The following is a 57,579-nucleotide window of genomic DNA, read 5'->3' as shown; positions in this document are numbered from 1 at the left end:
GTCTTTTTTATTATTATTTTTTTCTCGTTTATTTGTTCTACTTCGTGACTGTTTCCTTCTTTGTTTATATAATGTTCTCAATAAAAAAATAAAAAAGGGTTTTTTCTTCACATCCTCATAGTAATCAATAACTTAAGTGGTCTAAATATTTAATAAGGTCAGTCGCAAAAATAACCACTTCCACGCCTTTTCAGCACTAATTTTTCAGCACTAATGTGTCTTTACTAAATCCTGACAGTAGTTTCTAAACGCCAAAAGAGGGTTTGAGCTGGCGCAAGCTGTTAGTAAATCTGGCCCTAAAGTAACAAACTTTATAGACAAACATTTGCAAATCGTAGTTACTTGTCACTATTGGGATAGTGACTAGCAACTGATTACTTGTAAGTGATGAATAAATAATTGTGATTAATTGAATAGATAGTTACATCTGGAATAACTACAGTATTAGATCAAAAAAAGTATTTTTTTCTAAAGATAGTATCTAGTGAAACTGAAAAAGATACTAGCCACTATCAGATCATTTAGACATACTGTAAGTGCTGCAGAAAATATACTATTTATTTGAAAGGAATAAATATTAAATTGGCTTGCCATAAATTTCAGGGAGTTGTGGAGCATATTTTGGGATGCATGCTGTGTGTCCCATATTGGAATGACATATGGTGCCAGATGAGGGATTTATTTATCGCCGGGGGGGAAACTTAATCCTGGCCATATCACTTGTTCTCAAAATGAAAAGGAATGTTTAGCTGTCTTCAGTTGCATTTTGATTGATTAATCTATTGTTAAGCCAATGGGTTTGATTAAATCAGCCAATGCTAAAGCAACTGAATAATCATCAAAACCACATTATTTTATACTGTTTTGTATTTAAAAAAATATATAAAAAAATTGGTACACGTTAAAATTTTGTGTGTCAGACTTTATTTAGAATTTATTGCCGGTCTTGGTCTCTCCAATAACCACTTACCCATTATGATACACTCTGTGCTTCACTTTAATATCCTGCTATTAATATCCTGATAATACCTCTCACCTCCAGGCCGGCACGTGAAGCACCCTCTGTCGGAAACTCTACGTGACCATCAGACCAAGCTCAACGGCTCTTGAGGGGAAATGGCTGACCTGAACCAGTATCATTCTCTCCCCTTTTTCCTTCAGAGGTCACTTTACTTCCAAGACAAGATCGGGAACGCTTCAGACACCCATTCACCTCCTCCCACCATCTCTCTAGTATCTCACTGTCATTGCTGCTCTTAGAATATTTCATCAAGAGATTTCGAGTAGATATAGAAAAAGTTAATAGTCTTCGGAAAACAAACATGAATCTATCCACAAGTAGATCTAGATATGATCAGTGTACTTTGGACTACAAGAAAATGGGTTTATATTGAGACTTCCATTTGGACTGACAATTTGGGGAAAATGAGTTTTTTATGAACTTATGTCGTGACCCCTTTACAGTAGCGAAGTTTATAATGAAAATGCATATTACAAAAGTTTGCTCTTGGCATAATTTTCTTCAAAAATACTTTGCAATGAGGTATATGTGCTTGCTGACAGAGATATGAATAGAGTATTGTTTTTAAGAATTTATCTAAGATCTTTCGCTGGTAATTTTTAATGTTGCAATAGGTCCTATGAATAGCCGTGTGCTGGTTATGAAAGAATAACTCATGACCTGAAATATCTTCCACATTTTTAGCTGCAGACAATATTCAGCAAACGTCTTGATTACTTGGCTGCTCATCTAATGATCCTGGCACAGTATTTTAAGAGAAACATTGTTCTCTATATACGGAGCACATACAGTCTTATTTTCGTTGCGCTTTTCTGGGGTTTGGAATGTTAGTCATTTCTGGCTCGTTCATGGTTTATTTTTATTTATTTATTATTACATATATTTTGTCTTCGAGATTTGTCAGACTCAGTATGGGTCAGATCTGAGGGATCTTAACTACTCACACACGCACAAGCACACACATATACTACTGGGTGAAGAAGATTTTAAAAGAAATTAATACTTTTATTTAACAAGGATGCATTCAAATGATCAAAAGTGAGTGTTACTGAATAGACATCTTTTGAAACATTATTACTGCCTTTACTCTTTATTTCAATGGTCCACTTTGCTACATGTCAACTAACTCTCATTAGACTGTCTGCTTAATATCTGCTAACACTTTATTTTAATGCTCCACCAACAGACATTATACTGACTATAAGTAACTTTGCAACTACATGTCAACTTATTCTACTAACCCGAATCTTAACTTAACAGTCTACTTACAGTTTACTACAATCTGGTTAATACTCTAATGAGAGTTGACATGTTGCAAATTTACTTGTATGAAGTGCACCATCTAAATAAAGTGTAACCTTCTTTTTCAAATAAATGCTGTTCTTTTGAACTCTCTATTCATCAAAGAATCTTGGGGGGAAAAAATCACTTTTTCCACAAATAAAATCAGTGTTGCTTATAATAATACATGTTTCTTGAGCAGCAAATCAGCATATTAGAATGATTTCTGAAGGATCGTGTGACACTGAAGACTGGAGTAATGATGCTGAAAATTCATCTTTCATTACAGGAATAAATTACATTTTAAAATATATTAAATAGAAAACCAGTTGTTCCACTAAATTGCTGTATTTACTGTATATCTGCTCAAATAAATGCAGCCTTGGTGTGCATATAAGAGACTTCTTTTAAAAACATTAAAAATCTTACTGACCCCAAACTATTGAACGGTAGTGTGCATGCATAAACAATATGAATTTGCTTTTGCATTTCACTCGTTCTCAACCTGTGACCCTTTTCAACATCCTAATTTTCTTCATTGTCCATTTTTGTCCGTCTCCCCACCTCCTTCCACCTTCCTCAAGAGGACAAACATCCCCCTTCATCCACACACCACACCGGATGAGCTCACAGCGTGTCCTTATATGTCCAGATCTCTCAGTTTCAGCAGGAAGAGGCAGTTTATTAAAAATACAGTCATTGTTTCTGCAGCTTAAATAATCAATATGTATATTATGTTGTATTTTGAGATTTTAAAAGTCAGTGGGGTCCAACAAACACTGGACCCTATTTTTAAAACACTGGACCCAAAAAAAATAAAAATATCTTTATTTGTGTTCCACATACTAAAGAAAGTCATTCATAAAAAAATGCAATCTTCAGTGCATCGGTAACACTTTACAATAAGCTCTAATTTGTTAACATTAGTAAAAAAAATATATAAAACGTGTGCATTAACTAATGTTAACAGCAACTTCTGATCTTAGTAAAAGTTGACATTAAGATAAATGCTGATGTAGCCATATAGTTCATATAAACCAACACTAGTGCACTGTAAAAAATATGATCAATAAGTTATGACAACATATGTTTTTGCATTGTTTCAACTCATCAAAATAAGTTAAGGAACTCAACTTCAACTTTGTCATGTTTGCAAAACTAATTTGTAAGTCAATGTAATGTAATTTAAGTTGAAATGACTTAAACATCCAAGGTGATAGTAGGCTACTTAAAAAATTAAGGAAGCAACTTTTTTTTTTTACACTGTGTTAAGAAATGAAACCTTATTGTAAAGTGCAGTGAATGTCAGAACAACATATTCCACCTTTTCATTCCTTGATTCATGCTTATTAGAAAGACTAAACAGTGACTCAACTATAGGCTGCAGCTCCATAGACTCATCAGTGTGTCACATCAGCTCTGAGAATCACAATAGAGGTTCAGCCCACTCGAGCCGTGCTGCCGGACACTAGCCGAGGCACGCAGCTCTGAGGATCTCATCTATATAACGCTCCGACAGACTGGATGGTTTCCGTTAATTGGCCGAGCTCGTTTAGTAATGGTCTCACTTTTCCTCGCCGCCCCCTCTCTTCCGTTGCTCGCACAATGCCTGGAAGTCGCCTAGACCCACATCTCCCTCTCTGTTTTTTTTTTCTTATGTTGTTTTCTCTCTCTCTCTTTTTCCCCTCACACCAAAGACACAATTGATCCAGTCAACATCAAAACAAATAGGAGCACAAGGACACACACACGCACTCAACACCCTCGTCCAAAAGATACTTCCGACTCGCATTAACACACACAGTGCATGTTTGAACACAAACAAGCGACTAATTCACTAATTGCATAATGACTTCTCAAAGCTCAACACTTACGCTGTTTTATCACGACTGTCATGGCTTGACGTAAAAGAGAACTATCCATGTCACTTTAAAATATTAAATTCATTTGCATGTCTAGATCAAAGTCCCTTTAAGGCAAGTAATGCCACTCTCTTTTAATGGGGAAACATTAGGCCTACATGGGGTATTGTCATAAGTGTATTGTGATTGTCAAAACATTTTAGTAACTAAACTGAATTTCATTAGGTTTGGTGACAACATGTTACAATGTTTACATGGTACAATTTCGGGTAAGCTACGTTTTTTTTTATTACTGCTTGACAAATTTCACAATTTCAATTCAATTCAATTCTTGTGATTTGATTTAATATTGACTCATTTGGATAAATATTACATACACAAGATAGGCGTTAATTTTTCTCAAGAAAAAAAACGCCCTATCAGCTGGTAGTAGGCTATTAGCCTATTTAAGGTTAAAAATAACTCAAATTAAATATTATGCGTTTTTTATATTATAATAACAACTTTATTTAATGATATAAGTAAAAAATATAATAAATATGTAATAGGCTACACATATTTAGCAAAATTGCCAACTTCAAGCCAACTAACGTGCTAGCCTATAGTAGCCTAGGCTATGGTCATTAATGGCTTTCCTGAGGTAAATGTTATGTGACATAATTGTTCTCCAGCTGTTTTATTGACCCCTTTCCGCGGTTGAAAAACACTGATTGATAGATATTATGTATGAGGAATATACATTTCGGTAAGTTGTACTGTATCTTTCAACATTGTTAATTCGTGTGTATTTATACTATTAGCTAGTAGAGATGATCGGTTCACGTGGCGCTATAGGGATCTGTCACGTCACATTTACAAGCGCCAGAACGGTATTTATTGTTTGAATTTCGTAATAAAATTGACAGAATCTGAGAGCTGAGATTTTTTTTTTATATCATAAGTAACGTGCTCTGTCTGTCGGTCTCCGTGTCCTCATTGCTTCGCGATTTTTCTGTGCGTGAGAAAATGGATGTGTGGCGTGAAAGCGTGTGAAAAGCGTCAGTCGCGTGAGTCTCACGGTGAATGCGTGAGAGTTGGCAGCTCTTGAAATCACCAATGAAATCTGACAACTGTCTCATCAATTTTTCTTCTTCTAAATGCTCAGATCCAGACCTTATGTAGACCCGCCCCTTTTGACAATGAAGTAAGCTAATTGCCTGCACAAAATAAGATAGCGTTGTAATATAGAAAAATAATATGTAACAATAAAGTTTACAGTGGCTTCATGAATTACTTAAAAACATAAACAAGCAAAACACACCTGATGCACATTCTTTGTTTTTCATTTTCTAGAAGTATAGAGTTAAAAACCTTGCTGTATTTTTGTGTAGTTAATTTAGAGAAGTTACACCGCCATCTTTCTCGGATGAAAACTTGAACGCACCTGACGTTCTAAACACGACTTCCCAACTCTTAATACAAACTGCCTAGGAGGACTTGAACGCTCCATAAAAACTTAGTGAAACTTAGCATGCACCGTTTAAAAATGAGCTGACAGCAATAAATGAAAAAAATCCTTAATATTTTGCCAATGTCCATGCAATCAAGAAATCATCGCCTGGTGGATGATAAAAGAGTAAACAATGAACTGAAGAAACCTGAAGCATATTTAAGGAGCAGAATTTCATACAGACTTAATTGTCTGTGTCTTTGTGGCCATTGGTAAGTTTTCCCTCCAAAGAAGGTGAGGTAACTTTCCGCTTGTTTTTAAGCTATTGGAGACCTACATGAACCCCCATATCCCCTGTCTCATTCTCCTGCCTGCTTTATTGACGGATGTCCTGCGCAGGCGTTTCATCCCTGTGTGTGTGTGTGTGTGTGTAATTGTGTGTGTCTCACAGGAAGCCTTAAGGGGGGGGGGCAGGTTGTGGAGCGAGGGGGTGTCCCACAGTTCCTGCACATCTGCAGGCTGCATTTCTCTAGGTGTCCCTTGTTTTTCGGTCGTGAGAGAGAGATATCACCCATATCACTTTTTTTAAAACTCTCCTATTTCCTTCCGCTCATTGCCCATAACAAGCTTCCCAAAGCACACACACACACACACACACTCTCCTGTCACAGGAAGCCAGACAGAGGTTTCCGGCAACCCTTGAGAGAGGCAGGTGAGGCCTAATTTGGCCGTACTTGCTGACCTGGCTGCATTCGCTGAGTTGCTTATCTTTGGTCTGAACAAAGGTTGTGCACTTTGTTTAGGCCATGTTTACTGTGCAACCTGGTTAAATCAGTCTACACAAAATTACTGATAGGAAGTTAACTTCCAGACTCACTTGAGATGGCCTACTTAGATTGGAAAGAAAGTGAAATGAAAGGGGCATATGAAGTATATGGTAACACCCATACTCTGAATGTGTCCTCTGCATTTAACCCATCCAAGTTAGTGCACACACTTTAGGAGCAGTGAGTAGTGAACACACACACACGGAGCAGTGGGCAGCCATTATGCTGTGGCGCCCGGGGAGCAATTGGGGGTTAGGTGTCTTGCTCAAGGGCACCTCAGTTGGTTCATAGAGGAACATAGTGTCGGGCCAGATCCGGGCCACATCTGGTACATGTGGATTCCAGTGCGTAACAGATGTGGGCCGGATCTGGCCGGACACTATGTTGCTGTCTGGGAAGTCTGATTCTCTAACCATTAGGCCACAACTAAAAAGTCTGTTGATTGACTTTGGTGCAATACTCATCCTGCAATTCTAGTGTTATGGACATGAATGATGCCTCAAATTGTGTGTTGAAGAGACATGTGAATGTGTATGTATGTACACAAAGTCGTACAACATTTTAATGATGGTTATGGGAGAAATATGTCACAACACACAGTATATCACACTCTTCTGCGAATGGAGATGTGAAGCCCCTGACCAATCTGAGTGTCTCTGATCATCCACCGTCCAAAAACGCCTACACACAAATGCATCGAAACTTTGACATAACATGGATGCTCATGTACGTGTGCGCAGTTAACCTGGGGAAGTGACGGCACCAGGATCACTGTGGGACGACGACAAGCCGGTGGAGGGAGTGTGGTGATCTGGGAAACCCTGGATCCGGCCGGTCATGTGGACGCAAATTTGACACGTGCCACAAACCTTAACATTGTTGCAGACTAGGTACATCCCCTCATGACAATGGTGTTCACTGGTGGAAGTGGCTCTTTCAGCAGGATAAAGCACCTGACACACGGCACACATTGTTTAGGAATGGTTTGAGGAACATGATGAGGAATTCAAGGTGTTGCTCGGCCTCCAAACTCTCCAGATCTCAATCCAACTGAGCATCTGTGAGATGTGCTGGACCAACAAGTTTGATTGGCGCAACCTACAGGACTTGAAGGATCAGCTGCTGATGTCTTGGTGTCAGACACCACAGGACACCTTCAGGGGTTTCGTAGACTCCCTGCGATCCTTTTTAATGCATATATATTAGAAATTTAGCTGAGACTATGGTATGAAGTTTTGTCAAGTTCACTTACAAATACATATTACAGCGTTAGATTGCACAGTCCTAATCAGATCTTATGTTTGCATTGTCACTGGACATAAGCTTGTCAGATGATTCCTATGGCAAACCATTAGAATGAAGTTGATGTATTTGCGCAAACTTCCTCTGAGACAATTTCCCTCGTCCTGGACAGACACCGGGTCGTGCGAGTTTGCTTTGGTTTGCTGAACTCCTGGACAGTGTTGACAGGACTTCTGACCCGTTGACAATGTGCACAAGCCCACGCAACGACACACTCTCACACACACACAAACCAACATTCCCTGGATTCTTCACATCCATACAAACATTTACAAAACACACGCACCATGCATCAAAAAGCACTCTACCCATTTTCCTGTCATCATTAAACACAAAAGGGCTCTAATACACAACTATAAATACTGACACACGGGGGCCTGGAGCCTTTTCCCGCTGAGCTTCCAGCGCGTGGGCAGAGTAAGGAAGGTGGAGAAGAGGATTCGGGATGGGGTTTTCCCACCCTGATCAGAGACCATCGAGATCCCGCATTCAGTCATTATAAGAAACGCCACAAAACTGACCTGGGAGCAGTGTGAAAAGGCAGCTCAACGAACACAGGAAATAAACACCCTGACTGAATGAGACTTCCTGCACAGCGTTATAAAGGATACTCTCTCTTAGGTCAGACCGGTCAGTTTTCCAGAGACACGTTTGAGCGAGAGAGTCTAGACCGTGTGTGTGAAACTGGGATCAGAAGAGAGGAGCTGTAAGAACAGGGCGGTGTGTGTTCTCGTCCCTGCTGGTCGGGGTGAGTTCTCAATTCAGTCTTTTTAATGCATATCTATATTGGATAGATATTTCTTGCAGACAAATATTTTGTACTTGAATTCAAATTTTTACTTAGTTTTTCAAAAATGTGATGCTTTGGATTGTACTTTTTGATGTTCAAACCACCTGCAAAATGTGGGGAAAATCCATTTGCATCCTCATGCTCAACTAAGGAGGTGTTATGAAAGAGGTTTTAGGGGGTTGAGGCAAAATACTAATGAATGAATGATAACGTGGTCATTTCCTGCAGTTATTATAATTTTTTTACTCTGAATTATTATGATGTGTTTAATTTTTAAAAGGCTGTCTGGAGTTTAGTAATTTTATAATAATTAAATTTCATAAAGTTTTTACTGATTTGTTAATTAAATATTGCTGCTGCTAACTGAACTAATGCAATAGTCAGTGCATCACATTTTTTATTGTGCATGATATTTTATGGTTTTGCAGAATGATGTATCAGTAAAGTGGTTCATAAAATGACATGCATGTTTTCTTTTTTTTTTTAAGATGTTTACTTTTTTACTTGTTATTAAACTTGGTGCATGTGGGTTACAATGATTTGTTTTTTGATGGCAGGTACGAGTAGGGAGCTGGCCTCCCCAAATAGATGCTTCTGAATCTCATTTTGCCAGGTAAAAATATTCTTATGTTTACTAAACATATTTAATGATTACTATAAAGCTTCACAGGATCATAATTCAAATAAGTAGACTATATTGTTATAATATATATTATAAATACATATTAAATTAGCCTTTATGAATATCAGTAGCCTACATATTTTAATTACTTCAATAATTTTTTGCTAACTGGAATATAATGCAAAAAGATTATCTGTAGAGCTTAATTATTAGAAAATAACATGTTTACAATATTCTTTATCAAATAGCAAAATAAATGCAGATGGAAGAGGAACACGGAAGCCCGCATGTGATGGAGGTGAAGAAAGGCTACATTAAGGAGTTCACCCGCCACTCCAACGACGTGCTGCTGAACTTAAACGAGCTGCGGCATCGCGACATCCTCACCGACGCCACGCTGCTCGTGGGCTCCGCCACGCTGCGCGCGCACTGCGCCGTGCTCATCGCATGCAGGTCGGGCATCAGGGAGTGCCAGATCATTCACTTTCTCCCGCCCTCCCTCACTTCTTCTTTCCTGCCCCCCCTCCGCCATTTTTCCTGTTTGTGCCAAGATTTGCTTCTTTTTTCCCTGTAGACAGTTAGCTCACTCCTGTCCTGCATGAGATCATATTCAGCCCCGCGGCACACACACTGCTTTTGTTTCACAAGTAGCTATTGTACTATTGTAAGCAGATACGCTTTTGTATGGAAGGCCACATCCGCCAAAGAATGCCGAAATTATGACATAAAACGTTATTATTGACAAATTATAAGATTAAAATGTTGAAATTATGACAAACATTAGAAATTATTAGAGTTATAATTTTAACTTTTTTTCATTCTTGGGATAGAAATTCGAAATTATGACATAAATGCCCAAATTATGACATAAAAATGTGGAAATTATGACAAAACATCATGAGACATGAGATAAAGAGTTGAAATGATGAGATAGAAATAAAAAATTATTATGACTTTTTATGACTTTCAAGGTAGAATTTCGACTTTTTGTCAAAATCTCACATTTTAATGTCATGATTATGACTTTTAAGTCATAATTTCAAAATTATGATTTTGAGGTAAAATGTCGTTATGATTTAGTGTCTCATAATTTAGATTCATAAATCTAGTCATATCATAAATATAATTTACAAAAGCATGATTTGAGAGGAAATGGGCTTCCACATTTGTCAGAGTTTGCATTCAGTGGAAAGTGTTTTTATCCCACTTTCGATACTTTTCCTTACACATCTGTTTTTCCACAGTGGATTCTTCTACACTCTGTTCTCTCGTCGAGCGGCCGGTGCCTGCGGTGAGCGGGTGTTCTCTCTTGCCCTGCCGGAGGGCCTGGACTCAGGCAGCGTGTCTCTGCTGCTGGACTTCATGTACACCTCCTGCCTCCCTCTCACGCCCCGCACAGTCTCTGGAGTGCTCGCCGCTGCGTCCTACCTGCAGATGGAGCACGTCGCAGACACCTGCCGAGCATTTATCCAGCACAGGTGAGACTGAACACCAAAGCAGAGAAGGTAGCGCACACAGAACACTGACAGCGATTCGCAGTGAAAAAACGACGCAAAGATTTCTGGTGACATGAGTGACAATGATGCTACAAATTTAAATAGAGCTTAACTTTATGCAAATAACCAACAATATGATGCAACGACTTGCCTGTACACTCTTAAAAATAAAAGGTTTTTCCTGGCATTTATAGTTCCATGAAGAACCTTTAACATCCATGGAACCTTTCCATTGCGCAAAAAGTTCTTTAAAGTGGATAAAGGTTCTTTAGATTATTAAAATGTTTGTCACACTAAGAATTTCTTGGGGGAATGCAATAGTTTTTGCAAGAGAACGCAAAGTTTCTTGGGGGAACGTAATAGTTTTTGCGAGGGAACGCAAAGTTTCTTGGGGGAACGTAATAGTTTTTGCGAGGGAACGCAAAGTTTCTTGGGGGAACGCAATCGTTTTTGCAAGAGAACGCGAAGTTTCTTGGGGGAACGCAATCGTTTTTGCGAGAGAACGCGAAGTTTCTTGGGGGAACGCAATCGTTTTTGCAAGAGAACGCGAAGTTTCTTGGGGGAACGTAATAGTTTTTGCAAGAGAACACAAAGTTTCTTGGGGGAACGTAATAGTTTTTGCGAGGGAACGCAAAGTTTCTTGGGGGAACGTAATAGTTTTTGCGAGGGAACGCAAAGTTTCTTGGGGGAACGTAATAGTTTTTGCGAGGGAACGCAAAGTTTCTTGGGGGAACGCAATCGTTTTTGCAAGAGAACGCGAAGTTTCTTGGGGGAACGTAATAGTTTTTGCAAGAGAACACAAAGTTTCTTGGGGGAACGTAATAGTTTTTGCGAGGGAACGCAAAGTTTCTTGGGGGAACGCAATCGTTTTTGCGAGAGAACGCGAAGTTTCTTGGGGGAACGCAATCGTTTTTGCAAGAGAACGCGAAGTTTCTTGGGGGAACGTAATAGTTTTTGCAAGAGAACACAAAGTTTCTTGGGGGAACGTAATAGTTTTTGCGAGGGAACGCAAAGTTTCTTGGGGGAACGCAATCGTTTTTGCAAGAGAACGCGAAGTTTCTTGGGGGAACAATCGTTTTTGCGAGGGAACGCAACTTTTCTCAGGAAAACGCAATAGTTTTTGCAAGGGAACGCAAAGTTTCTTGGGGGAACACAATCGGTTTTGTGAGGGAACGCAACTTTTCTATGGGGAATGCAGTAGTTTTTGCAAGGGAACGCAGGGAACGCAAAGTTTTTCAGGGGAACGCCATCTTACCATCCCATCCCATCTCACTTTCATCATGCATAAATAGACCAAAAGTTTGTTCTTTTTTCTGCAGTGAAAGGATCACTGTGAGTCCCTCTTTGATGGAGCCAGCCTCCAGAGCGCCTCTCGGTGGAAGATCACCACCTGCTCATCCCACCATCTTCTCCTCCCCCTCCAGGCCCGATGCTGAGGCAGGAGATCCCATCCCAGACCGAGCCAGGTAAAAAAGGCTTATACAGGGAATGTCTAATATTATGTGTTTGAATGCATTTGACACTTCCACAATATGGCATCTCAAAAATGGTTATCAAAAGGTTATAAAATACATCAACTGTATCTACAGGATTCCAGGTGAGAGCTTTGCCTTGCTGGATCCAGGAACTGGCCTGATTGCTATCCACAAGTCTCAGACCCTAAAATTAGAGGAATCGTCACCTCCAACCCCCTCCACACCATCCCCAGACAGTCCTTCCCAATCCAGCGGGCAGCCCAACTCTCCTGCTGAGTCCAGCGGCTGCAGTCTCTCTCCTCAACTAAAGGTGTGCATGTTTATGAATGATTTATCTGTGCATATTATTTTTTATTTTTGAAAATTCATGTGGATCGTTCAGTAACTGTGTGTGTGAATGTAACCGTATAAAGGAGGCCTGACAACTGTATTCTGTTGCTGTGTGAACGTGACGTAATTGTAATGTTTCATCCTTACAGAAGAGATCTGAATCTAAACCTACTCCTGACCCAAAGGCCTGCAACTGGAAGAAGTACAAGTATATTGTCCTCAACCCTCTGTGTGCCACACCTATAAAGGAGGAGGGGCCTGGAGAGGAGCGTCAAGCACAAAGCCACGCCCCCTTTGTCAGTGATAGGATGGAAGATCCTAAAACAGCAAATAACATTTGGACTGGGGAGGAGCCTGGAATGAATAATAGGTGTGTTTAGTCTCTTTTGACTTAACTGATTAAAGAACTTCTGATGTAACTGATTCAAAATGTATTGACCATTGTTTTGTTTCTTCTAGGAAAACTTTGCATCTTCCATACAACATGTCACAGCAAAAATATCCCCATCATGTTGTGGACCGTTGTTTGCAACCCCTTTCGATCAGTGAGGATAAAGGTCAGTGAGCATCTCTTAACTTTACTATGAATTAGCTGTGCTTACAAAAATAAACAATCTTATCTTATTTTTCATCCTCTTCCTTTTAAAAAGGTCTCTGCAGTCCTTATGTTTGCACCCAAATAGCCAATCAGAATCCTTTATTGGGCCAACATCCAATCAAGTTTGAGAACCTCTCTGCACAGCTCAGTTACACTGGAAATCAAGGCACAAACACAAAGCCTTCCTGCTCAGGTGAGGCGGTTGACTAAAGTTGACTGTAAAAAAAAAATTGTTGGTTTAACTTAAAAAAGTTAGTTACCCGGTTGTCTTAAAATTTTAAGTTCATTGAAATTAAAAATTTGGTTTAATCACCAGAAATTCTAAATATTATGTTACCGGAACCACATTAATTATCTAGGTTGATTTGACCAAAGAAAAAAAATTGTTTACAGTGTACAACTTATGCTTGTGGAACTTATTTTTTAAGATTATCTGTTAGTTAATTATTCTATGTATTTATGTATGCACTATATAAAATAAAGTTAATATTATTACTGACTTGTATCTCATTCCTTATATCTCTCTTATGCTCTGGCTGACTCCAGGAGACAAGCCCTACCGCTGTAATGTGTGTGGGGCGCAGTTCAACCGGCCCGCGAATTTGAAGACTCATTCCCGCATCCACTCGGGAGAAAAGCCCTACCGCTGCGACACATGCGGCGCCAGATTTGTCCAGGTACATCTGCGCAGGATTGCATGTATCATTCTTATTTTTGAGCATTTAAAAGGATATTCTTGACAAATGCATGATGTGTGTTGTAGGTCGCTCACCTGCGTGCTCATGTTCTGATCCACACCGGAGAAAAGCCGTACCCATGTAACACCTGTGGAACACGTTTCCGACACCTGCAGACGCTGAAGAGCCACCTGCGCATCCACACCGGAGAGAAGCCGTACAGCGTAAGTATATTTCAACATATACATTTTAATATCTTTATATATATATATATATATTTAAAACACAGCCCTGCATCTTTAAAAATCTCATAATTTGCAAAAAAGGCCTAATATAATCTAATTTGATGATGCTGCGTTCAAAATTATGAATAAAAACTTTCCATTATGTCGTTTTTTTTCTTCACAAAATAAGACTAAAGATTTGTTCAATTTTATATATATATATATATATATATATATATAAATATTAATATTTTGATTAAAGATTACGAGGGCACATGAACGAATGCGATGTACACTGCAATGTTCCATGAAAAACAAGAATTGTCAATTTTGATTTAATGATGACTTTAACTATGAAAACATTTTCAAAATAAATAAGCTTTTTTCCCCTCAAAATCTGTCATTTTATGTCGCTTTTTGGATGTTGTGTAAAACTCCCACAGATTTAGCAGACAACATCTGTCAGTCCATAATTCTAACCTTGAAATCGAGGATTAGGCATATTTCATACATCGAGATTGGTGTAATTTGCTACCGAAAAGTAAGACTGATTACCCCTAACTAACTAGTTAGTCATACTAGTACTTAAGACACAGTCTTAACACAATGGCTATGTTTCTGCAACTGGCCCCTGGTGATTAAGAGATAATTCAAAGACTTCTTCACCAAAATGATTGTCAAAGCAAAAATGCTATGAAATGCATATCATATTTTTTTGAGAATGTGTGACGTGCTCGAGCAAAACAGACATTAATTTTGGACTCAGCATCCCAAAATTAGCGAGAAACAAGTTGGTTTAACTTCATTCAGCAAATATGATGTAGGCCAGTATAATATGTATATTTTATTCATTTCTATTATACATATATATATTTTTTTTACATTTATGAACTACAACTTTAAATTAAGGTATGCTGAAATCTCACTCTCGTCTCTAATCTATTCTTCCAGTGTGAGAAATGTCACCTGCACTTCCGTCATAAGAGCCAGCTGAGGCTCCATCTGAGACAGAAGCACGGCGCGATCACCAACACCAAGATCCGCTACAAGGTTCTGACGGACCCGTACCAACCTGGACCCACCCTGCTGCAAGCTGGCTGAGGGACACGGTCAACATCGCAGGCACCGTAGCTAAATGCTCACTCTGAAGATTGATGGATCTATGAACCAGTATTGTAAAGAGTTTAAAGAGGTGGAGTGCTGCATTCGAGGACAGCTTGACTAAAATATACCAATGAATGTAGCCTTCCAAGAATGCAGCACTCCTGCACTAGATGTGCTGACTGTTACCTTTGTCATTTGTTCAAATATTATTATTTATTTTGCTTTGCTATGCATACTTTCTCTTCCTCGTGCTATTTAATCATATTTTATGCTGTTGCAACAAGTATTTTGTCGTCATATTGGCTGGGGAAATGGTGCATATCACTGTCAAAAAGTAAGTATGTAGCCCTGTTCAGATTGTAATTGTTTCTCAGGGGGGAGCACTAAATTAATTGTGTATTAGCATGACTAATCATTTTACTAGTCGGCAAAGAATCCAGGTCAAATGTTAACCTTATGTAAATAAGAGGTTGTGTTAAATTTTTATTTTTATTTTTTTAAATCCATCATTTGGAAAGATAAAACGCAACACAGAAAACCATTTAAACCATTTGAATGCTCAAGCTTTATCACTGAGGAGCCATGCAAATCTATTTTTCCAGACATACCCATGAGAAACAACTGCCATCCGAATAGGGATTAAAGGTTTGTTCACACCAAGAGCAATAACTATAAAGATAACTATAACGAAACCTGTATTAGCGTTCAAACCAGCGCACAATATCGTTGTGTTTATTCTGCAGTTTTGTCGTCTGTCCCTTTAAATGCTCGAGCTCTGAAAGCAGGATGGATTCTGATTGGCTGTGAATGTTTTTATCGCTTATCGACGACATCATGTCACGGTGGTGTGAACTCTGCTATTCTTTTATATTTAGATTTTTTTTTAGAACTATATCTTTATCTATATCGTTATAGTAGTTATCGTCCTTGGTGTGAAACGAGTCCTAAGACAGTAAAATGAATCAGGTGAATTGAAAATGCTCCAGTAGCCTAACGTTACATTATGGAAGGATATGTAAGATTAATTTTGCTGTTGTGATTTAAAGATGGTTTGTGGGAGAGTGTGAAGATGTTTATTAGGAGTTCAGATTGGAGATGTAAGAGCTGAATGAAGGTAAAAAAATGAGTGGATAAGTGGAATTGTAGGAAAGATTATGAAGGGAAGACGGATAAAGAAGAACAGAAGTGCAATTAAGGAATTAAGCATGTTTGAGAAAGAAGAGAAAAATGACTTTTTTTTATTAATCAATATGCTGTCATTTTAATATCTGTTTATTTATTATTATTTCTTTATTAATTTTTCTGCCCAAATAGTGTTCTTATTTGTTAATGAATCCATTCTGGTCCAATCACCAGAATGTCAAACTCACATATAACCTCTTAGTTGCTTAATATTTACCAGTTACTTAGTATTGTAATGTACTAATTTAAAAGGCCTGGAGCCTATTTGTGTTTTTAAGTAACAAGAAGAAAATTTGTAGAGGATTAGACTCTCAATGTATCTTTTTTTTTAATGATACTTGTGTTTTTTTAGAGGCCATTTCAAGATTTTAATGATGTATTATAGTTTCCAAGAGTCCAAGCAGGTTGAGGACTCACTAGTCAAACTAATATACATGTAAAGAAGAGTGATGATGAGGATGATGATGATGAGCATAATGATATCGACAAAATTGTATTGCGCTCTTTTGCTGGACAAAGACAAGACCTATTTTATATAAATTAAAGTTAAATTAATTTCTTGTTATTGTGTGTGTGTGTGTGCTGTTCTCAGGCAATCCTGCCTCTTCACAATCACATGAACAGTGGGAGAGTCTCACAATTATAAAGCAGTCATCTTAGTAAGCAGCATATACAAATGTTTCACTACAAGTTCAAATCTAGCTTGCCAATGCCTGTCTGATTCTTGGAGCCTAGAAGAACAAAGAATTCACCTCTTAGCCCTTCCTTCCTTCGATTAGCTCACGACTGTTACCCCTCGACTCACCCTAAAGCGCCTCAGCTTCTCTACGGGTGCTGCTGAAATACGAACAATGGAGCGACTGGCACCTGTTTCCGGCCTTAAACAAAAACCGGCCATGCGCACGCACACACACACACACACACACACACACACACACAGACACACACACACACACTACCTGTCCGTCAATATGTGTAGTAGTGTATGGAAGTTTTACCACTTAAAGGGTGAGGCTAGTTCTCCCAAAAATGAAAATTCTGTCATTAATTACTTGTTGAATTACAAGCATGTTCACTTGCCGTGTGACAGAGTTGTGATTTTTGGGTGAACTATAACTATAAGGTTCAAACATTCACTGATGCTCCAGAAGGAAACATGATGCATTAAGAGGCGGGGGGTGAAAACTTTTGAACAGGATGAAGATGTAAAAAAAAAAATCTTATTTTGTGTTAATATAAAAAAAGATATATTTAGTACTGTCCTTCGGAAGCAACAGAAGATACTTGCATGTTTCTCGGAAGACAAATTAAGAACAATTTACCTTGATCTTCAAATTCCAAAAGTTTCCACCCCCCCGGCTCTTAATGCATGGTGTTTCCTTCCGGAGCATCAGTGAATGTTTGAACCTTTTTTAATAGTTTGAGTCTCTCAATTGTCCTCAGTTTGAAAAGATGGATCTCAAAATCATACAGTAACTGCTGGAAAACAGGTTCAAATATGCAAAAGATGATGGAAAACTGAAGAACTTTCAGGACCTGGAGGATTTTTCTGAAGAACATTGGGCAGTTTAACTAGTCTAACAAGGGACTCAACAACAACCATCACAAAAACGACAACAAAAAACAGCCGTGGATCATCCATGTAACGACACACAGTATTTAAAAATCAGGTATGTAAACTTTTGAACGGGGTCATTTTTATAAATGCAGCTTTTTTTCTTCTTTAAAAAAAAATGACATGCATTTTGTATGATTCATATACATATATATACATACATATATATATTTACACATTAGGCCTATATATTTACACACACACACACACACATACATTTTTATTCATTTACTCTAATACACATATACACACTTTTACAATATTGTTAAAATATAGATTTTGCTTTACCCTACATGAACAATCACATTTTAAACATTCCAGTTTAAAACCAATTTAGACCAGTAAACAACCCTGGGCTGTTAAAGTGTTAGGTAACTGATATCTCTAACCATTAACTGAAACTGTCGCTAGAGGGCCTTTAGTTCATACCAGGCACAGATAACGTTAATCTTTACTGACAGTAGTTAAATGCATGACAGAATGCTGAATGTGCTGTTATTGTCGACATACTGGAACCTGACACTGCACGTGTAGTTCATAAAGTGATCGATGGTAGGACTAATATGTTCTTGATTTTTTTTTTAACTTTAATGCTAGCTCGTGAGCGCGCTCTGGAGGCGGAGCTTCGCTGAAACTAAAGCAGTATGCTGTCATTCAAGCAGCAGGTGAATTAATGAGTAAGTCGAAAATCACCATCGACTATGTGCTTACCAATATTTACCGGTTGTCTATGCATTTAAAAAGAAGATTTACATGATTTGACCTAATCATCATGACTCGAAAGGAAAAGGGGTGATTGGGTTATGGGTGAGTAACGACTGATCTGTTCTGGACACATTCACCTGAAACAATCGCATTTTGAAACGGTTAACATTTAACGAAAATTTGCACTATCAAATGAGTGTATATTACGTCATTCAGTAAGCAGAAAGGTTACATACTGTTTGTCTTAAATGTTTAGTGTTTCATTGTAACACACATATCCGATATCTACTACTGCCAAATAATGTATGTCCACAATAAAAATATATGCCTCGACTGTAATTATAACAACACATGATTTGTCCCCTAAGTCCATGTGTTTGCGTTTGTATTGATCGACATTAACGCCATACATTCGTGAATAAATCGTGTCACTGACACTGTAAAATCCCGTGTGCTAAATATGAACAATGCTAGCGACACATGATTGAATGGGTGTGCTACGTCACTATACAAGACAAGAGTGATTTCCTGAATATTAGCTGTGGTCACGTTACCTAGTTAATATTTATTAATAACCCATTATGGTTGTTTGATTTGCATTGGGCGTATTTTCACTTGTGAGCAGATTTTTATTTACTTTTTTTTTTTTTTTTTTAACTTTTTTTTACATTACCTAATAATTATAATGTTATACATCCGGAGATCGAGTATGTAGACCAGTATTTTAAAACTTAAATTTAACATCAAGCAACGAAATCAAATGCTTAAAATCATTTTAATTTCCATATTTTTCACATATTTTTTTTTTCATAATGTTTCTCATCACGAGCACAAATTAACATCTGACAATATTTCACAGGTCCTCAAATTTTGTAGTACATTATAACATCTGTAAAAAACAAACAAACAAACAAACAAACAAACAAAAAAAATTGTAGTGCAGGTATTAGGCCAACCTGCAGAAAACAGAAAGGAAAGAAAACATTCAAAGTACACTTTTAAGTGTTGCTTTATCTGTTTCTGTAGATTTCAATTACAATAAATATCTTTAAAGGCCGTTTTCTCTAAATTATTATTTTTTTTTCTCCTGCACTGAATCTCCATTTCAGCACCTTTACATGTATGCAAATTTGGATGTATGCAAATTAGTGCATATTTAATTGCCTAATAGCTCATTTTCATATTTAGATATAACATTTCAGAAATTTTTTTTTTTTCATTTTCAACTTTCTTTAGTGTGTAATGTTGCTGTTTGAGCATGAAAAAGGTCTTACATAGACAGTTACAAAGCACAAAGACACTATTTTTCTCTATATCAGTAAGCGCTGTTTCTGAACTCCCTCATTTAAATAATTCCTGCCCAAGGCATAAACAAAAATAAAGGGGCAGGGCATGAGAACCTCTTCTAATAGAGTCCAAAAACAAAATCAAGACTTTCAAATCATGGTCTCTTTAATCAGTCTCTTCAGTGCAAAGATGGAAAAGCCCCAAAAGAGGCCGGAAACGCAGCAGTCGCCCCCGCTGATGGCGGCACCTGATGGGGGATGGGGCTGGGTGGTGGTGGGGTCTCTTTTCGGGACATCCGCCCTGGTGTTTGGGATCATCCGCAGTCTGGGCGTCTTCTTCGTGGAGTTTGTGCAGTACTTCGATGAGAGTGCTCAGGCAGTGTCTTGGATAACATCCATTGGGTTGGCCATTCAACTGCTAATGAGTAAGTTCATATGCACAAATTCGTTCATGACATATGTCTTTATCGGTAAAACCACATTTTGTCTTGGCACATGTTAACTGCGTATGTCTGCAAACAGGTCCAATAGCTGCAGCCGCATGTAATGTGTATGGAACTCGTCCAGTTGTTATGATGGGAGGATTCATCTCAGGCCTGGGATTCATTCTGGCTTCCCAGGCAACATCTCTTTTGCATCTTTACATGACCATGGGATTCATTTCAGGTAGAGGCTCTTGTAAATAGTGTGCTTAATATTAGTCAACTTCAGGATCCTGATTGGTGTTGTTCCTCTCTATGTTGATCGGTGTCAGGTTTAGGCTGGGCACTGGTCTTCACCCCTAGTGTCGCGTCAGTGATGCAGTATTTCACCATGCGGAGATCTCTAGCCATGGGCCTGGGCTTCACAGGCGTCGGTCTTTCCTCTTTCGCCTTCTCCCCGCTTTTTCAATATCTAGTGGAAGTTTACGCCTGGCGTGGGGCCTTGCTTATCCTCGGAGGCCTCAGCTTCAACATGATCGCTTGTGGAGCTCTCATTCGACCTCTAGGGAATCCAAAAGTTGTGGAAAAGGTATGTGCTCTGATATATAAATCAATACAATTACATGAATTGATTAATTGAACAATTAATAATTGAAACATATTAGAATTATGCAATTATATAAATTTTTTATTATTTTTATTTATTTTATTTAATTTTTTTAGGGGTGTAATGGTACACAGAAGTCACGGTTCGGAACGTACCTCGGTTTTGGGATCACGGTTCGATACATGTCCGCCCAACTAACAAATTAAGGAATTGTTGATTTGTTACTCTAATTGATCGATTGAACAATGCTTCCCAGTAAAATGCAATGGCTGTTTTCAAACTTTTTGGTTTGATTAATGTATTGTGTGTAGCCTACACTGTCATTTTCTTTGTGCGTGAGAGTTCATTAACATGCGGTGACAATGGATGCACAATGTTTAATATTAGGCATTTTTGTGAAAACAACTTAAAATACTCCCATCATTTATGGTCATAGATAAGAGTAAGACATCATTTGAAACTGTATGGTCTATTTTTTATTTGTGTACACTCACAATAAAAGCAAAACATTTGGCTTTTGTATAATAAAGAAAACAAACAGGATGTTGCTTTCTGCCGTCCCGGTTTCCTTTCCGTGAAGTTTGTGGAGCACGTCACAAAAATGAATCGAAACTCGGCGTATAGGCTACTAGCAAGCTCTTGCGTGCCATCTGAACTCAACTTGCGTTAGCAAACAGCGTTGCATTGCCACACACGCCCCCTTCTGGACTGGAGTGTGGATCGCCTGTGACTGACTGTATTCACCAGACCGTGACGGTTCGGAGACTAATACGTGTACCGTTACACCCCTAATATTTATATTACAGTGATTAATCATTTCTTTTTGTGCTTTTCTCAGACAGAAAACTCGACCAACCTCAACAGATGCTCTTCTTTACCCTCCCGTATCTATGAGTGCTTTGAGCTCTCCCTGCTTTCACACCGAGGCTTCCTCACTTATGCCGTGGCCATCACCTTCTTCAATGCGGGCTACTTCATCCCCTACGTTCACCTGGTGGCCCACAGCCGTAACATTGACTTCACTGAGTACCAGGCAGCCTTTGTAATCTCTGTAACCGGCGTGGCAGATATCGTGGGCCGCGTAGCCTCCGGTTGGGCCTCGGATCTGGGCAAAATGCGGATGCCCCACATGCTGGTGATGTGGACTGGGTTACTGGGCCTGTTTCTGATGCTCATTCCTGCTGCTGTGAGTTACTCAGGACTGCTGGTTGTCAGTGTGGCCTATGGGTTCTGCGCAGGAGCGATGACGCCACTGGCCTTCGCGGTGGTACCGGAGATCGTAGGCATCGAGCGAATGCTGGGAGCCCTCGGTCTCCTGCAGCTCATTGAGAGTGTTGGAGGGCTCCTGGGAGCACCACTGTCTGGTAGGAGCTCATAAGATGATCACAATCATTTTATTTAAAGGGTTAGTTCACCCGAAAATTACTCACCCTCATGTTGTTCCAACCCCGTAAGACTTTCGTTCTTCTTCGGAACACAAATGAAGATAATTTTGATTAAATCTGAGAGCTGTCTCACTCCTCCACAGGCTTAGCCTGGAAATCCAGACCTAAATCTAAAAGATTAATGGTCTGGCGTCGACTAATGAAAATCGGCCAGCTCAAGGGGCGGCACCAAGCATGCATTTGAAAATCTCACTGCACGCAATTGGATAACACTACAACCAATCACAACAAGCCCCATACGCTTAGCTACCAGCGGAGCTAACTGGTAGATTAGGCTCTTGCCGTATCCGGTCGGCAAAACAGCAAAAACGCCCTTCTTGCAAAGGAACGATTGGAGAGCCGTCTTCTGTTCCTCTTTTGGATAAAAAGCCAAGTCTAACTCGTTCATTGTAGCGGCCAAAGCTGTTTCAAACAACTGGTGTTCATCCATAGCCATCTTGCAATGTTTACTAATGACTCTTTGACGTCACAGCGATGTCGTCATCTGTTTAGCTCGCCTCTGGCCCGCCTACATCAGATAACCCGATGTGATTGGTGCAGCTCAGATTGAGGGGCATATTTAATGAGCATCATTATTCGACACCAGAGTAACTCGCTGAGCAAATTCAACTTGTGCTCTCGCGAGAACTCTGGATTTCCAGGGTACCACAGGCTTCTATGTAATTGAAACTTGTCGGCCCAGAAAGTTAGTAAAGACAATGGGTCTCATTCATGAAACATTCGTAAATATACAAGTAAATATGTGAGTGATTTGCGCGTAAAGAGACCTTCCCGAAAACTCTTCTCCTGATTCACAAATACTTCGTAAACGTCAGATGTGATAGTGAAATGTGTGTGTGTGTTAATGAATTCCAATCAGTCGTAAATGGGACGCGCGTGCACGCTCATTCTCAATTACCATAAATCCCGCCCATTAAATCCGACTGACAACTATATATGGGCATCATATTATGACACCAAACGAAGGATTTCAACGTGTCTTCTCAAAAGCGAATGAAAAAGAGAAATTTCTCAGATGCAGAAATTGAAGTTTTATTATCAGAAGTTCATTCAAAACGCCACATTTTATTTTCAAGCGTAGGCTACACAGTGGCGTATCAGGTCCTAAAAAAAAGGAAGCTTGGCAGCATATTACAGATGCAGTTAATGGAGTTTCATCTGTTAATCGAACAGTCCCAGAAGTGAAAAGAAAATGGTTCGACATGAAGCTTGACTGCAACACTTGTGACTTGCGGACTTGTGTTCCGTTTGCAGATGCTATTACTGGCTCTCATAATAAAAGTAAAAAGAAAAACCGTAATTACTATATATAATATTTTTTCAAAATGCTGTGTAAATATGTAACCGCTTAAGGTGAATTAAAATGCAGCCTTATTAATGAGCAAAACGTTCGGATGTTAAACACACTATTTACGCGTGGCTGGGAGCAGGTGTAGATTTCTTTCGTACCAACTAACATTTGGAAAATACGAACATTTTACGCCAGAACCACTTTACACACGATTTACACAAAAATTCGTTCTGCTCGTGTTTCATGAATGAGACCCAATGTTTAAAATAGTCCAAATGACTACAGTGGCTCAACCATAAGTTTAACAAGCGACGAGAATACCTTTTGTGCACAAAAAAAAACTAAAATAACAACTTTATTCAACTATTCATATCTTCTGTGTGGGCCTCTGAGTGAGTTCACGTAGTGTAACAGCGCAGCGCTTCTGGGTTGTACGTCAGAACGTAGGCTCACTATTGGCCAGCATCACACTCATCACACACATGACCAGCGTCGGCCAATAGAAGAAAATTAATAGTTAACATTGATACAGCTCTTTAAATTCCCAATCAGCATTGAAATGATTGTTCCATCTCCACTTTTGTTTTCTCCTAGGCTGGCTGAAGGACTACACCGGGACATACACGGCATCTTTCATCACTGCTGGTGCTTTCCTCGTGTCAGGTATGGTGGTTACAATGACCCTTCCCTATTTCTGGTCTTGTACGGCCCCTCCACCCCCATCACCGTCAAAGAAGAAGTCTCAGGATTGCTCCATTGAAGATGGACTACTCAAACCAACTATCTCGGACTCTGTTTCTGAGAAACTGTGCCCCGTGGATGATACGCTTTACTCAGAAAAAGAGTTAAAGATCTGTTCTAAGAGAGATGTTACACATCCAGAGCAAGAGCGAGAAGAAATACCTCAGGAAATGATTCATCTGACTAATTTAAAGGAAACGTTATGATTTTTGTGATGTTAGATTATACCTAATGGTGGTAGTGCTAGTTTTTGAAAGGATATTTGCATTATATCAAACAGGATATAGGCAAATGTTTGTATTGGTATCTTGGCCAAAATGCTTTTATGAAATTATCCACTAAAAGTTTTACTGCAAAATGTGGTATAAGTAGAAGTTAAGCCTGGTTCACACGGGACGATTTTAAAATTGTCGGCCGATTTTCCAAACCTGAGAGACCCCACACACGGGGATAAAAAATCACGGGTCTAACGGTTTTGGTCGTACAGTGTGTGGTGCGCAGCCACACGGCAAAATCAACACATCACACACGAACCGATTTGACTCCCGAGCATTCCCAGGTCAGACGGGAAATCTCGCAAAATACCTCGAGATCAAACGTGACTTCAGAGTAAACAATCATGGCGGACGAAGAGGATGCAGTGGCAATAGTTTGTAGTTTGTTTTTAACCGAAAAAAAAAACGTTATCAAAAGAAAAGGCGATGATCTCCGACGTCCACTGGACTTTCTGGTGCGCCATGCCGCCGGCTGTTTTGATTATGTTTCCCGGTGCTTCCTTGCCGCCTCGTCACCTCGCTTTCTGATTGGCTACACGCCACAGTCCACAGGCTGTGTGCCCTGGGGACACCACACACGAGGAGAAATCGGGCCAAATAAATCCAACATGTTGGATATCCCCGATTTGAGATCGGAGCGGTCCCGACGTCCTTCCGAGCAGACGAGAGCAGTCTTAACACACCACACACGGCAGGAATATCTGATCAGATTATTTTACGATAATCGGAGCATCCTTAAGATTGTCAGAAGGGGTGAATCGGGGCTAAAATCTGCCTAGTTATCCTGCCGTGTGAACCAGGCTTTAGTGAGATTTCCCCAATGCCAAATAATATATATATATATATGTATAGGTGAAATTTGCTACTAGTGCTTTTTGGATAGCAAGACAATCCAAAGGATGTTCTCAGATTTTGAGAGCAGAAGTCTAACTTTTTTAAAGTTAAATACAAATCTGTCTTAATGTGACAAATATTGTTAATTTAATGATTCCTTTAATAAACAACAAGCAGACATACACCATGGTAAAACCATATTTTTTGGACATGCACTATGAAATTAGTGCCCTCTCAAAGTTACAATAGGACAATATCAGCATAAATCCTTATCATGACCTAAATGTAATAAAGTAACTTTAATTATCATTGAAGACCAGCAGGGGTGTAGGGGAGGCTAAACGCACGTAAACGCCGTTTACGCACCTCCCAAAATTCGGAAATAGCGTTTGCCCACCTCCAAAGTGCGTATCCACCTCTAAATTTCACGTTATTTGAGCGGACTTTGCTTTTCCAGTGCGTGATCGCCGATCGGTACATGATTCCAGCATTTGGGCCGTTAACGACAGAGCAGAGCGCGCAGCGCAAACACGGAGAAGAGAGCGCAGCGCGCCGACACACACACACACACACACACACACACGGAACAAAGAGAACGGCGCACACACGTAGCAGAAAACACACGCTCATGAAGTTACTAAACAAGCTGCGCGAGAATGAAACTTGATCGCAGCCGCAACAGGAAATCATTAAAACGATGCAAAAAAGCGATTTTTTTTATTCATTACAGGCAGCTGGTTTAATGTAGGGAGCATGTCAAAACCCAACTGTACGAGTCAAGAGATTCAGAGGGAATCAAGCCTGCACCAGGTTAAAGACTTTTCCCTCTACAGAGAAACACTGATCCACATTTTTCTGATAGACCAAACAACTAATCAATTAATCGAGGAAATATTCAACAGATTAATCGACTATGAAAATAATCCCAAATCCCTAATCATTATGCACAAGTGCATTGCATTGGAAGCTGTGGATATAAGCCTCCCTCTCGATCTCTCTTAAATATTTTTGTTCTCTCTCATTTAGTAAACTTTATAGATTTCAACCATATTATTCCTTTTTGAGTCTCTTTAACAAGAACTTAGATTAATGTATGAATTGAATAGTGATTGTGTGACCTATGATGAGGGAACAACCAGTGATAGTACCATCTATCACTGGTTAGTAGTACCATCAAATGATAGCCTATAGCGATGTCATCAGGATACACATACACCAGTAGGCAGTGGTCCACCTTATCGGGTGACCAAGTTGTGGTTCACCAGAATTTATAGTTTACTCACCTCTTTTTTTACCACTACACCACTGAAGACCAGTGATATTGCTGTTATTTTTGATTATATAATATAGTGGCAATATACAAACACCAGCAGCTGTGCAGTGTTATTTTAGTATCATTGAGATACTTTTATAGTTTTTTTTTTCCATTTTTGTTAGTAAATGTTTTGGTGTTTCTCTAGCGAATGTTTTTGCGTTCCAGTTCTTTGCGAGCGAATGCAACGTTTGTCTGGGAACGCAAAAAATGTCATGTTTTTTCCTCCTCACCATGTCCCTTTTGGGGCTCTGTAGAAGTCAATATTTTTTATTTAATAAAATATATTTTCATAGTCAATGCAAAATCATCACAAAATAAGGATTTGTGCCGATATTGTCTTAAAAGTCCTCTTTTGCTTGGCCATTTCTGAATTTATGGAGGGCACTGTATATTAAATACAATGGTATTACTATCTGACACCATAACGCTGTTTTATTTTGGAGAAGTATGCTGGCAGAAATTCTATTTATGTATAAAATATTATTTTTATTATATTAGAATTTTTGGGATTGTAAGTTATGGTGTCATGTTTGACCTCTGGCACTCTCTGACAGGAATCTGCTTATGATGTTTGGTGGAGGAAATGAGGTTTGTGGTTTTTAATAATCGCAGTTACTGCGTTTTGTATTCAAGGCTAGTCAAACATGTTTGCTGCTAGCAAGAACTTTGAACTCAATTCCAAGCTTTTAACTGCTTGGTCATCACATGTCAGACATGTTGTCACATCAAACAAAAGCTAAGATAAAGTCAAAACATTTTCTTGTTTGGTGCTAGAGGCTAGTAATAGTATACAAAGGCAGGAAGGCAAGCTAATGCTAACGTAGCAGTGCTAATCCTGTTCAGCTCCTATATGGTAGAGCATCATTCTTTCACTCTTATATGAGAAATATGTTTTCAAGATGTTCTTTTGCATTGTCTGAGAAAACTGATGTTGTCTTTTCGGGGTCAAATTGCATCTTTTGTGTATTTCAGTGATATCTTAAAACCTGTGCATATTTTTAAATATTTTATGATGGGGATTTTGCCTAATGCGAAGGGTTTTCACTGTGATGTTCAAGCTCAAGGTCTCAGAATATTGACATACTTTATCCACAGAGGTCGCTGACTAAAAACAAATTCACTTATGAATCATTGACCAAAGTGTTTAACAAATTGTGTTCTTCAAAGCATTTTTTGTTTGTTTAAACATTTTATTTGACATAATACAAGAGATTTACTATTGTATATTCATTTCAACCTTGTTAGTTCTCTACTTCACACAGAAAACCCTTTGAATACTAGTCAGTAATGCTGTTTTAAAGACACACTTTTCATAAAACCAAACACGTGAGCCTTAATCTTCATAGACTGAGACTCAATGAGCTTAGTCACTGCCAGACTTTGCTTTCTCATGTGAGAGGCTCTTATTGCCTTGAGATTGGCCACACACACACACACACACACGGTTTAACCAATAGACCTCAGTTTGCAGGCATAGCATGAGAAGTGACACACACACACACACACACACACACACACACACACACACACACACACACACACACACACACACACACACACACACAGCTTAGCTATAGACCTCAGTTTGCTGGCATAGCATGAGAAGTGAAACTCTTCTTGAGGTTGGATCAGTTCAGTAGCATTATAAAGTCAACAATGCAGTTCAGTCACAGTTGGACTAGTAGTAGCATTGGTTTGCCAAAGCAGGGCAATGACATTAAACATTTCATCAACTGGTTTTTTGAGCTTTAGAATGCTAGTTGACTTTTGATCTAGTTGGAAGGTTGAGTGGAATTTCCAATCTGAGCCGATCAGGTAGTTTGACCTTTTTCCAGCCGATATTCATGTGCCTGTTATGCTTTTATTTTCCAGGAAGAGCACTACTGTGTGGTAAGACAGTTGGGTTTTATTGGAACAAATAAATCTGTGTTAAGTAGTTAACCACTTTAATGTGGTTAATTAAAATGTCTCTCAAGCTTACCAGGGCTGCATTTGTTTGATCGAATATAGTCATATTGAGAAATATTATTACAATTTCAAATAACTGTTTTCTATTTTAATATGTTTTAAAATGTAATTTATTCCTGTGATCAAAGCTGAATTTTCAGCTGATTTGCTGCTCAGGAAACTTTTCTTCTTTCTTTTTTTTGGGAAAACTGATATAATTAAGCAAGAAGCCCCTTGAAGCCGTGTTTTACAGTGAATTTAGCGTTCTAAATCCACTGTAAAACACCGCTTCAAGGGGCTTATTGCTTTTATAAAACGGTTACTCCATAAAAATATTCATTTTAATATTTATTTTATTCATAAAATAAACACCAGCAACAAAAAATATAACGTTATAAAACATTTATTCCTCCGCCAAGCAATGTAGTTCCAAAGAGGTTGCTAAGCAACACATGCAGCAAGGCAGCAACAAAGAATCACGAACGGCAGTTGCGCAGTAATACTAATGTAATGCGGTCACAGGTCTGTTTGTTCATTTACAACGGCTTCGAACGCGGCTCAACCAATCAGAATCAAGGACTGGAACTATCCGTTTTATAAATATACATTTTTTCAGGACTCTTTGATGAATAGAAAAAAATTGCATTTGTTTAAAATATAAATCATTTAAGACATTTATAACAAGTCACCGTACACTTTAATGTTTCTTTCTGTAAGATTATATTTATGCAAGTGTTAATGGCGTTTCATTGCACAATTCTGCATCCTAGTTAACCATTAGCAAAGCTTAGAAATGCAAGTCACACGATGAGTCATGAATCATTTATTTATTTAGCTACATATTCCACCGTTTTCAATCTCAAACGTGTTGCTTAGAGCATCGCATGCTCACAAAACATCACTTAACCATTTCAAACGTGTTGTTTTGGTCTTACAAAAAGAGAAAATGGAAATAAAAATATACAGGAGAACCAAGCAAACTGATCTCACACCCAAAGTAACATTTACATTCAAGTTGCATTAACACTGTGGCTCACAACATAGTGAATAAAATAAACGAATAGCAACTTGTCCATTGAAAATCAATTCAATGAGGATAAATAGCCATTTAAATGAGACATGTAAAGGCATCCACTTCACCACTACTCTGGCTTTATGTGTTCCACTTGATGCTTTCATTACATTTGTGTAATGTAAACTTGCTCAAATGATAAATGATCTGGATACAGAAGGTCAATGTAAAGGAATAAGGATTGTGGCCCAAAGAGATAAGCAAATATTATTGATGACATCCTAAAGCCTAAACTGGGATAAATATGCTAAAACCCAGATGTTTAGACCCACAAATCAAGTGCACCAGACAAACCAAATGAAGCAGCATTGGGAGCCAGCCGGGTGACGTTTCAGCAAAAAAAGAAAAACTATAGTATGTGGTAACTTCATTCTGTCTACTGGAGCACCAATGTGTGTATATTGGTGTAACATTGACATCTAGTGGTTGATATGGTTTACTTCATATCAGCGCTACGGCGCTTAAGCTTCTCTGGGTTGTTGGAAGCCATTTGGGAGAAATCCCTGAAGATATCATGATAGGTGTCATCACCTACAGGAGGAAAAAAAACAGAAAAATTTGTATTAGAATATTTTCCTAGGAATAAGAAACACAACTTCAAAGGGGCTATATGTGATTTTCATTAATTATTTGCATTTGTATTGCCAATGTGTGAACAGCTTGTAAAGACACTAAAAAAACGAGACCTTTTGCGACTTCCTAGGTTGTCTATGAAAGCCTGTGGGACTGATTTTTATGTGAAGGACACTCGGGAAAATCAAAAGACGTTCACTCGAGTGCCTCTCTTCCGTTCGACGTTCAGGATAATGCCAAAAAAGCCATTCCGTACTGTAATATCATTATCAATTTGTCATGCAAAGAAAAGGGCAGAGTCTGGATGTTCGTTAAAAGTATAGGTATTTTAAACTTTGTTTTGTCAAAGCAAAGAACGAAGAACTTCGCCGCGAGCATTACATCACGTTCAGTCTCTTGTACGTTACGTGTGCACGAGTGCAGTTCACTAAACAGCCACCGGTGTCGCTAATAACAAGCGTTTCTGAATTCTACATATAGCCCCTTCTAGCAATCAGCAAAACATCAATTTTTTTTGCATCCTTATTTGTTACAGATGTAAGACTTGAATAATCTTACAGCACATTGCATTTGATTTCCAAAACAAATAAGACTTGAGTATGTACTACAGTCATATACTGTATGAGAGTGTGAATTATATCCCCTGTGTGTGTGCGTAATGATTAAAGATGGAAAACCTGGAGTCAAACAGAGTTTAACAAGGTCTAACAAGATGGAAGAATCAGCCTGATGTCAACACCAGCACCCAGAAGAGAAGAGTTAGATTTGTAATAGTACATAAGTGCAGTTGTTTTTCATACGTAAGGGAGTACGGTAACAGGATTACCTGTCGCACGCAGTGCAGAGGACACACACTGCAAGCAGGAGACACCTGGCCACCCGTCTCAGGACATGCGCACACACACACACACACACGCACAAACACACCACAGCAAAATCTGATTTGTATACAGAGACACAGACACGTGGACAAACTGCCATAAACGTAAAAAGCATAAGCACCACAGAAAAAGCACACCTGCAAACATCTGGCACTGCGATACGAGCATCAGATTCAGAGTAACAGAATCATATTTATTTTCATATTGGAAAGCCAAAAATTAAAACGGATCATAATGCTCTGTCTAAATGATCACCAGGGTCTGAAGTTTTGATTTGATGCATTTAATGATGGGTAATTGTAAACATGTTGGTTAAATGCTGGTGATTCCCCATGCAATGCCAAATGTCCATGCTAATCCCATTACAGCCGAATCACTCGCATTTATGAAGGAAATACTAGTGTTTGCAAGGTATGATTAGATACAGGGAGATGGAAAGAACAAGAGATAGATAGATAGATAGATAGATAGATAGATAGATAGATAGATAGATATGAAAGATAGATAGATAGATATGAAAGATAGATAGATATGAAAGATAGATAGAGATATGAAAGATAGATATGATAGATAGATATGAAAGATAGATAGATATGAAAGATAGATAGATATGAAAGATAGATAGAGATATGAAAGATAGATATGATAGATAGATATGAAAGATAGATAGATAGATATGAAAGATAGATAGATAGATATGAAAGATAGATATGATAGATAGAGATAGATATGAAAGATAGATATGAAAGATAGATAGATATGATAGATAGATATGAAAGATAGATAGATGGATATATATGATAGATAGAGATAGATATGATAGATAGATAGATATGAAAGATAGATAGATATGATAGATAGATATGAAAGATAGATAGATGGATAGATATGATAGATAGATAGATATGAAAGATAGATAGATAGATAGATATGAAAGAGAGATATGATAGATAGATAGAGCAAACTGTAAAGAAGAAGAAGAAGAAGAAGAAGAAACATTTCAGCACGGTGATATCTTGCAAGCACTGTAATGACCGGCTGAGTTTATCCTTTACATTATGTTAAAAAAATTAATTAAAAAAACTGCAATGCCTAATCAGGTCTCACCAGATATTAAATAAATCAAACCCATACTAGCTCAAAAATAAAAAAAACACTGTACATTCCACTTCAGATGTTTCTAATAGATGCATAAACACCAGCCATACAAACAAAAAACTGATTTTTGTAAAAGCATACTGTCACAGTACATGACTCATGCAAAACCTCAGTACAAACAGTACTAATACCAACTAATAAAAATACTATAAAACTTCAAATCAAAACATTACCACAGGAACTAAAATAACTGAAGTGAAGTCCAAATCTTTTACACAGTGTCAATGTAATACTCTACCGTTGGTAATGTTAGTGGTGAACTAATAGTGTGACACAGTTTTGGAGTTCCCAACAAAACCATTATGTGCTATTAAAAACGTAGTGTTAACATTCAGTGTTACCATGTGTTTTAAAGTGCTTTATCAAAGTGCACAAACCCACATACTGTCCTTTCTTCCCTCTAATTCTCTGTTACACTCAAGGTTTCCTCTGTTTTGTCATCTAAACGCACAGCTAGTTAATTCTGGCCAGCTGATGCCCGACCACTAAGCTGATTCTTGATGGTTTGAAAGCTTTTCTTAGTGTGTCCAATCACAGCCCCAGCCCCGCCCCCAGCACCAAAGCCCCGCCCCTCAGAATGACCTGATGGAGTGCCGTCCATCTCCCGCATCTCCTTGTTCATCTTGGCTATCCGGAGTCTGGGAGGAAAACCACAGCGGATGATATGTTAATGGAGTTATTAGCAGGAAGAGCTTCATCAAATGTCCCATAAATGGATTAGTGCAGTTTTCAGCGCACGCTCTCCATCTATCAAAGACTACTTACAGCGTGACGATGTCGGCGTTGGCGTTATCTATGGCTATGCCGATCGGGTCCTTATCGTCAGTGTCTTTTGCATTGTAGTCCGCTCCTCTCTTAAGAAACAGACACACCAACCTATGACAGCACAGACACAGGTTAGGTCAGAGGTCGGAAAACTCTATGTTACGAAGTGCCATTTTTAGGTTTCCTAGTTCATCACTGTATGTGATTGTAATGTATAAATACACATAACCATATTTGAAAAGTTCTTAACAGCTGTGATGATCAAACATTACTTGCTTATTTGATTAGTTACACAGAAATAGTGCAGAATCTTAAATATTTTGAGGCAATTTTCCATAATTTTGATTTCCATAATCACGCCGGCGCCGGCAGAAGTACCGCCCCACTGTTTACAATGCGACCGTACGTAGGAGGATAGTTCAAATAGTATTGTTTGCTATTATATATATAGTAATAGTATTCAGTGAATATGAATATGAATAGTATATGAATAACATTCTGATGAATATGAATAGTAGTTCAAATAGTATTGCCGGCGCCGGCGTGACCTTTCAACGTGATGACGTAGTTCCCTGTCCGTTTGTTAATCAGCTCAATCCGAACTATTGAAGGTAAAAAGTGTATAAATGATATATATTTTTTTTAAATGACCTATCGTTTCGCTAGATAACAACCTCTTCTTCAGCTGTGATCGCGTACAGCCCGTTTAAACACTTCAAAGACTTTTGAAACTGCATTGATTTGGACTTAAAAACGATGGTAACCAATGAAGTCCATTGTTAGAAGAAAAATCCAGAAATGTTTTCCTCAAAACACATAATTTCTCTCCCACTGAGGAAAGAAAGACATGGATATCTTGGATGGCATTGGGGTGAGTAAATTATTAGGAAATTTTCATTTTGGGGTGAACTAATCCTTTAAGTGCTGATTTAGATGTCTATCTGAAGCAGGGCTCGAGACTAACGGCGTCCTATCGTCCTGGGGACGATAGAAAATGTGTTTAGGACGAACAGAAATATTCTCTAGGACGCCTACAGGACGAAAGACATTTTTGAATGTGTGTTCATTTATTACTAGCCTATTAGGGTAACTTACTTAGAAAATGCCAAAATTAACCGACCAAGCGCTGACTACAACGGAGCGCGTCTTCTCATGCTGTTACTATAGTTACTGTCACTGGCCGGCTACTCACCCGGAGACTTGTTTCGCGGTACATCTATCACATGGCTTATTTTCACAGATGAAAACGAGACGATAACTAAATAAAAACTAGTTTTGAATGACAAAAACTATGACGAAAATCTATTGATATTTTCGTCAACGAATAAAAACTAGACAAAAATGTTAGATAGTGACGATTTGGGAAGCTTTGTGGTAGATGCGCACATTTGTACTGTAACGTGCTGATCTACCCAGCGGCACACGGGTTGACATGCGCTGCATGTCTCATAAAACGTTAAAAAATGTAAACGTCTGGGAGAATGAGTAGAGCAGAATAAGAGTGACGACGCAAAAAAAAGATCTCTATTCGGTACGGTTTTCTGTGCGCACACACCCGACCCGAAGCGTGCAGCCATGCACATAGACAGCGCGCGAGTACTGAATTGAGCTCTCTTTCGTGTCTGAATGGACAAATACACACACAACATTATGTTGAAAAGTCCGTTTTGGAGAGTATTCACGTAAACTATGATGGTTATGTCTTAAACAGTTTTGAGTGTATCGGATTGTATCAGTGCATGTCATTCATTGGACATGATCCGACTTCTTAAAGTGACAGTGGGTAATAAACCTAATGCGGTCTGTGTCCTTAATATTGATCAAGCAACAAAAGAAAAAGAGAAAAGCATTCACTGCTCATTAATAGCTTTAAGGATTCATTATATTTAATTCATACAAATAAATATGTCTGCTGCTTGAAAGAATAAAGAATGATGATATTTTTGTTGTCACCAGTATTTATTTGTTTTTTTTTTAATCAAACCAACTCAAAAACGTTTTGAGCTGTTTGTATTTTTCTCTTAATTTTCGTATATATGAAAAAAAAAAAAAAAGATTTGTTCTGCATGAATACAAAAAAGCATTTAACTCTTGTTATTTTTTATTAAATCAGTTTTTTACCTGTTTACAGATAACTACTTTGAATGGAGCTAAATAAATATAATAATATATATCATAAACATTTTAATGGTGTTTTTATTATGTGACTAACAACTAACAACTATAGATGATAATAACAAAGTACAGAAACAACATGTTTATTTTGGGACGGTTGACGTTCACTTTAGGACGGTTCAAATTGTTTTTCAGGACGGTTCCAGGACGGAGGTGAAAAAAGTTAGTCTGGAGCCCTGATCTGAAGTCTGACTATCTACTATATCGAAGCCATAGTCAAAGTCTATCTTTGTGAAACCGGCCCCTGGGCCTTATTTGGCATAGCTGTAGATTCAGCTGTGGTACACAGATTCAACAGCAGGGTGCGCCGCCGGTGACAAGTTCTGCAGGAAACGCTGGCATTGAGTAAAAGATTGATCTTGGAAATTTAAGAATCGATATCAAGAACATAACTGTTCCAACGAATATCGCTATTAATCAGGAAATCAGCCCTAGTGTCTAAGTGTGTTACCCTGTATGTCCCAGTATGGTAGCATGGTGTAATGGTCCCCTCCCGTTCGAGTCCACCTGGTTAACATTAGCGCCGTTCTGCAGGAGGAACTCACAGGCTGCCAAGGAATTCTGCAGGGAGAAATACACAGTAATTATTCACTGTAATACACACTCAAAACATGAATGCTGGACTCACACACACACACACACACACACACACACACACACACACACACACACACACACACACACACACACTCACAGCCATAGCAGCTTGTATTAGTGGAGTTCTGCTGTCTTCGGCCACATTGACCCAGTTGACGTCAGCGCCGTGTGCCAGAGCGTCTGCCATGAGAGGGAAATGCTGCATCGCCACAGATCGATACAGCAAAGCCCCGGGATGAAGACCACTCAGATCCTCCTCTTCATCATTCTCTGTGCAGAGAGAAAGAGAGAGTCAGTATGGAGTTTGTGTAGTCAAATGGATGTGTGAACATCATATCTGTCTCTGTGTGTGTGTGTGTGTGTGTGTGTAACCTTTATGGGAGCTGGAATTGTTCTTCATTATTTCACTTGGGCTCAGGCCTGTAGGGGAAACATCAAGAAACTGATTAGATCAGTAGAAACTGGGACACTTATCTTCATTGTTTCAATTTACTAGGGTCATCGTGTGTGTTTGTGTCAAGGTTACTTACTACAGTTGTGCATTATTTTTAGAATTACTATACTAGTTTGAGTTTATTTTTTATAGTAACAGTTATAATTTTATTAACATATTTTTGTGTTTAGTTATTTTGTTAAAGAATTAGTTAAACCAACAGATAAAAAAAAAAAAAAAACACTTTTGAAATATCCAGATCGTATTTACACAGCAATCACAGTCACACATCATATCAACTCATCAAATACTGCAAGACGAGCACTGATTATTTTAATAACAGCAATGTTTAAGACTTTTTTGAATATCACCTTTCCTGCAGTGTGTAATATCACTGTTTGTGGATGTAAAAGGTCTGCAAAGTTTAAAGATGCACGACAAATAAAGTTATTGTCTCCTAAAAGAAAGAATTGATTCTGAACTGTTGAATTGGCTCACTTCCTGTAACAAACCTACGTAACAATGTAACAGATTTGCATAATGCCAGTCTAAGGTCTTCATTGGCTGCCCGTGAACAACGTCTACTTTGACCCTCAAACACTGTAGTTGTTGCTGAGGCTGGAAGAGTTTGGTTCGTGTCGTTCATGTCGGGAAGACACGGTTTTCAGCGCTGAGAATCCACTTTAATGCACTTCAGAAGGACGAGGAATTGATACGGAAAAACTGACTGACCATCGTTATTGTTCGTATGTGTATGCAAGCACTAAGGAAGCCTCCGGAGCGGAAATTTAGATATGGTAATAGGCATTTCATTTCTGACAGCCAATCACAACAGACCAGGCCGTCTGACCAATCAGAGCAGAGTAGACTTGCGGAAAGGAGGGATTTGGAGAGACTGAATCTTCAAACAAACCGCTTTCAGACTTTTTGAGAAACGAGGTGATGTGAAGTGTAGATTATGAGAAATAGTTTTTTTGACCTTGTATGCATGTAATCATATTGTAGGAGACCTCTAAAACTAAATTAGGAGTCTTAAAAATAGCATAATAGGGGCACTTTAAATACAAGAGAACCCAAAATTGACTTGAACTTCACACACTTGTGCGCTTAAAGCAACACACAGTATGAAATGCTCTGAGATGGATTTAACTTGCAAGTTACTTAAAAGTTTGTTTATAACAATGAAAAGTGCTGTGCTGTATCCTACCAGTCACTGCGGTTTAATGCGAGTCCATCTTTGTTATCAGTAACTTTACTGGCGTCTCATCAGCATCTGCATGTGGGATCGTCTTATTACACACGGATCAGATTATTACGTGCCAGGTCGTTTTTTTTTTCAGTTTGGTAGCATTTTAGTTTTTAACTTACTTTGCATTCATTGTTTTATTACAGTTTATGAAAATATGTTTAAACCAATATTTTGAGTACTGTGTCCGAGTTTTCGTTTTATTTCGAGTACACATAACCCTGTTGTATGCATTTCTATGCTGAACTGTAGCAGGGAATCAAAAACATAAATACAGACTCTTGGTTCTTGGGTGCATGACTCTTACACATATATATATATATATGTGTGTAAATTATAGCGTGTCGTGAGTTTGTGGGCATGTGTGTGTGTGTGTGTGTACCCGTGAGTCGTGGCAGAGTGGCTCGGTTGGGTTTGGGTTTGAGGGCAGGGCGTGTGCTCGGTCTGTCCTGCGTGGTTGCTCGGTTTCGTCGGGCACTGGAGCGCCGCAGGACTGTTGCTCGACCGGTCTCAGGGAGCTTGTGGATGAACTTCTTCTCTACATACTTAGAGCGAATCCACGACTCTTTATCTTGCCTAAGAAAACATATACTGATTATATATTCCAAACAAAATTCTGTGGTTTTAGTGATGACTAGCATTGCAAAACACACACACACACACACACACATTAGGGCTTTCGATTATTTAACATGTTAACTTTACATATTACTGCGTGATGTAGCCTATAGAGAGCAGTTAGAAAATGCCCCTAAAATTCAAGATATCAGGCAAAACCGCCCCTGTATGAGTTTTTGTTTCATATTTATATCATATGATAGTTAAGCAATGTCACACAAGTAACGAGCGCAATTTCACATGAGTGCTGTTTTTGTCCCGAATAGCACGAGTGCAAATGTGATATTGATTATATGCAACAGTTCAATAAATAAGAAGTTAATTGTGTCATATTTTATACACGAAATTGTCTGCTTTTGCTCAATTTTGCCAATGAGAATATTACTTATAAAGCCAGAGCAGAACTGTTGTGCGCCGTTTCTGAATGAATCTGCGTTTTGACCGAATCAATCGGATGAACCAATGATTCAATGGCCTGTTCATGAAGAGAGCCATTTGCTTAATTCCTCAATGAATCAACTGTTTAAACTAATCGAATGAAAGAATGACTCAATGACTTACTCATTTAGAGATTTACCGCCACCTACTGGCAGTTTCTTATTTAGAGTATAATTTCATTAAAAAAACAAATTTTTTTTTTCATATTAATAAAAATAAAAACATTAAAAGGATAGTTCACCCAAAAATGAAAATTCTGTCATCATTTACTCACCCTCAAGGCCGTTGAAGCCTAAAAGTTTGTGTAATAAATTCTATGTTAAATATGTTAAACATTTTTTTTTTCTAAAGCTACTTTTTCTAATGTCTATTTGATGCTTTTCTCATTTAACACAATAATGACTTTAAATGTTCTTTTGGGGGTTATTTCTCAGCCAAATTTGATGTGAGATTAATTTGCGATTATTTCGATGAATTAATCGCCACATCGTGTAATTAATTGGATTAAAAAAAAAAAAGGTATCTCTTGACAGCCCTAATGTGTATATGTGTATATATATATATATATATCATACATACATACATACATATATATATATATATACACACACACACACACACACACACATAAACACACACATTTAAAAACACACATTTAAAAACACACATTTATACATTTAAAAACATTTTTTATATAGACATGCTGATAAAAGGTTAGAAGTAGTTTTTAAGTAGACAAAAAAGCAAAACTGCCCATTAACTAGTACACTGCATTTACTGTACCTTGGACTAGAGGGGTGGGGCTTCTTGATTGTGATCTCATCAATACGCGCCTCATAGATCTTGTTAATAGCTGTGTTTCCCAACTCACACATGAGCTGTAGAAATAGAGAGATGATGAAATAGACAGAAGCAGCAGAAATGGACAAAATGAGAAGTGCAACATTTTTATCTCAAACATAAATACATGAGCATGACGTGCATGCATTCTTACTTTGACGAGCTCTGGTTCCCATGAGTCCAGCGTAAGGGATCGTACCTTTGAGAAGTGGACACCTAAACTCCTGCAAACACGAAACCCAATTCAGATGCATGTTCGTATGATACGTTATATAGCTGTGTGTGTGTGTGTGTGCGTTACTAACCTGTGTATGCCAGAGCAGGTAATGCACAGTGTGATGCCCAGATTAATAGAGGCCCAGTCGGGTCCGGGCTCCCCGCAGTCACAGCACTGTCCGTTCCCAGAGATGGCCTGCACCTCCTCCAGAGCCTCCCGATGAGACGCTTCCGGCTCCCCACTGCTCAAACGCACACTTCCCGCAGACACTGAGCTGCAGCGATCTCTCTGTTGAACACACACATGTCCACTTTTAACACATTTATCGCCTTCATTAAAATATAGCATTCTAGCTAATTCTGCTTGTGTGGAAGCGTACTATAAATGTGCTATGTTTAAAAACAAAGCTGTCAGTTTTGTCATCCTCAAAGGTGAAAAAAAAACTATATATATATATTTTTTTTTTTAACTATACAAACAATTATATAATATTGAACTGTTGGCTGAATGTCTGATGCATAAGCCACACAAAATAGGAAACACTTCAGGAGTTTCGAAATATGATTGGTTGAATTCTACAGAATTTCTGGGAGACGTGTGTCAGGTTGTTTAACAGTCCGCCTGGAAACAGCCGTCTTGATGCCAAACCCCCTCATGGAAGAAGAACGCCGGTGTGTTTACAACTGTGATTTTGTGGCAAAGACTCTAAAATATGTTCAAGAGTTTTACACGCCAGTCTGTTATTGTAGGGACATTTTCACGCTCCTAAACATGAACTGTGATTGGTTGCTTTACATGTCAGTCAGACGGCCTCTGGCCGGTCCTTGGCCAATGAAAGCTGTGATGTCAGTCTGAAGGTCTGGCTACACAGAACTAGTCCGTAGTTGGATTGTCACAATATCAAAAATTCTGTAATTTATACCAGTACCACTGAAATTTCAACACCAAAAAAAAAGGGAATACACTACTGAACACACTATTGTATTAAATTGTTTTACTATTAATAAAACTAACTGAACAAACTGAATAAAAACTGTAACATACTTTTCACATATTTCTCAATTAATAATTAAAGTAAACTTTGCTTCATGTTTTTCAAGTAAACAGTGAGGAATAAACTAAATAAATACCTCTTAATAGTGTAGTTTGATTAATATTGATGACACTTTAGACTGGGGCAGGTCTCTTTGCCTGCATTTGTAAGGCTTAGCACACAGTTGTATTATTTTGTTATATATGAGATTTCTTTGCCCATCAGTTTACATTCTTTTAAAATAAATGCCAAGACTCAAGGTGTTTTGACCAAGAAGCACATTTGAATGGTGCATGTAACCACATCACAGCAAGATGTGATCATTCAGAGCATATGTGAAAATATGCCTGTGAATGCTGCAAAGCAAGCTATCAGCCAGACGGCAGTGAATGCACAGGTATCCAGCACAAACAATACTGTAGACAGATTGTTATCGTTATCTTATTACTTATTTTAACTTGGTACTTTTGACATACCTAGTCAGTAGTAATATACTGTAATAATAAGTAGCTTTATATAAATCTATAGAGCTCAATGGAATGTCTGCACTTAGATATTTTAGTTAAACGTGTGTGTGTGTGTGTGTGTGTGTGTGTGTGTGTGTGTGTGTGTGTGTGTGTGACGTACAGAGCTAAGATTGTCATCTCTTCTGTCCTGGAATGCTGAGGCGATGCTGTTCTGGACAGCGCTGATCCAGCTTTGCTGCTGTCGCTCTGAATCAGCCTGTAATAAACAGCTCCTACACACACACACACACACAAACACAAACACACACACCCTGTCATTTGGAGAATGGGATATGTACAGACCTGCCTAAATGTAGAGTAACATATTTACAGGACTGTTTACAGTCAAATTGCAGCAAGAAACATAAACACTACAAGAATCAGAAAAATGTTGCATGCTCCAAAAAAAAAAAAATGGCAGACCAGTTCTGACAGTTTAGTGCACATGTGCGCACACACATACACGCACACACGCACACGCACACAGACTCACTTGGAGGGAGAGACAACCTCAAAGCAGAATCGTCTGTCTTGTTCACTGAAGGGCTTCACTGTGCATAACCGCAAGTCCTCAACAACAACAGTGATCTGCTCCTGTTACAGAGACAGACAGAGAGCTTGTTTAAATAAAACAAATGTGGTCTGCTTGTGCAATGTGTTTCTACGGTCACCGAAAAAAAAAGAAACAGTTTAAAGAGCCTCTAAATTCTTTCCAATACATAAAATGTGTGGGTTTATAAGTATCAGCATGTGTGTGTGAAACGATGTGGCATTACTTCTATTGGTTAATGCTACGTGATCCTTATGTTAGACAATCTGATACTTACATTATGTTTCTTTTGGTAAACCAGCTGGTTCTTCTGAATGGAGAACCAACGCCTGCAGTATGCACGTACGTACACACACACACACACACACACACACACACGGCCATGTAATATATTAATAATGCAATCAGACATATGATTGTAATCCAACTCAGACCTACATCCTTTGAATTCACACTCAACCCCCTCAACGGACACACAAACACAAAAGGGTAACAGGTGAAAGAGCAAATACAAAAAAGTGATGCTTTACACATCACTGCAAAATATAAATGTATGCTATGAAATATAAAATGAGTTTCAAGAGGAATATTTGCCAATAATGAGTGAAACTGAACTCTGTTTAATTAAAAGATAAAAAAATGTTTTTCAAAGAGGTTAATAGTTACAAAGAATCACATGAACAAAGACAGAAAGACTAATAATAATGACCCTTAATCACAGCTTTACAAATAGCTAAAGAATTTAATGAAAAATAAATGCATAATCATAGACCTCCAAAAAGTAAACTTAACAGACCCACTAAATTATGATTAGTGTTTAGTCATGTATTATCTTTTTTAGTAATTTACTACTAAATTTAGTTTACTATTTTTAATATTATCAATATTGATTTTTAAAGTAACGAGAATAACACTGTGATTATGCAGATATTGGAAGAGTGCTGTACCTGCTCCATGTTTTGAACGCATTGCTGGCTCTCTTGTACAGGTAACCTTCCATTGCGATGCCATTAGGTGCATCTGGGCTGAAGTCCATAATGGAGTCATCGTACGACACATCCTAAAGACAGTCACACACATATATCTTCCCTTAGATACATGTATAGTGTCTTTGTGTAGAGATACAATGGTGCGTGTGTGTGTGTGTGTGTGTGTGTGTGTGTGTGTGAGAGAGAGAGTCTTACTACCTTTTTCTTGACGGCACTGAGGCTCTGCTCCATGTCCCTTTTCTCTCTCGCAGAATTCAGGACCATTTGAGTATACTAGACAAAAAGAGGAGAAATGATCGTCACATTTTATAGTTCATTCCTTTATTTGTGTTACAGGTGCAATGTACACCACAGTGGCTCAAATCAGTTTTTCCCCCCATGCGGATCTGTTTTTAGAGAACAAAAAAAGTTTTATTTTTTGGTCGAATTTAAAATCCCTTTCACACCAAAGTGAAATGAATAAGCCTCAGGCTGACGGAAATGCAAATTCACGCCTGTACAGTAGAGGGCGCAACTCAAACAAACCTGTCGGCTGTGCCGCCGTTCTCTGGACTGCAGAAAAATACTAGGATTCAGGAGAAGAAAGTTCAACACTCTTTCTTCAGCAAAGACATTGCTTAATAAAGTGAGATTAAATACATAAAGTATACTTGTGCAACCTAATATAATTAGAGTTTGCATTTCACTGTTTTATTTATTTTGAGTAATACTGAATCAGCACTTACGATACTCAAGATTTCTCTCAACATGGGGACAGACAATACATGTGAAAAAGTAACTTGCGTTACTTATTTGAAAAAGTAACTAGAAAAAGTAATGAGTTACTTAGTTACTTGAAAAAAGCAATCTGATTACATAACTCGTGTTACTTGTAATGCGTTACCCCCAACACTGGTTTTATGTAGAAATAAATCTGACTTTTTTCAGATTGTTTGCTTTGTGAAAAGCAAGGTTGGAATGATGTAAAAGCAAACCAGTTCAATCATCATAACAGCAAGCTTGATTAATCCTTGACGTGACCTATAAATAAATGTATTCTACACAGAAAGATACACAAATAAATGTTAAAATGCTAATGCATGTATTGCTATTGCAAGACAAGACGTTCAACGTTCTAATAATTTCATGTGCATAAAACTAAATATTATGTGATATTAAATGATATTATGAAATTTTCTGTGGATGTTACAATGGTTATTTACGCATGCAAATCAGCCAGGGTATCATTGCCTGTTTAGACAATTATCTTTTACAGGCCAGACTTAAAAAAATAAAAAACACACACATGTGATAATCTCACAAAACATCAGATTTGAGCAGAAAATCAGAAACGGGCATGTGAGCGTATAGGACAGAAAATCCTGAAAAGATGGAAACACTTTGATACTGAGGTTTGGACCATTTAACTAGATCTCAGAATGGAAGTTTAATTGTATATCATACAATTATAAACACATGCGCTGAGGTTCAGCCTAAATTCCCACTGCTGTAGATAGCTATTACGTGACCTTTCTTGTCATGAGTAGTGATGATAAGTCCTCTATAATTGAGGTCTATCTGGGGTGCGGTGGGTTTTTGGACCACGGTTAGTGAAGAGTCAAAGTGCACGTCACTCAGGGCTTAACTGAATAGGAAAGGATGTTAGATACGCTGGGACTTGCTCAACTTCCTGACCTGTTTCGAGAAGAGGTCACGAAGATCACCTTATCCACTTTCGCTTGTTATATTCCACGGAATTTCCAGTTCTTTTCCACTCTCACTTTTGCGGTCTAACTGCTTTTCCGCTCGTCCCCAATTCTGTAACACTATACTGGTAAAAAACACGTCTCGATCCCAGCCACGTCTAATTTATTTAAGTTGTCCCTCGACCCCGACAATGTTTCCATTTTTTTCACTTGCAATCTGTATAATGCTCTAAAGACATTCGCTGCTATGAATAGGCTCTTGCGATCTCTCTTGACATTTGTCTTGCTAAGCTTTTCACCATTTCCTGTGCTTACAGGAAGCTACGAGCAGGTTTTGTGGTTTTCGCAGGCCAGTAGAAGGTGAGTAAGTTTCCTGTCTAAAACGTCTACATTTCAACTTCATGTTCCTCAGCAAAATCAAGTCATTGCTTTGTCCAGATATTTACACACAAATACATGAATCTTCAACAACTTTTAAACATCATATAGGCAGTATTTGATCTCAGGTAACTTGTTAGTAAAATTAAAAACATGCAGATATTAGCAGATCTTAGAATTTGCATGTAAATTTTAAGCCCACAAACTGGCGTTGGTGTTTGTTTACTTTCTTATAAAGTGTTGAGGTATTTTTCAGGCAGGTTTACAGTTCTGTGAGCACAAAAGTATGTGCCAACACACACACACATCAGTGTGTGATACAAACTGTTTCCTGTTGTTGCTCACTCTGGCAGAAAAGTTCCTGTCATGATGAGCCATCATGTGATCTCAGAAATCTTTTTTTTTTTTTTTACTTCACAACATGATCAGTTTTATGTTTTTCTCCCTCAAAGCAACATGTACATTTGTCCTACTTGGTACTTCACACTTTTTCTTCCTTCCTCTCTTTTCAGTGCATTTTTAAGCCACAAGCAGCTTCACATGCTCACGACATATACATCGATCAAACGATAGATCGATTGATAGATAGATAGAGTTGTAATCTAAATTATTTAACCCCCATTGCAAATGCGGTTTATCTGCAAAATTTACAGACTTTCAGCTGTTTGCAATGAACAAATCAAACTGAATTGAATAATTGAAATAGTTCAAATTCAACTGAAAATGCAACTTTTAATGACTTCTGCAGTCTCAAAAGTATTCAACCCCTTTATGGCAAGTATCTTTAGTACTTAGTAGAAAACCCTTGTAAAAAAAAAAAAAAAACGAGATATATAACCACACACTAGCTTCTGGCAGCGTTTCTGAGAAATCTTAGCCCATTCCTCATGTGCAATGGCCTCCAGTTCAGTTATATTCTTGGGTTTGTGTGCTGCCTCAGCTTCCTCACTGACGACATGACAATATCCGCCAGTTCAGATATTTCATGTGTTCTAGCTCAAGCACACCTGGTGCAACTAATGAAGCCCTTGATTAGTTGCATCAGGTGTGCTTGAGACAACACCTGTTTTGCAGATTTGTGCTGTTGTGAGGGATTCTATTCAGGGGGTTGAATAATTTTTAGACTGATTGAGGTTGAATTTGGGGAAACCACTTGAAACATTTTAGACAGACAGACAGACAGATAGACAGATAGATAGATAATTCTCACCTCATCACTCAGCTGTTTTTGGTAGTTTTCCAGTTCTGTAAGTGACTGATAGCCCTGTTTGAAGAACAGAGCCTGGGCCTCCATAAGAGAAAGCATCTGACACACATTTACACAAGAGACAAACACAAAAGCAAAACTGACTGTAAGTTCCCATTCAGTCCTGATTATTTTAAAGTGCCCCTATTATGCTTTTTCAAATATTACCTTTCCTGCAGTGTGTAATATCGCTGTTTGTGGATGTAAAAGGTCTGCATAGTTTTAAAGATCAAAGTGCACGACAAATAAAGTTATTGTCTCCTAAAAGAAAGAATTGATTCTGAACTGTTGAATTGGCTCACTTCCTGTTACAAACTAACGTAACAATGTAACAAATTTGCATAATGCCAGTCTATGGTGTTCATTGGCTGCCCGTGAACAACTTCTACTTTGACCCTCAAACACTGTAGCTGTAGCTGACACTGGAAGAGTGTGGTTCGTGTTGTCGACAGTTTGAAAAGACGCTGTTTTCAGCGCTGAGAATGGACGAGAACTCATGCTGGAATTGAAATGGTAAAACTGATGCTATCGTTATTGTTCGTATCACTGTGTATCAAGCGCTGAGGAAGATCCAGAGCTGAAATTCAGATATGGTAATACTAATAGGCGTTCTGTTTCCGACAGCCGCTGTAAGCTGTAGACCAATCACAACAGACTGGGCCATCTGACCAATCAGAGCAGAGAAGGGGTTCAAAGGAGGGGTTTAGACTAGAGAGACTGAATCTTCAAACAAACCGTTGCAGAATCTTTGAAAAATTAGGTGATGTGTAATGTATATTTTGCAAAAATTATTTTTGACCTTGGATGCATGTAAACATATTGCAGAAGACCTCCAAAACAAAACTTGGAACCTTTAAAAAAGCATAATAGGGGCACTTTAATAAGATTCTTTAATAAAATACATTCTGTATTATGACACATACCGCCATAAGAATTTCAGTTTTCTTCTTGGACTCAATGACATTAATCTAGATTAGGAAGAGAGAGAGAGAGAGAGAAGGCGATTTACAATGGCAATAATACAAGCAAAAACAAATATCCCAAAGGAGACAATACTAAATATGTCCATGCATGAAACTAGGTGAGTGTGTTTGAGAATGAGCCTCTAAATACAGTACCCTAAAAGTATTTGGACACAAATCGTACAGTAAAAATATATAAATGTCATTACACTAGATAACAAACCAAATCTGCATACAGGTGGTGTGTGAAAACCAAAAAGTGCCAAGATGTTTTTGTCTTCATTCTCAACAATATTGTTGGATTAATTGAAACCCAACGTTTTTATAAAACATTTGCTTTAAAGGTATGTTCAGATAAATACCATTAAGTTTGATATTTTAGTATATAATGCAAAGAAATCTAGACATTTTAAGTGTGTCCAAATCTCAAGGCAAGAATACAGTATGTTTCATACCGTTCACTTTATTTTACAGTGTCTCTGTTAAACATTACGTCATTACTGTTGTAATACCTATAAATTATGCATAATTACATGCAACTATCCCTAAACCAAACCCTAACCCTGTAGCAAGTACTTAATTAACATCACTCAGTACTTATAACTATAATTACACTGTAACACGAACACCTTTATGTTTGTACCTGCAGCACATAGTCCAGGGCTCCTGATCTGAAGGCCCTGCGTGCATTCAGTAGGTTATTGCTGGCCTCTTCCACCTCATGCTGTTTCCCACGTGGAGCTTGAGCGTTCCTGCTCAGTGCCGTCTCAAGGCTCTCACTGCTTCGCTCGAACTCCTTCCGCACATCCTTGAAACGCTTCACATCCCTTAGAGGGGGAGATACAGAACGAGTACATTTTTACAATCAATTCTCCCTGAAGGGCCACTGCAGAAACATTTATGAGATTCATGACTTACTATTTACTCAGACTCCCAAGTTCATGCATATGTTTACAGACAGCTTCATATTATACAAAAGAAAGAAGAAAATGTGCCTTGGTAAAAAGGCAGAGGAAGAAACCCTTACTCTTTCACAAAATTCTGTAGCTTCAACTTCACAGACTTTTGTGTGGATTCAATCACATCCTGTTTGGAGAAAAGACAAGCCGAAAGAAAAGTGAAAACAGGAACACATCTCCAGGCAGATTGTTGGCACGCTGGTTTCTAGTAGTGACAGTAACAGTAAAAAGGAAGAACTTGACTCACCTCTTGAGCACAAACGATGTCTGAAAGCTTTTTAGAAAACTTTTCTAAACACTCCTGAAAGAAAGAAACGCAGCCTCTATTATGCTTCCATTAACTCGCAATCATTTCAACTCAGATAGCTACACAGGAACTTTCCTTTTCCATTTTGCAAACACTTGCACTACCGTTCAAAAGTTTGAGGTCAGTAAGATTTTCTAGAAGTCAGCAAAGCTGCGTTTAATATATACAGTAAAAATAACAAATATTTTCTATTTGATATATTTTAAAATTGAGAATTTCTCCAGTCTTCAGTGTCACGTGATCCTTCAGAAAGTATTCTAATATGCTGATTTGATACTCATTTCTGATTATTATCAATGTAGAAATCAGTTGTGCAGCTTTGTTGGCATTTACATGATTAGCATTTTTCAATTCTTTGTTTCAAATCTTAAAGTTTCCAACCTGAGGTAAACCTCTGTTGGATAAAGTACAAATATCTTCACATCCCATATTTTACACTACACTGGTAATTGCCGTTGTTTCTCATATCGGTCTGGAATTTATCGAACAGCTGAACGTTACCGTACAGTTCTGGAATTTACAATCTTGTTTCACTTCCTATACCTATACACTTCAGATAGCGTCACAGGTATCAGTTAGCACATGTGGCTAACCCTGTGTGAGTTCTTGTGTACAGTAAGTAATGCTAGTTTAAAATCCGTTACAGGACTGTTGATAGACTCACCCCCATAGTTCGGTCCTCAGAACAGTGGTGTCCCAGCTCTTTAAGGCCATTTACAAAGCTCTTACTGTTTAGGCAATAGGAACGGCCTGCATCCAGCATAGTGTGGCACTGTTTCACCAACTATACAAACACACATTTTTTTCAGGATGTTATAATGTCATATTATTCATAACATACTAAAATTACAAACAAAGTTTGTGATCAGTTATTTAAAGAGGACCTTTATTTTTGGGCTCTACTAGAAGAGGTTTTCATGCTTGAATGTTCAAAAAACACATTATTTTTCACATATTTGACAATGTTGCAGCACCTCTCTTTCCAGTCTGTCAGTAACACTCTATTTAGTTCCTGTCTCTATGAAGCCCCTCCTTCTGAAAAGTGCAGTGTGTTCTGATTGGTCGGCTGGATCGGTGTATCGTGATTGGTCAACTGCTTCGAGCGTGTTTCGGAAATGTCCCGCACCTTACCATAACCACGAGTTACAACACTTACTAACGCAACTCAACCAGGCCTCGTTCCCTTTATTTTGTATATGCCTTGAGCAGGAATTATTTAAATGAGGAATATTGTGAAGTGTTCGTTCCCGGAACAAAGTTTTAGGGCGTTTCAGGGAGTTCAGAAACAGTGACACTGATATAAAGAAGAACTCCCTTTGGAGTGACTTGTAACTTTGCAGACCTTTTTCATGCTCAAACAGCAACATTACACACTAAAGAAAGTTAGGAATGCAAAAATGCATAATAGGTCCTCTTTAACAAATTACTATGTAGATGAATTTGTAGGTCTCTGTGGTTTGAAACTATTCAGTCTAATAAATTTAAGGGGAAATTATCTTGGATTGAGGTTAAAACCTTTTCAATTGGCAATTCCTCTTTGTAGTTCCTCTGCATAACACTACATCACTTCACAAAAGAGAGGAACAATGACTTTTTTTTTTTAATTGAGGATTTGAGCATTTGATGGTCAAAACAATAAACCCTGTAGTATTTGGGATATTATTTTATGGTGTAAGCCTAAATATGATCCTCCGTTCTGATTTGGTTTAAAACGGTGGCAGATTTTATTTTTTTTGCATTTTCTGAAGAAAATGTGAGTAGGAGTGGTGCTTGTACATGCAAAACTCGACGCCGGTACGGCAGGATGTTGCCATAAAGTTGCATGCGTTCTGAATTGTTGATTGCATGCTGATAGGCAGATGCATACTGGTCCAAGTCTCCATGATAATTTGGTCTCTACTTAAAAATAAGCCAATGGGATATATTTTCACCGGTTTTATCATGAAAAAAAGCACTTAGAAAAGTAGTAGTACTGTAAATGTCTCCTCAACAAGCCACAGGATTTGACGTATCAACGCAATGAGTTTCAAAACGTGCTGACGTTTAAAACTAGGGTTAGTGGTTTGTTCGTATGTATGAGCACTGGTCACAATGATGCAGCACTAATAGTGAGTCTCTCAGCATTTCCTCACCTTCTCAAGTCTTGTCTCCAGTTCACTGACGTTAACCTCCACCTTCTCGATATCTGCCCTATTGAAATATAGCAAATACATTTTCACACACCAAACTCAAAAAAGAATGTAATCCCATTCATCTTAACTCAATACATTAAAAACACTACATTTACTTTGCACAAAACATATTAACCAAGTTAAATATTATTATTTCAGGGCTGCGTGATTGTGTGCATTTACGTCATGTATTCAAATGTGTTTATATCAAAGAATGTTCGCTTATCTGCGTTGTCAGACTTTTCTTTTAACACAGATAAACAGCTTAGTTTCCTGCTTTTTCACACATACAGACAGACAGACAGACAGACAGACATAATGCTTATGTTTATAAATTAAAAAATGTATTTCTAATGCATAAACAGTAACTGAGAGAAAGATCATAAAATAAATGGACTTTTTATCAAATTTTTATCGAACACTATGTGTTATCCAAGTAAAGGCTGGAATCCACTACACAACTTTTGCCCAAATTTGCCCTAATTTATAGTCTGAAGGAGTCGATGGTAGTTGCTGAAATGTTCAACAATATTATTTATCTGACTGCACTGACGCTGTTGTATGAGAACTGAACTGAGCTGGACGATAACATCATTTTTTCTGCAGAACTGCTTTATAAATGAAATGATTGCTCATCTTTCCATCGAACTGAATCAACACTGAACTGACTTCAGCTGAACAACAGCCGAAATGCATCATTTTGAAGCTGCTTTGAGTTTGAAACAATCTGTATTGTATAAAGCGCTATAGAAATAGAGGGGACTTGACTTGACTTGACTTGAGAGAGTCAGAGCCAGTCTGCAGATTTTGGTCAGTCGGAGTAGACCAATTTCACACAAAAAAATCTTATGACAACCGGGGGTTTTTTAGCTCCGGACTATGATTCTATCCAGTCGGATGATATAAACCATGTTTGATATTATTTAAGAGCACATTTTGTTTTAATTTGTCAAACTTCTCCTTACATGTTATTGCGAGAGTTTAAGTGCGTTGTGTGTTCACGCCATGTTGGAATTACCGTAATTCCTACTTTTAAAAACAATCCTGTCCTCGTTGAACTCGATATTACAACTTGTAAACTCTGAATTTTCTAAGAGCTCCCAAAGACTTTATGTACACAAAGATGGTGCACTCATATTACTTATGAATGTGAGAAAGTGAAACGCACAATATTACAGAAAGCGTTTCAAAGATGGCTGCCGAGTGAAATGACTTAAAAGGGACTTTGGTAACACTGTTTAGTTTCTGACTGTCTCTTTGAAGCCCCTCCTTCTGAAAAGCGCAATGTGCTCTGATTGGTTGGCTGGATCAGTGTGTTGAGATTGGTTAGCTGCTTCAAGCGTGTTAGGGAAATGACACTCCCTTTACCATAACCGTGAGTTACAACAGTACTAACGCAACTAAACCAGGCCTCACACTTTTATTTTCCATATGCCTTGGTTGGGAATTATTTAAATGAGGAATATTGTGACGTGTTCAAAGTCTAAGGGCATGAACCGAGGAGTGTATGATGCACAGGTTTCTTCTTCTTTGTAACCATTTACAAAGCTAGCAAGTTTATGATGCCTTGTGTTTTAAAATCTGTTCATATTTCAAAAAGTTGTGTATTCCAGCATTAAAGTATACTCAGAGCTTACATGGATGTGTGTACTCATCAAAAATGTAGGCTATTTGATTGTGCAAAAAAATCTGTGTGTGATGAAGAAAAAGTTGTAGTTTCCGCAGCAATCCAACCCCTAAAACACACTTCCTGTCTCCTGTTTATCATTTCAGTATCTCTCGTCTCACTTCCTGCTCCCCACCACTACCCATCATCTTCTTAGCAACCGGAGGCAGCCGCAGTCTGAAGTAAACTAGGCCTCGAATGTGTTTATGTCAGTGGCCTTTGTACACCTTCATGGAAACTCTTACTTTTCAGTTGCTCTCTGAAGGTCAAAAGTGTCCATGCATGACAGTACTCTTGGGTGTTAGACAAGTTCCACGTGTTCTCCATGTTTAGATTCGCATATGACGGATGAAAAGGGAAATTGTGTGTGTTTATGCAAGTAAATGACCTAATTTTTGAACTCACTACACCCTCGGAGTCTGCTCCCTCCGCAGCCACTTAAACATGGCACTCAAACTTTCCATGCCCACTAAAACTACAGCCAAACCACAAAGAGAAAGAACAAATTATTTTCTAGATGATATATAACAGCATTATATATTTGCTTGAATGGTTAAAAATAGTGCTGACAAATCGATTACTCGCATGTAACATAAAAGTTTGTGTGTACACATATATATGCATATATGTATGTATGCATGCACACACACACATACAAATTATATAAACACAAGCTTTTACATTAAATGCGATTAATTGCGATTAATCGATTTGACAGTACTAGAAATGTCCCATCACGGTGAAAAATGTGCCCTCCTACTCTCCACATTGCCACTTAATAATTATCCCATTCATTCCTTTTGTATGGACCTCAGCAAATTCTTTCCAGTGCCTTTGCAACGGCATTTCACACTGTTTTGAGAACAGTTTTAATCAAGCACGCCCGGACCAAAACCATTCATCTGAACTTCATCTGACATGATCTTAGAACTACTTGGAACAAGCCTGCTACGTCATCCATTCTGCACATGACAGCCAAGTTTATAATTTAATGTGCTGCACGTGACCTGTCTTTTATTAAACTATAATTTAATGCACATTCGTTATAAAAAAAATGTTTTACATTATTTTGAGTAGTTACATATTTTCACAAAAGTGTGGGTGGGGGAAGAGTAGCTTTCTTACCTGAATCGAGGGGAGTCTTTCAGGCACTCTTCAAAGTCCAGTTTGACAGTCATTTTGGGAATTTAAACCAACACAATTGATGCGAAGAATTCTATTAATTCCACACAGTTCCTTACGTGATGTGTCCGAACAATAGAGCTCCTTTATGCTGTAAACATCCAACCCCGTGGTGCTAACAACATCAGGAATCGTTTAGAAGGGATTAATTAAACCAGTCGTTTCCATTGGATGGTCTCGGTATAAATATCAGTCGGGTGGTGCCTGAAAACAAAAAAATGAAAAAGCATCGTTTCAAAGCTAAAACCAATGTTTGTGTTTTTCAGGCAATTCACTTGAACAACGAGACGCAGAAATAAAATTAATAACAATAATTCGTCAATAACATAAATACAAAAAGAACGAGTAATGGTAAAAGAAAATTAAGCAAACCATACCTATAATTATGGGCTCATTTCTTCCTAAATTCTCAAGAGCGCTCCATTATGCACGTTTCTTCCAATTATTATTAGTCCATAGATTCGTAATTTATACATAGATGTGTGTTTCCACTCATCAACCACCATGTCCTCGTACGTTTCCCTTATGTGTCTAAAACTTGTTCGCACTTCGCAGGAGAACTTTTTTTTTTCCGCTCATGAATTTGTCACATTTGGTCCAACCCCCATTCACGCGCTTTATTTCCGGGTTTCGGTGCACCAATACATTTAAAGCAAGCCATGTCTGTTTTCAAACGGATTAATTCTTATTTATTATGCGTATCATGTAATGCAGAATATTCATGTTTGAGGTGACAAGGTCTGAAACGTAAAAAGATACGTTGTTTTAAGCATATATAGCCTAGTCATTGCCATTGGTTTCATATAGTGACCAAACAAATGAATGAGCTACTTCCACAATCCCAGTTTCAAAGCTTTTTTCAGGGAGTGTTCTCCAAAGTTTATAACATCACGTGTCATCAAAACCACACTGCCCTTTTCAGTAAATCTGCTTGGAGTTTATCCATATATACTAGTCCCTGTCAAACCTGTTGTTCATAAGCAAGCCCCACCTGACAACAGTGAAAGAAATTAAGCCAAAACCGAAACAAGCAAAAGCTGTGAGTCAGAGATGCAACCTTAAAATAAGCCCATGCCTCACAACACAACATCTAACACACGCATTCAACATTAACTTATCTCTCCATGTCTCGTAGGCTACTGCAAATAAAGTAGTGGCAAGTACACACGAGTCCTACACATTTTAGAATAAGAATAAACGTACAAAAGTAACACAAAAATATCAAACATGCAGGCTCTAATTGTAGTGACCTTAAAACAAAAACTAAAAATAAACAAAGTGTTGTACAGCTGCACTCTGGGCTTTTATATTTTTATCTTATAAGTTTGTAAGTTATATTTATCACAAAAAAAAATTGATATAAGAAATACAGAGAAAATAGTATTTTGTTTAAAATTACATTTAAACATTTACTTTTCTATTACATTTGTCGTTTAAATAATGTTTAGAGGCAGCGAAGCATAAAAGTCATTGAGAAAGTGTAAAATAAATGGAAAAAAAAAACCACAACACAACTTTAAAATTTCTATTAAAGCGATAGTTCACCCAAAAATGAAAATTCTGTCATCATTTACTCACCCGGGCCTCAAGGTGTATGAATTTCTTTCTTCTGCTGAACACAAAAGAAGATATTTTGTCAGTAATCAGCTGTTTGGATACTGACATTCTTCAAAATATCTTCTTTTGTGTTCAGCAGAAGAAAGAAACTCATACAGGTTTGGAACAACTTGAGGGTGAGTAAATGATGACAAAATTTACTATATATTTAAAGGGACAGTTCACCCAAAAACGAAAATTATCCCATCATTTACTCACCCTCAAGCCATCCTATAGGTTTATATAACTTTTTTCTTTCAGCCTAACACAATCGGAGTTGTATTAAAAAAATCTTCCATGCTACTTAGCTACATCGATCTTTCAATCTTTGAATTCTTACATAATTATCTCGTTTTATTTGGAATAATAAGCAACAGAGAGTTGGTTTTTCTAAACTCTGTAAACCGAGGGACCTCGGGGGTCTCTCCTTACCCAATTTCCAGCTTTATTACTGGGCTGCCCAAATCAAAATGATTACAAGCTGGGTTAGGAATAGCAGGACGCTCTGTGGATTGATACTGAATCTTCATTTTGCCATCCAAGAAGTTTAGGTTCCCTGTGCTTTATTAATAGTATAACTCAGATAAACTCTCTTACTGACAATGTGATTGTCTACAACACATTACTGGTTTGGAAGGACGTGAAAAAATATATCCATTCACTCCCCTCTAGCTTTGAACCCGGACTTTGCCATTCAGATTAGGAGCATTGGATTGCTGGACTGGACTTTTAGGGGTCTGTCTGATTTCTCAGGAATGTTTACCTCTGAAACTTTGAGATCATTTGTACAAATTAGATCAGAGTTTGATATACCCTCAGAAGATTTTTTCAAATATCTTCAAATTCTGCATTTTATAGAGTCTCTTATAAAGCGAAACAAATTTCGGTTCAAATGATCAGAATTGGAAGAAACCATATTGTCAGTTAATTCTTTCAAAGGGCTTATTTCCAAATTTGACCTTACTAGCTTACTCTGATTCCTCAGTTAACCACTGTGGGAACGGGACCTAGGAGTTCTGTTTAACTCCGAAGATTGGACCAGGATCTGTGATGGTATTTTTCCATACATGAACAACATTTTAAATTCTTTCACAGAATTTATTCTACACCTGTTCGTCTGCATAAAATATTCCCAGGTTGTTCCGACCTCTGTTTTAAATGCAAGACTTGTAAGGGTACATTTTTTCATGTATTTTGGTCCTGTGTTCATATCCAACCATTTTGGAAAGGGGTTCATTCTGCAATCCAGGAGATAATAGGAAAACTATTTTTGCTGAATGACATTCCTAAAGACCTGCTTGACTCAGACTTCAAACCTCTGTTTACTACCCTTATATTCCTGGCTAAGAAATGTATACTATTAAAATGGCGTACATCTCAGGGCCCTGCTATTTCTATGTGGATTTCTCAGCTGTCAGCCTTTCTTCCTCTGGAGAAACTAACTTATGACCTCAGCCACAAACAGGACAAATTCAGGAGTCTTTGGGATCCTCTCCAATCCTTTCTACACAAATTTAGAATTTTTTATTTTAAGAAAGTTTTGGCTTCTCTTGTTTTGAGAACATTGTACATTTTAATTAACTTGCAGTGCTTGGGGTTTGCTTGTTTGTCTTTGTTTTCGATGTTTGTATTATTTGAAAATCCTTAATAAAAATAATAAAAAAATATCCTGGCACTTCCAAGCTTTATAATGGGAGTGAATTGGCACCTTAGCTTTGGAAGCCCAAAAAAGTGCATCCATCCATCATAAAAGTAATCCACACAGCTCCAGGGAGTTTATAAAGCCTTCTGAAGTGAAGCGATGCATTTTTGTAAGAAAGATATTAATATTTATAACTTTATAAACTATAATCACTGGCTTCCGTTAACGGCCAAACGCCAGTCTAGTTCTGATGGAAGAGTGACCTCTGACCCGACGTATGACGTAGGATGTAGGAGTAGCGTAAGCTTAGGTGAGAGCAGAAGCATCGTGGTTCAAACAAATAGGGCTGGGCAACAAACTCAAGCTCCTCCGACATCTCTCTGTAAAAATTATAGTTTGTGACTGTTGTTTTGTCTCTCTCTATCCTCTGTGCTTCCACATTTGTCAATACGTCATACGTCGGGTCAGAGGTCACTCAGGCATTTACCCAAAGCCAGTGATTATAGTTTATAAAGTATATTTAAGATAGTAAGATATTTTTTAATGTAACTGTGTTTGGTTGAAAGAAGAAAGTCATACACCTAGGATGGCTTGAGGGAGAGTAAATTATGGGATATAATTTTCATTTTTGGGTGAACTAACCCTTTTTATTGAAGCTAAAGTGGATGTTTGGAGAAGCTGTGACCTCTGCTGGTTGCTAGTTGCCACTTCATGACACGCATCGTGTGTTTTCACCATGGTTTTTACTCCCAGTCACTGCAAGACCAGGAACCAGGCCAACATTACATCAGTGTAACTGCTGAGATGTCTCCGTTAATGTGATTTGACTCAGGAATGTGTCAACAGGACGGAGGACGCACTCACTTAAAACTCGTCAAGTGTGCTATTTGTTTTAGTCGTGGTCCATGAGGAAAACTGTGTGCTTCATCATGCAAAGAGTTAATAAACACACGGAGGACAGCGATTTTGATTTCAAACGTCATAGAGGGGC

The 57,579-nt window shown here is 38.1% G+C and overlaps 3 protein-coding genes across 4 annotated transcripts; 2 read left to right on the top strand and 1 right to left on the bottom strand.

Annotated features, from left to right (window-relative positions):
* Positions 1 to 8,330: 8,330 nt before the first annotated feature.
* Positions 8,331 to 16,785, top strand: bcl6b (BCL6B transcription repressor). The gene is made up of 12 exons (XM_084404960.1): positions 8,331 to 8,470; positions 9,070 to 9,125; positions 9,383 to 9,587; positions 10,379 to 10,612; positions 11,950 to 12,096; positions 12,220 to 12,415; positions 12,585 to 12,805; positions 12,895 to 12,992; positions 13,086 to 13,226; positions 13,580 to 13,710; positions 13,797 to 13,934; positions 14,886 to 16,785. Exons 3-12 carry the CDS (start codon positions 9,391 to 9,393, stop codon positions 15,033 to 15,035), a joined length of 1,653 nt encoding a protein of 550 aa, XP_084261086.1. The 5' UTR covers positions 8,331 to 8,470; positions 9,070 to 9,125; positions 9,383 to 9,390; the 3' UTR covers positions 15,036 to 16,785.
* Positions 16,786 to 18,341: 1,556 nt separating this feature from the next.
* slc16a13 (solute carrier family 16 member 13) lies at positions 18,342 to 27,980 on the top strand. 2 transcript variants are annotated; one of them, XM_084403334.1, is made up of 6 exons: positions 18,342 to 18,512; positions 20,001 to 20,251; positions 20,349 to 20,492; positions 20,581 to 20,837; positions 21,694 to 22,219; positions 24,186 to 25,622. In XM_084403334.1, exons 2-6 carry the CDS (start codon positions 20,017 to 20,019, stop codon positions 24,536 to 24,538), a joined length of 1,515 nt encoding a protein of 504 aa, XP_084259460.1. In that variant the 5' UTR covers positions 18,342 to 18,512; positions 20,001 to 20,016; the 3' UTR covers positions 24,539 to 25,622. The 2 variants fall into 2 exon arrangements, with proteins under 2 accessions (XP_084259460.1, XP_084259459.1); XM_084403333.1 differs by having other exon boundaries at positions 18,449 to 18,642; positions 24,186 to 27,980.
* A 1,535-nt stretch (positions 27,981 to 29,515) lies between these two features.
* On the bottom strand, positions 29,516 to 53,953 carry acap1 (ArfGAP with coiled-coil, ankyrin repeat and PH domains 1). The gene is made up of 24 exons (XM_084405959.1): positions 53,728 to 53,953; positions 53,294 to 53,554; positions 50,464 to 50,521; positions 48,996 to 49,115; positions 48,272 to 48,325; positions 48,093 to 48,151; positions 47,709 to 47,892; positions 47,027 to 47,071; positions 46,068 to 46,163; positions 42,993 to 43,067; positions 42,753 to 42,865; positions 42,083 to 42,134; positions 41,749 to 41,849; positions 41,377 to 41,488; positions 39,805 to 40,004; positions 39,654 to 39,723; positions 39,443 to 39,537; positions 37,986 to 38,179; positions 36,297 to 36,344; positions 36,022 to 36,194; positions 35,779 to 35,888; positions 33,153 to 33,263; positions 32,970 to 33,025; positions 29,516 to 30,306 (listed from the first exon to the last, which is right to left on the bottom strand). Exons 2-24 carry the CDS (start codon positions 53,344 to 53,346, stop codon positions 30,212 to 30,214), a joined length of 2,274 nt encoding a protein of 757 aa, XP_084262085.1. The 5' UTR covers positions 53,347 to 53,554; positions 53,728 to 53,953; the 3' UTR covers positions 29,516 to 30,211.
* Positions 53,954 to 57,579: the final 3,626 nt, after the last annotated feature.

The sequence above is a fragment of the Rutilus rutilus genome (genome assembly GCF_951802725.1).
Source record: "Rutilus rutilus genome assembly, chromosome: 3".
Lineage (NCBI taxonomy): Eukaryota > Metazoa > Chordata > Actinopteri > Cypriniformes > Leuciscidae > Rutilus > Rutilus rutilus.
Note: the sequence above shows the minus strand (reverse complement) of the source record. Positions and strands in the feature narration are given on the sequence as shown.

Excerpts from the sequence above, each read along its gene's own strand:
- acap1 (XM_084405959.1), bottom strand. The coding sequence starts at position 53,346 with ATGACTGTCAAACTGGACTTTGAAGAGTGCCTGAAAGACTCCCCTCGA. Across the intron at positions 49,116-50,463 it reads TGGAGACAAGACTTGAGAAG|TTGGTGAAACAGTGCCACAC; the intron begins GTGAGGAAATGC and ends GTGTTTGTATAG. Across the intron at positions 48,152-48,271 it reads ACATCGTTTGTGCTCAAGAG|GATGTGATTGAATCCACACA; the intron begins GTGAGTCAAGTT and ends TTCTCCAAACAG.
- bcl6b (XM_084404960.1), top strand. The coding sequence starts at position 9,391 with ATGCAGATGGAAGAGGAACACGGAAGCCCGCATGTGATGGAGGTGAAG. Across the intron at positions 12,097-12,219 it reads CCCATCCCAGACCGAGCCAG|GATTCCAGGTGAGAGCTTTG; the intron begins GTAAAAAAGGCT and ends CTGTATCTACAG. Across the intron at positions 12,806-12,894 it reads GAGCCTGGAATGAATAATAG|GAAAACTTTGCATCTTCCAT; the intron begins GTGTGTTTAGTC and ends TGTTTCTTCTAG.
- slc16a13 (XM_084403333.1), top strand. The coding sequence starts at position 20,017 with ATGGAAAAGCCCCAAAAGAGGCCGGAAACGCAGCAGTCGCCCCCGCTG. Across the intron at positions 20,493-20,580 it reads GACCATGGGATTCATTTCAG|GTTTAGGCTGGGCACTGGTC; the intron begins GTAGAGGCTCTT and ends GATCGGTGTCAG. Across the intron at positions 22,220-24,185 it reads CCTGGGAGCACCACTGTCTG|GCTGGCTGAAGGACTACACC; the intron begins GTAGGAGCTCAT and ends GTTTTCTCCTAG.